The sequence below is a fragment of the Ixodes scapularis genome, unplaced genomic scaffold (genome assembly GCF_016920785.2).
Source record: "Ixodes scapularis isolate PalLabHiFi unplaced genomic scaffold, ASM1692078v2 PGA_scaffold8__174_contigs__length_109621045, whole genome shotgun sequence".
NCBI classification, from domain to species: Eukaryota; Metazoa; Arthropoda; class Arachnida; order Ixodida; family Ixodidae; genus Ixodes; species Ixodes scapularis.
Genome location: NW_024609883.1, coordinates 75511826 through 75583732, shown reverse-complemented (window position 1 = coordinate 75583732; position 71907 = coordinate 75511826). Strand labels below are relative to the sequence as shown.

The window sequence follows — 71907 nt, the reverse complement described above, 5'->3', positions numbered from 1 at the left end:
TCGAAGCGGAGCACGCACAGTGTAGCATTCCCTCTCGTGTGAGCTCTTCAATCCACGTTCCTGGCCTGTGGCGACACAGGTTTGTTTTTATTAAAGTGCTTATTTCGTTCCGAGTGGTGCGTGACTTGTTCCTCGTTGTCTCCTCTTTCCCTCTCGCCTCGAAACACGTCGAAGTCGAGTGTTGGGATATAGCTTCTGAGGCGTAGAGTTCGAAACGCAGCACCAGCGCAACCGGAGCGAGGAAACGAGCTGGCATTCTTTTTCGGCGAACCACATTAGCGGCTACTTGAAGTAAAAAAACAAATATCTAGAGAAAATCAACGCCCCTTCCTTTTGGTCCTAACTCATCGATGCCTAGAGCACGCGTGCGAGCCATGGTAACGCGGAAATTGTCCTATATACGTTTCTTTTTTGTTTAGGGCCAATCCTCAAGATGGCCGACTGATAACTTTCGTCACGAGCTAAACCAGTCAATCAGAACTGGCTTCTGCAGAATTTACTTCCTGTAAGCGGACTGAATGCAACTGGGTGCTCTGGGAACATTCACTGACTATAGGTGAACCCACGAAGCTCGGGGTCCGGTAAGCGGACTGAATGGAATTCGGTATTCTGGGGACATTCGATGGGTTCCCCAGCATGGTCTATACTCTTTTCACCCTTAAGCTGAGAACACAGCCAAAGCTGCAAGAGCGAGCTAGCTCGCGCTCCCGGCTTTGAAACGTGCATTTCTAGCAAGAGCGCTCGACCAGCGGAAGTACTGCTCAAATCAACGACCCTCAGCTCTTGCGCTTGTGCTTGCGGCATTGGCTGCAGGCTCAGCTTAAGGATGAACGAAGACGTTTTCTGTTTCCTGTTGTTCTCAGTCACGTGCTTTCCGTATCTGGTATGCTGGACAAAAAATATAATAACGCATTTCAACCTGGAATATGCGAGAATATATACGTGAAGCAAAGAGGAATGTGTGACAATCACGCATTTTTCGTGAACATTTTCCAGCGGTCTGGAGAGATCAAAACTATGTTTTACCCTCTGCCAGAAGTGAGGACATTTAAGATGGCTGCGCCCTTGAGGAAAAGGTGTATAGCCATTCTCTCAAAATATCACAAGGAAAAAATTTGACTCGAGCCACATGCTCGAAAACAGCACGTCTGAATGTCTGTGCATTGTACAACGGGTGTGCTGTACAAAAAGCGAGCTACAAGAGAGAGGGAGAAACGTCTCTCGTGAAAAAGATAAAGACGAAATTGTATTGATTTGGTCTTTTGTTAAAACATTTATTGATTGCTCATCAACGGGTAAATGTGGATTTAAATTATCCATTATATCTCTGACGCAAGCACCAGTGTTTGTCAAGCGCAAATATAAAATGTGTTTATATTTTTCAATTTATTGATTTCGCGTGTTAACCCTATTGGCGCTGCAAGCGAAAAAAGCAAGCATGGCATGCTGGGCCGACAGCGCGAGTGTCGCTGAGCTCGTGTCCCCCTATGACTTAGGTGCCCCCAAGTGTAGGAGCCAATTCTCTAAAACTACCTATTCTTAAATGTTGTGCCCTTAATTTGCCAACACCTTTTGGTGTTGGAAAATGTGGACGTTTGCTATAACTGCGGTTCCCACAACCTTCAATAATTTTCGAACTATCCAAGAGTTCAAAGAATGCGCTCCCATCTTCATATTCCAGTCAGAGTTGGGGTAAAAACTTCTTCAAATATTGAAATGTATGCCGAACAATTATGGAGTGGCTGATGTAGTTTCGTTATCTGCTACAGTACGGTGCTTTCATCCTTTGGGATTCCGCGCGAGTGACCGACATTCGCGGAGGGGCGCTATTAATGTGATAATATAAGGAATCGTGATGTGATTGCAACTGGAGCTAAAAACGCAGCCCTTATACGAGGCTACCAGAGACAACTCAAATAAACATATGCAAAAGCAGCCTAGAAATTATTCAGCTAGGCCGCCTTTATAACTGTCGTTTTGTCCTGTGCTTTGTCACTGATTTAGAATGTTTAGTGTATAGTGTACGAGTATTGATTTTGTATATTTTCCCTTGCCACTCTAGCTAAACTAGAGTAAAATAATTTAAAAATAAAATACACAATTTTCAATAGAAATCAAATTTCGATAACTGGTTTAGCAGCCAGATCAGCAGTGCGGTCTACGGCGCCAACAACTGCGCTGCTGGGGACGTTTTTAGGTTTTATTGTGTATTATAAAGTTTTTTTGGCATTGCTGAGCAAGACTACAATGACAGGCCCGTGTACAATCTTTTAAAACATTTCGTGTTAGTGTGTTACAAAACATGCTCCTAGGAAAGTTTGTTTCTACTGATGCCGTTTACTCACCTGACTAAAGACCTCAGCTACAGCTCACGAATTCTTAATCAACACTTAGTTTTTTCCAGGAATTATCTGAGAGTAAAACAAGACGAAAAAGCACGTCTCGTTCCTGCCGTTTCTTTTAAAACGTCAGGCGGATTTAAATCGCATGTGAAAAAAAGAAAAACTTCTTTCTTTTTACTTGTTTTTTTTTTTGCACGAATACTGTTTAAGTGACAGCAACAGGTTCATATTGGAATTCGCTTTCATAATGGTAACGTTATCATTTATATATTTCTAAAAAAATAAAATATTTTTATTTTATTTTCGAAACCCAACCAGTCAGGGTAGTTATATTTTCGAGCTAAATACAGTCCATTATTCAAAACAGTTCTCTCACGTGCATGCGTTTATTCAGCTCTCAAAACCGGAAATTAGATGTTCGGGAGACTAGATATTGCCCCGGCCGTGATACCTTGGAACAGAGTGCGAAGTCCGCCTCCAGTAAACTCCAGTGTGAATGATATTTACAGCTCTAATCCAATTCACATTGTCCCATTGCAGCCAACGCTACTCTCCGATAAGGCAAGCAGCGCCCTGAAGCGCATCACTTTAATATCTCCAGTCTTTGCGTTCAAAAAAGAAGCTCAGTCGCACGGCGCATTTTTTATGCGTAATTGTTTTTGCCGCTAAAAGCGCAAAGACGACCGTCGCCGTGACGATACACTTCTGGTGCTGCTTAATAGGCTTGGGCGGACCATAGCGTTGAGCGTGGTTTGACATATTAAGGAACAGAGAATAACTTAAATGCCAATGGACGCCGAGCTATAGGTGTCATGCTTTTGCTGATCGTCAACTTATCGTCAGCTTAAGAAAAAACGAATTAGATAAACGTTCTTGTTAGTGTGCGATAGTGTATTTTCTGTATCTAGTCTCATGTCATTCTCGTCTCTACACGTAATGGTTCCTTCACTCCTCCTTTAAATCTCTGAGTACCAATACTATTTTTTCTAAAATTTATTTTAGAAAGACATTTACGCCCTAGTGTAATATTTTAATCCTGACCACTCGTGTTTTAAGCACAGAAATGTAGAAAAATAAACGGTCAATACATAATCTGCACAACAGGACGACAAACAATGTACGCTCGGAGAAGAACGAAAATGAAAAAAAAATGCCCTTTCCATGACCGTTCGGTGAATCTTGCCTCACGGCTGCAACAAAATGCGAAATACAATGCGGCGCTGCGTTTGTTGACGTGTTTGTTGACGTGTTTCTTGACGAGCGAACGCCAGCAACAATACGTTCTCACAAAGAAGGAATGCTTAATGTCCTAGGAGCGACGGAGGGCATTCTGAAAACCTCAAACAAAGTGCATGTAGTATTTATTTTGTAATTCCTACGCGACAACTGTTGGAAAAATCTTTTTTTGAAATTTTGAAGATAATAATGATCGAGGGTTTTATGGCGCAAAAAGCAACTTAGGCCAAAGTGCGCAGCACTACATTATATATTATATTATTTAAGTATGCCGTGACCTGACAGATATAAGTGGTGATAGATCCAGTGTAAAGGGCCAGTGCTAGCAATAAAACTAAGTACACGAGCAATTGAGATGAGAGGGTTCTTTTCCAGTAAAATAATAGGGAAAACGAGTATACGATATCAAAAAGACATGAAAATAATACCGTCGTTTTCCCTCAAGACCAGAGCAAGCCCCTAATTGATGTAGGATGGACACAGCACGTCCGCAGTCTGCACAGCATGGTGGATGTTCCCACCACAGGAGGCGTTGGTGGGCGATATGCGAATGGCCTATGCGAAGACAACATATTAAGATCCTGTGGAACCAATGCCCGAACGCGGTACTCTCCAAGAATTCAGATATGGGCTTCGGGAAGTGAAGCTTACTATAAGGTACTCTGTTCCATTTTCTGAGTCATCCTTTCGAAAATTGAAGGCCTCAAGATTCGTTTGATGTCCTGGTGACGTATCGAACAGCTAATAGATCGATCTCACCAAGCGTTCGGCGCAAGCGTGCCGCCGCCATAACTTTCGTTCACAGGAGCCAAACGGCAGTACACGCGAGTGCGCGAACTGTCTTGTGCTCCACGCGCGCAGAGCTCCAGCGAAATTGTCGCACGTGCAGAAAGACAAAAATTCCCTCGATTCATCGCGGCAGCGGTGGCGTAGTCAAACTGGCTCGTGAGATACGTCAATTGCCGAAGATTCCTGGAAGACGAGACCAGCCCCTCAGCTTTCTTGTTGCCTAATATACTCACGTGACTTGGAACCCAACGAAATGCAATGTAACATCCGTTCTGCAATGTTCTATTAATCTTGACACGCACAAGCGCTATGAGCGTATTTTTGGTGTCTTTCAGGGAGATAATTGCAGTAATTACACTTTGCAAGTCTACAAATATATTCTACCTTTCCATTCTCCTCAGTCTAATGCACATCCTCTGCTAACAATACTGCATACAACTCTCCAATAATGATACTGGCAATTAAATTAATGCGTTCACTATGGAAAATGTTTGGGAGAGCATGGCGCGTTACTGGCCACACGGTGCTGCATTGGCGTTTGAAAAGGCGGAAGAAACTCGGATGTATTATGGAAAAATATATTGGACGATGAAGGTTAGCTAAAACCAATAGATAATTTCTCGGAGTTATAAAACAGTCCTGTAAATTATTAAATTATAATATAAAACTGGAAATTATCAGCATGCTTCACCTTTAGTTTTTCAAATTAGTGAACGATGACCATAGGAGCGTCAGTGTACTCACTAGAGTTTGTAATATATCTGTCGCAACAGACTGATTTTCTCTTCGAGCGAACGAAACAGTGAACTGGCTAAAGTAGTGTCAATTCCTACAAATTTGGTGCCTTTGCGCATAAGGTCGTGTTTCGTTGTGGCCTAGGAGGTTTTGGTTGATTGTACCCAAGTTCAAGCTTTATCAATATCAGTTTGCGTGGTGTAGGGTTCCTCGTCGTTTGGTTTTTTGCGTCCTTCCTTCTCTATAGTTCTGGCCTTCGCCAGAAAAGTGTACGTTTTCAGTTATCCTTGAAACATCTTTCTTTTTAGTGGTTTTGGAGGCACTGCCAGTGCAAACAGTGTTGAAAAATGTTTGTCTTTTTTTGTGTTGTATAATAGGGGTCACTGCTTCTCAGTTCTGTTCTAACGTTTGCTTTGCTATGCTGCTTTTGGCAGAAGATTCCCCATTTTTGTCTCTCTCGCCTTCTCTCGTCTCTAACGTTTTGTGTAGGAATTGATGCCTATATCAGCCCTTTTGTTGTCAAATAAATTTCAGCTTTGTCGAAGACCTTGTGTTTGTCCGTCCCATCTCGTTCCAGGCTCGGGGTTTTAGTTAGATAATTAAACCATATGCTTGTTTGAGCTCACACATTCCAAAGGGCACATTATATTGCACCGGGTTAGTACCCAACGTTGGAATAGAGTACTTACTGTGCGAAATGTAAATTGTTAGAAGTATGCAATATAATTATTAGAGCTGAATTCACCGTGGAAACGCTGAATGAGAACATTGGTAACATCTCTGACAGACCCCAGGATACGTTTTATGCAGGAATGGTAAAACATCGGTAGTCGCCTTTGATGTTTGCGTAGGCAATCCCAAGCCTCTTTAACCGTACGAAAAAGTACTTACAGAGGAGAGATATCAAATCCAAGATGTCTTCTTTGCTAGCTTTCTTCTCTAGCGGGCTTGCATTTGCGCCTTTTAAAGGTAATCTTAGTCTTCACAGTTGTCTACCACCGGGAAGCTTTCCAGGCTCGATTTTCCTTCGTTGTGGTGGTTGAACAGCCTTCGTGCCACCACGGCTCGCGTTTCTTTGGTAAATTCCCGGAGGTATGGCTAATAGACTGCTCGGCGGCATTAATCATCTGTTGAATACCACACGTCGTAGCCTCCTCAGGGGACATAATAGCAGATAGTGAAGCCCTGAATGTAGCAACTTGGCTAAAACGTTCCCAGACCGCTTTGTCTAGTTTCCAAGTATGCATACCTCTCTGAACTCAGGGAAGGTATACAAAGCTTTCTAAGATATCTGGGAAGTTGTCACTCTCAAGTGGATTATCTGAAACCTTCCAATAAAGACAAGGAAGCCATATTGGTGATGAAAGGGAAATATTAATGCAGGTGAAAGAGCTGTGTGCAGCACTAAGAAATGTTGGGGATTTGTTATTTAAAGAAAAATTTGAAAACAGTAGCGATCGCTCAATAACCCCACTACGGGAATCAATTCGTGCATTGTCCCTCATGGTGTTATCAGCATTAGATTTACCTAAATTTAATAACGGCTGTGAAAGTGAGTTAAAATGTCCTGTATGTCATGCACGTGTTAGGGAATGTGTGCTGGGAGATACAAAGAAATAATTATAATCAGACGGTCAGTAAGAATTTTTGTGTAGCCGCAGCCTCGAAAGAAGTGTCAAGAGGGACTCCATTACACGGCACTCCAATCTGCACTACAATTACAACACCGCCAGGTGAATGTGAAGAGGGGCGGCCCGTGCGGGGCCGCCCATCTATAATTACTTGATAGAAATATTGCTTCGGTGTGACCCTTTTCAGAGGCGGATTGGGTATTTTGGTTTGCTTGGGAATTCAGTGGCTTTGGTTCGCCACCCACCATTCTGTCCCACAAAGGAAGAGGTAACACCTCAACAAAAAAGCCGTTGCTAAGAATGCTACTCTACCAGCGCATTCCCAAACACCGTGCCCAAGTGTTGTTCTAAATAAGGAAATCCATACCCACCCAAGTTTGGTCCTTGCCATAAAAGAAGGCACAAATTGAAAGAATTGAGTAGGAGGAAAGTGAAAGACGACAGGGGATATCACAAGAAAGGCGACCGACTGGATTATCCTGGTCGGGCCTTACCAGGACACCATTCCGCAGGAAACGGAGGCCAAGGTGCTGTATAGCCTTGCCGGGGGGGGGGGGGGGGGGGGGGGCGAAGGGTCCAAACCTTCCTTTTGCCCAGCACAACCATCATGAAATCATTTTTTCCTGTCATGGCCAGGCCACGCAGAGCCAGACAAGTGTAGGTGAACCTACAGTCGCTGGATGTTCCCCGAGTACCGAAGCTCCCAAGCTTCACTTCTGGCGCTTGTCCTTGTACGTGTGTCTTTCGTTGTCCTCTTTTAGTTCGCGCCTTTTAACATTTTAATTTGTTTCAGAACCGAGTCTCGACGCAGCCGTCGCGCTCCAACCCATCGCCAATTAGGCGCTGCCATGTGCGGTCGAAGCGTACAGCGTAGCCGTTCGTTCTCGTGCGATCTCTTGAATCGACTTTCCTCGACTGTAGCGAGACTGGATTTTCTTTCTTTTCTTAAATTATTTCCTTTAGGTTTTGCGCGTGTTGCTCCTTGCTGTCTCGTCTCGTCTCTGTCTTTGTCTCTCTTTATCTCTCCCCTTAAAACACATCGAAGTCAAATCTTAGGCTTAGCGCCTGAAACGTAGTATTTGAAACACAGCACCAGCGCAACCGCAGCGACCAAACGGGCCGGCAACCATCTTTGGCGAACCAGAGTAACGTCTACATGATATAAAGCAGAAAAACCAGAGGAAATCAAAGCACCTTCCGTTCGGATCTAACTCATCGATGTGCAGAGCTCCCACTCGTGGTTACCCGTGATACCCGTGGTAACGCGAAATGTTTATATACGCTTTTTGTTATTTTGGGCAAATCCTCATAATGGCCGACTGATAACTTCCGCCACGAGCTAAACCAGCTAGTCAGATCTGGATTCTGCAGAATTTACTTCCTGTAAGCGGACTGAATGCAACTGGGTGCTCTGGAAACACTCACTGACTATAGGTGAACCCACGAAGCTCGGGGTCCGTAGTAACGACATTCACCAAACACTCACTAAAAAAGGTGCCCCCTGCTGGTTATGATTTTATTTACTCTAATCACTTTGGCAAGTTATTGAGAAATTGAACTGTACAAGTACAGATCTACAATATTTTTTTATATATTTACATAATATTGAAATTGGTCAAAACAAACTATCTTTAACACTTGCGTTTGGAAACAACTTACAAAGTTCTCTTAAAGGGTAACTGCGAAGAAAAAAAGGTTTTTTTCTTTAACAGCCTACTTCGCTGTTAGACTGGTGGCAGCTGAGAAAACCTGTTTTCTCTACCGACGTTTAACCCCTGGTTAGTTCAGTTGGTAGAACGCTCCACTGGAAATGGCGAGGTCCCGGGTTCGATACCCGGAAAAGGCAGACGTTTTTGGTCGCGCACCAGTCACCTAGCTGTGTTTGGAAAATTGTGTTTGTCCTTTGTCCCTCTTGTTCCCTTTCTGCAGGGATTATTTGCGTCACCCTTGTAAAGCCCGGTTGCACCTCTGCATTTAATTGCTTTATAAGCACAAAGCAATAGTATCCGATAAGCGGATTTCGTCAGTTCGTGACTCGAACTTCAATCCAAACACATTCATTTATGTCAAGGTCAATCCGCCGAAAGAACGGTAATGATTTCTGTACAGCCGTAAGTACGCTTCCCAGGAGGGTGGAGGAGAAACCTGCCGAATCCCGGTCACATCTAAAAACCAGATAATCGGAACTAAAGTACTCAGAACTAGCTATAGAACTTGTTAACCAAGTTTCAGTGATACATAAAATGTTTATTTTCGAGGCCGAAACCCATGTAAAAAACATGTCAGACTTTGTCCGCAAACCACGCACATTCTGATAATAAATGTGTGTGCTATTCAATGTGCTATGGCGCATTATCTCAAGTCTCGGAAGATCCAGAATCTAAGAGCGGACCCCAAAAAGGCCCAAACAAGCACCCCTCGGGCGACACGCAATCATCGTTGATAAGACGAAAATCGTCAACGGTAGTGCGTATATGAAACGAAGCATACGTGTCATATTTGCTATGAAGCTTCTTGCAAGTGAAAGAGCCCAGCTCCAAAGTGTAAGACACAAGTATATTTAACTAATTGCTATGTAAATTTACCTATATCAGGACGATTGATGTAATTTTATCAAAGCTATGCTGCTTCTACCGAACAATCTTTTAGGATCCAGGAATAGGACTAGTGCGTATACGTCGCTTACTTTATTCTTATATCTTACTTACTGTCGATCATACAATTTGCCAATTGTTAAGCAGGAAGTTTCATAAACTTCGGCTCTCAGGGCATCTAAAAATTCAAAAAACAAAATAAAATAAAAAATTGATCTATGACGATTGTGAGTCGGCGACCTCCACCAACAGTAGAAGCATGCACTTTAGTTCTTAAAAATTCTCGATGAATGTGCACAATAAAAAAGTGAAATAAACCTTTCGACCATGCACTTATTGTGTGCTTGTTTCCGTCTCCACTATATAAATCTTCTCAAAAACCTTAAGGCTCATAATCAGTCTTAAACATCTGACACCTGCAGACCCTAGAGCTTCGAAGATAATATTTTATTGGTAAGTTACTCTACACTCTATTTCGTTCAAATTTTATGAACTAACCTGGATAGGAAAATGCTTGATTTATCTTTATTTATGCAGAGAACGTCGGTATACACAGAACGTGTTACCGAGCCATTCATTGGGGTTTACAAAAGTTCTTGCAGGTTGTGTGTGTGTGTGTTTTTCTGGTGGCATGTGATTTTATTTTATGCTCTGTTATATTCTCATAGAATGGTGGGCACGAACTTTGTTTCTTGGTTCTTCTCACAAAACTGTTCGAACGCTAACGCCGAACGAAATAACGCCTGTGATCGGCGTTGGTGTTCAGTAAAGACAAGCCGAGCTAGCTTTGCGTTTACCCGCAACCGGGTGCGACAGTGAAGTTTACGATATGTACATGGCACGGTGGTAGAATGCCGAGCTCACAATCGTAAGGTCGTGGGGCCATTCCTGCTAAAGCGCGTTTGAAATTTTGATATTTCTTTCAATTTGCCATTTTTTTTCTACAGTTCGTTTTTTGAGTAGGATCCTAAACACTTCGTACATTTTTTGGTGGCTTTCCGTCACACTTTCCCTGAGGATCCCAGCCATGGACATACGAATAAGGGGAGGCGACATGCCGGCTCATGTCAGCCTAGAGAGAAAAATCCAAGTGAAGCCGAAATTAATGGTTGCGGTCGGCGGAACGCCCCCAAGGATTACCAAAACACAACCAAATCAGCTTTAGGCTCCAAATCAGCTGTCTTTTTTGCCTTATTCGTCAAATAGCAGCTTTAGGTTTTGGTCCTCGTTGAAGGAGTGTCCCTCCAAGCTAAACGTCTCCCCCGGCTTAACCGCTGGTGGCGTTATGTCGCCTACCGAAGCATCCTACCTCCATGACCCCAGCACATCCGCCAAGAGCTAACATTTATAAATATATATATATATATATATATATATATATATATATATATATATATATATTTATATATATATATATATATATATATATATATATATATATATATATATTGGCGGGGACCTTACGTGCTGCACTCCCGACGTTGTCTACCTCCTTCAGTGTCGGGTGTGTCAGATGCAGTATGTGGGACAAACCATGACAGCCTTCAATAAATGATTTCCCAACCACCGATCGCATTCGACCAAATTACCCAGTCTTCCACTCTCTAAACACTTGGCACAAACTGACCACTCATTTGACAAACTCTGTCATTCTGCTTCAATCCGGCTTTAGATCGAACATAGAACGGAGCTCAAGGAAGCCCATCTCATATACAAATTTGACGCGGTCGAGTGTGGCATTAATGAGAGCCCGGGGAGACCGAGTGGCGTACAGCTCATGTGAACGGCCAAATCGTCGCCCCTTCCGATCCGCCCCCCCCCCCCCCCCCCCTCTCAGCTCCCCTCTCGCTCTTTGTCTAGCAGATGTATTGTGAGCGGCGCCCTTTGGCGCTTCTGGTCCGGTGTCGGAGTCGGACGGGCATGGGAGCAAGTGTGCGGGACTCGCCTGCGGCGGTGCGGGCCGGGGTCGGCTCCAGATGCCTCGCTCTGCCGGCCGCGTGTGGCTTATTGCCCTTGGGGCCCTGCCTTCGCGGTTCCGTCATCGGGGAAGGTTTTTCGGGGCTGCGGACACCGTTGTGTTCCGCCTGTCGTAAATCTTAACTTCAAATATAAGTGCTGTTGCCGTCCCTTTTTGGGGCATTTGTGTTGTTATGTTGTGCCTTCTGTCGTCCCCTCTCATATACAGCTTTCTCCTCTCCCTCTCCGAGTGAGAATCTCGGCCACCATGTAACCCTATTCACTTTTATGTCACGCTTGAAGAAGGAGGGTCCCCCTCCGAAACGCCCGATTAAACTGTCCAAGTTTGTTTGAACCTCGGTGGCTTTTTTACTTATATGCGAACGCCTCGGCTCCCCACAACTTAACGATGTCATTTATATATATATATATATATATGATAACTCAATGCAATTTTTACACGTTATAGTGATTAAAATTTGTTCTTTATTAATGTGGTGTTAGTTTTAATATACAAAGTGTTCAGCGGTAAACAAAAACAAACATGGCAAAACTTCCGGAGGAGTAGATTGCTTCTGGTTGGCCATGGTTTTTGCATATTTTTGAGGACTCGTAATGAGTAGCGCGTACTTTAAAAGTTTCAGTGACGAGGAAATACTTTGACACGCTCAGAATTTTACTTACACTGGATTTATTCGGCTTCCTGTTCCCCTTGATAAAAAATATTACCGATTACTCCTCAAAGAAATAACGAATGTCTCCAGGCATCGTGGGCGCATCTTAAACTACTACCTATTCGAGTCACCTGGCCCATATACATGTAGACGACTTAGGACATAAAAGTCGTTCAACTACTTCGTGAACGCAAAACATCGTAAATGGGCACTTACCTCCCTGAAGTGGTGAAGATACGCACCAAGCTGCCCTAGGGGGGCGAGAAGTCGAGTCTTGGTCCTAGCAAACAGTCTAAGGAAAGTGTTTATTACGCTTTCCTCGATGCGACGCGAGTTTCTGTAATGTAATATTTTCTGATGCTTTGACTTGCTTGCTTTAATATTTAAGTTTTCTTTTCAAGCGTTTTGTGTTACCTTGATTTCTACGTGCTCCAATGGCCGGGTTGCCTGCCACCTGTCGCTATACGGGGAGATAGTCGGTCGAGTCGCATCAGCCTCTCCTTTCTCACGTTGCGCCATCTGTCGGTAGCGTATCGAAATAGTCAAGCACCGTCTTCTTAGCTGCGATCATCTAAGCTCGGAGACGCTCGTGGCGTCACTCTTTTCATAGAAATGATCAAACTTCACTTTTAATTCTTTTTTTTTTTTTTGTGCTGGTGCGCATCTGCCACTCAAATGCAAGGTACTGGCATTACTATAGCGTAGCTCTCGAGTAATTGTTCGCTAGCGATCCGAAAGCCGTCGATCAATTATATATAGCGGGTCGCATGACTGGTTCTTGTTGGACCAGTCATGCGCCCCTCTTTCGCCACGTCAACACGCTCCCGCCCATACCCATGCGGAGAGGGAGCCGGGGCATGTGACTAAAGGGAGGTGGCTGATTGATCCGACGGTCACGTAGCTTCCACTGTAGTCTCAGCTCATTGGTGAACAGAGTGGAGGTCAGCCAATGAGTGTGTGCTGCCACCCGTCGTAGCCGGAACATTCGATTATATTTTTTATTCAACCGTAATATTTTTTCATCTCGATTTCGCGTCTAATGTTTTACGTTTTACGTCTTCCCCCAAAAGTATGTTCTATCCCAAAAATTGTGTGCCACTCCCACGATTGCGTTCTAAATTAACAATACGTTAATCGGGTTTCACCACACAATTAAAGTATTAAAAAATAGCGTCGTCGCCATTGCGCATGCGCCGAACGGTACGTGCGATTTGCACGTTGCGTGTGCTATGTTAGCGTATGCTATTTTTCAGTTTTTGCGTGCGAGCTCAGAGTCCTTGCGCTCCTCCAAGAAGGATTCGTGATGAAGAAGTTGGCTAAAACAAAAAAAGCACAGTTAAAAAATGGCGGCTCTGTCCCGACCGCGACTGCGGCCGCTTTGGCGGCGTCGAGAGCGCGACATAGGCAGCATCCTCGTGACTGCGCTTTAATGCAGGACGACATTGCACTATACGCGAGGTGCACGTCTCAGACGGTTCGGAAGACTCGGCAAGGTGAGCAACGATCGCCGGCAAGTTGCTGCTTTCGACGCGAGAACGTTTCTCGGAGAAGGCGGCGAAAGTCCATACACGAGACCTCTCTTTCCGAGGCAACGGAAGCGGACACGATCGGTCGACCACTCCCGTCGCATTCTTATATTTAAACAAACCTAATACGTTACTCTAAACCAAAAAGCTTGGATTTTTTAAATAAAATGATTTAGTGTACCTTGGTGGCGTTGCGACCGTGAGATACTTGGGCTTTTGCGTCGCGGCGGAGAAACTCTATTCTAAACACTCTTGCGTAGCGTGTGCTAACCCAAGCGCTAAAGTGAGCTCTAGCCTGCGCTAAAAGTGCGTACGTTATTCTAAAACTCCCTATTAAACAGTCGTTCCGGACTAAACACTATATTCTTAGGAAAGTCAAGGATAGAGAAAAAGGGAAGGAGAAGGGAGGAGAGGAATGAGGAGAGGGAATTGGTGTGTCACGTGATGTATATTTTGCCACTAAATTTAGCGAGAAAACTAAATTTTTCTACGGATTGCATGACATGAAGTCCAATACATCGATTTCCCCCCTAAATCTAGCGACAAAACTGGATTGCTGTTTAGGTCACATGACGTCAATTTGTTCGTGTTATTTAGCGGAGAAACTCAACTGAATTTTTCCGCTAAACTTAGCGGAGGAATTGAATTCACGTATAGGTCACGTTACGTTAGTTCCTTCACTTGATGGAAATGTCACGTGACACCAATTTTCGCGCTAAATGTATCGAGGAAACTAATTGACGTATGGGTGACGTGACGTCGAATTCTCCACTTGGAGTATATGTCACGTTAGGTCACGTGACGTGAATGTTTTCGCTAAATTTAACTACAAATGCACCGATGGACAAACTTTTGGGACTGCGGGGGTTCCGTTAAGAAGTGTTTCACGCCTTATTCAAATAATATGAAATAAATATAGTGGGTTGACGCGAAGACTAGCTGTATCGGCCTCCACATATTCTCTCCCTCCGATAAGAGCACGCAAGAACGTTGTCTGCCCCTCCCGGGGGAGAAGAAGTGGCGTCAGGGTCTGGTATTCGAACGCTGAACCCCGCCGTTGTCTGCTAGTCGTAGAAACTGCCACCTTACCTTGTTTATAGCTTTCGGAAATCCAACAGTTCTTTTGCGAACAAAAGCTTAGCTTTCAAGGAAAGGCCTCGAACGGTGCTTATTATTATTCCACTTTTTCTTGTTTGATAACAACCAGACGTGTTCCAAGGCAGTGGCGTCACAAGGGGGGGAGGGGGGGAGACTGCCCCGTGTGCAGCACTCAGGGGGGGGGTCGCGGTGGGCTACCGCCTCGGGTGCTGCGGACCCTAGTGACGCAACTAGTTCCAAGTTCCAACGGATAAAGAAATCACGGCCCATGCATCGTCCACTTCGGTCCGCAGAACTGCTGCGAGTGCGGAGTTCCTTGGCGAACGGGATTACTCACTCGCGACGCGTTTTAGATGCGGAGCATCTCTTGCTCGGGTCTATGTCCCGCGGCGTCGTAGTCCGCACTCACACTACGCATGCGCTACTCTCCTCCTTCACTGTCTCCAACAGCTGCGCGTTACTCCTCTCCGCTCTCTCGCTCTACCAGCTGCGTGCACCTCGCGTGCGTACGCTTCTACTCACACCGCGCGCACACGCGCAACTCTCCTCCTCTAGTTTCCTCTCCTTCAAGTGTGAATATAAGCAGCGGTAGCGCGCTGCGCGCCTTCAGTTCACCGCTGTTTCTCTCTCTCTGGTGTGCGCTGCTGCCAGCTCTGCCAGCATCAGCGACGGCGTGTGTCCACGCGCTTTTCCTCCTCGGCCGCCGGGAGGGAGGGCTGTCGACCCTCGGGGCGAGCGAGCGAGCTCGTCGGCGCAGCGCCGCTGTTGAGCCGATCGCTGGCTGCTGCCGGCGGCAGGCTCTTTCGGGGACGACGAGAGAGCCCCCCTCCACTCCCCGCCGCCGGAGCACCCACAAGAAGAAACGGAAACAAAATTGCACCATCTTCCCGAGGGGAACCATGGGGTGATGCGGAGCATCGCGGAGTTTCCAACAACGTTCAAGCGATGTGTGGTAACCAACGCAAGTTAACAACGTAATAACACGCAAGTTAACAACGTTACTAACAACGTTGCTAACACCGTTAATAACGATCTGCGACGCTCCGCATCACCCCTTAGTTCCCTTCGGGAAGATGGTGTAATTTTGTTTCTCCTCTCTTTGACTTACACATTGCATAAGACAGTTTCGGCAAAAGCTTCGAACCTGATGTTGGGGCATTGTGAAATAACGTACTGAGTGCCGCTAACAACAGCTACGAGAAATAAAAATGAGTTGATTTTAATGCGTGCCCGGTTATGGGCATCAGCGAGAAAGTTTATTTCGGCTGTAAAGATTTTATAAAGGTTTAAGTAATTTAAAATTAAATGCTTTCCGGAATTAACCATTATAATTATGCACAAATTTGGCTGAAGCCAACCGGAGAGGGCAATGTTTTTTTTTCTGGATCACGTTTACGCGACTCTATTTTGAGCCAACAAGACAGATGAACGAAAAGCGCGAAGACACCTTCGACGTTACCATAAAGTGTTGAACGTGAAGTGATTGTACTAGAAACACTGATGCAACAGCCTACCCAATGGTGCTAACTTTGTATTTGTTACAGAGGTTCACGCATAGACACGCACACACACCCACACAAAACAATGCCACCCGTACGAATGCTAGCAATACTTAAATGGAAATGGTAAATTAATAACGCAATATTTGTTGTTCTATATATTTCCATACTGACCGTTGATATCGTTTTTTCCTCTCTAGAACGAGATACAAAGGACATGGCTCGACTCGCTTGCGTATTTCTGGTCTTTGTGGTGGCCTATCAGTGTGGTAAATACTCGATTTTTCTTCCTTTGTTTGGGTGTTCTTGGAAACATGTCGCCGTAGACGAAATTTATCTCCATTTTCACTTCGCACATTGCTTAAACACAAGTACGCGACTCTTCGCTTTTAGGGAGAAATACACTTCGTGTCCCTGTTTAAAAAAAATATTTATAGAACTGTGTTTTTATGTTACGAAACGTTGGGTGAAAAATCGAAAAATTATACATGATGGTATTAGCTCCTTCTGTGCAGTGTTACGCTTAGACGGTAGGGACGCGACAGTTGAATCTCCTGCCCATAGTCTGAAAAGAAACGGCAACACAATGAGCACACCGGAGGGAAGAGAACGACGTTTGCCTGGGGTTATTTAAAGAATTATTCATAAAGGACACGCAGTGCTACTGCATTTCGAAGTAGTCTAAAGGCCTGTCTAAAACGGGACATATCAAATGGCATAAAGCAACACTTCAACGTCATATCAAGCAAAAAGTTACTGTTCGGCTGTTCGTTTTATAGCACAGCTCTTAGGCGCCCGTTTCCTGCTTGAGCGGCGTCGACGGCGTCGGTGTGGGTGTAACCGCGCGTTGCATTATAGCGCGTATCCCAAAATCACGTCACACGTGACGTCACGTGTAACGTTACGAAGGTTACCGTCGTGAGGTTTGCAAGGGTTACCCTCACGAGGATTAAGAGGCTTGCCACTGATCTCTATGTCTATTTGCTGGATCGCGCTTGACCACCTCCGCCTATAGACGGGAATAGGGCTACGGTCGGCCGTCTTTTTATAGAGTTATATTATCTCTAGCCATCATACTAATATGGCGGACAACGCAATGGCGGCTGCGGCGGCAGGCTGCCACAAAATAGCTGTGGATCTAGTACACCCTACCGTGGATGATATTTCGTGCCTGATTTAAGTTGTTTGACGAAGCAGATTTTTGAAACACAGCGTGAACGGTAGCCTCACGTTTGAGGACCCGGCAAAAGTTCTACGAAAGCGCAGCACCGGTGGAAAGCAGCGCAGCTCGCATCGAAAGCAGACTTCGTACCGGCGTCTGCTTCCATGCTTCTTTCGATGCGACTTTGGATGGGTGCTGTCCTGCTTTTCCTCGGTGCCGCGATTTCGTAAAACTTTCACCGGGTCCTCAAAAATCGGGCTACCGTTCATTCTGGGTTTCAAAAATATGTTTCGTCAAAAAATTTTAATCAAGCACGAAATATAACTCACGCTATGCTGATATCAGCCTGCTACCACAACTGCCACAACGACGTATGCCATGGATGGATGATAGTGGCTGCAGCAGCTGTACCTTCCCTATTGAAAATCGCTCTGATGGGACTTCAGGATTTTTTTAAAGGGTGTGAAAGGGACTTCAGGAATTTCTGAGATGTTTGACGGGGGCACCGATATTTCCTGGTGGGTTCACTGGCCCCGTCAGAGGCTCTCCTGAAATGTCTAAAGTCCCCTTTACGATGCCTTGAAATGTCTGAAGGCCTGTCAAGAACTTTTCTAATGGGGTCGGGAAAACCTTCAGGCCTCTTGATATGTCTGTGTGGGCAACGGCCCAGGTGGAAAAAACACATTTCGCAGAATTAATGAACATAGCTGCTTATTGTACGCTACGGGGGAAAAAATAAGTATTTGGAGAATGCCGATCGTGTGTGAGTACGGTCAGATTTTTATTACTGCTCTTCTATCAAATACGAGTGGGCTCCTGGACCCGTCTGTCACTGCCCGGGTGTTCGGTCGCGAAAGAGCTACTGAGGGCGACCGCCCATGTGGAGAATTGACGAGCCGCGGGCCGTTTGGTGTTGACCGAGCGGCGTTTTGAGGCGAACGCAATCCTGTCCGCTCGAGGCGAAATACGTGCAACCATGTATAAAAAAAAAAATAAAAAAAAACAAGAAAAAAAAAAAAAAAAAAGGACAAGCCGAGAGCAGTGCGCGCTTTCCAGGAACAGGGACGCACGCGGGAGCGACTCGTTCCGGGAACCGGTCCCCCCACGGGGGACTGTCCCCAAAAAGCAATCGCCTCTCTCCGCCCGGCGATGGGGAGAGGGTGCAGGGCTGCCAGGCCAGCGGTCGGGGGGAGGAGGGTGCTGTGTGCAAGCGGGGGAGGCCATAGCCATTTTTTCTCTGCTCGTGTGCGGTTCCGGTTATCCCCCGAGCCTGGATGTTTGGAGCGGACCAATTTCCTCCAGGAAGGTGAGCATGCATGGTTTTGAGGGCTCGCCCCTTGGTTTGTTTTGATCCGTGCAGTTTCTTTCTTGGTACCGCAGGTGAACCATAGTTCGGCGCAGGCCGCCTTCAGCTCCGCTCGAGCGCCTTTGTGTTCAGCGCATTCAAGGAGATGGTGGCCGGTGTCGGCTTACTCGCTGCAAAGCCTGGCAGTCGGGGTCAGCGTCCCACCGCATGTTCTGCCTGCGCACCGGGATTATGGCACTGTGGGTGTTGAGACGGTGGATGACGGCCGCTGTCCGGACTTGTTCCTTGCGCCTCTTCGTCCGTCCGACTTCAGACCAGCGAGCAAAGAATACGCCGAAGACGCCGGCGCGACGTCATCATGGACGAAAAAGTGACTGTGCTCGGGATTTCTCAACGGCGGCGGGTGCTGCTTACGAGTTTGTGGTTTTCGCTAAACGTGCTTACTGAGACTGTGTATCTGTCCGTGAGGTGCACCTGCTCGGTTTTATTAGCTGAACTACCGTACATCAGGAATATACCCAGCGGCATTGTGAGTACTTTGAAAGGTATTTTTCTTTGTGATAAGGATGTCAGTTGTCCCTGTTTGATGTGATCCCTTTCGTCTACAGCTCCTTGCGCCGGGTTTGAACAAGCGTTGCTTTTTGAGTTATAATATGCATGTAAAACTAAATGTCGGCAATAAATTTTCAGTGTTTTGACCTGCATTTTTTTCTATGGTTCATAGACATTTGGGCGTCTAAAGGGTTGATGGGCTAAAGGGCCTGACGGGTTAAAGGGCTGTGGGGCTAAAGGGTTTTTCTATGGGGTATCCTTGAAGGGCTTTTCTGTGGGGTATTTTTGAAGGGTTTTGAAGGCCTGTGAGGTCCCATAATCCTTCAAGGCTGACGGGCCCTTTTAGAAATATTTTCAATAGGGTTGGCTAGAGGTAATATAACTTTACCAAAAAGATGGGCACCAGTGGCCGCATTCGCGGAGCGGCTGAACGCAATCCAGCAATTTTTATAGAGATCAGCGAGGCTTAACCTCACTAGGGTCACAAGGGTCGCGAGGGTTACCCTCACGAGGGTTACGAGAATTACCCTCACGAGGGTCACGAGGGTTACCCTCACGAAAGTCACGTGGCTGACCTTCACGAGGATCACGAGGAATACCATCGTGACCCTCGTGAGGGTCACAAGGGTAACGTCACGACGTTACCATCACGTGTGACATCACGTGTGACATCATTATAGGAAACGCGTAATGTATGACATCCCGTGACGTTGCGCGTGACGTCGCATGACGTTACGTGTGATGTTATGCGCAACGTTAAAATTGCCGCTAAATTTAGCGGGGAAATCTTTCCGCTAATCCTGGCGGAAAATATTTCCGCTAAATTTACCCTTGTGACGTCACGTATGACAACACTTGTGACGTGGCACGCGACCAGGTGCTTGGCGACCTGTGTCCTGCCGGGGAGACTCCCTCGTTTTGTTATGTTTCTCTCGTCGCGATAATAGCGTCGGTTGACTGAAAAGTGTCCCACTGTATACGTTCAGGAAAGTCCCGCGTCACGAATGTGAGAAACACTTTGCGCGGCTGGCGTATCTGTCCGACACAAAACAAGAAGTTCCCACGTAATTTGGGATCGCATGTTTACCGGAGACGTACCAGCCGACGCTGCCGACACTGGCTGGAAGTATGGGTATGGAATGTTGCACACCAGGGATAAGTTGTAACATTGGGGCGTTACCGCGACAGGCATCTTCCCCACTGTACTTGGCCAGAGACAAATAAGCATGTTTTCACCTCTTGTGTAGTTGCGTGTACGTTCTTCACTCTTGTGTCTGGACCGTTTGGGATGTGCACCCATTTCCAAAGGCGTACACACTATCGCTTTGAGAAACTGGTTGTGATACTAGTACGCTGAGTCCTGTGGAAGTACAGATGTAGGGCCAAGAGTCAGCGTCGCCGTTTGAGGCCCATGTTCCCAATGTTTCCCATGTTGCCCAAGTAGATAGTGGACTACTGTTAGAGTGAACTGTAGAAGCTTAGAGAGCAGGAATTCCTTCAACGATGGCAATATAGGTTTTTCATAGTGAGTAGAGCAGGGTCATACTGCCCCCCCCCCCCACACACGTGTTTAGATAAGCATAATGTAGGGTCTCTCAGTGTGGCCTGCGCGCCACTCAATTTGTAAATATGTAAAGAAGCTTTTCTTACACCAATCAAAAAAAAGATTTGAGTGCGTTCTGAATGTCGCCGCGACGATACAGTTACGTGCTTTGCCTTTTAAGTTACGAAGAGTCGCGAATTTAACTCTGGCGAGCCTAATTAAAATACTTGAATACATCCTTAGCTGGAAATTGTGACTGGAGGGTATTTCTTAAGCTCATTGCCTCCACTAGAAGAATAATTGTGTCTTGTGGTTGGTCACAAAAGCTGTCGATGATCACACCCAAGGTCATTGAAACAATTTCAGTCAATGGCGTTCCCTTATTTTTGCCCTATTCTCACCACATAATGACCAAGTTCTGCATAAACGGCTCTGGTTCCGGATTGCTTTAAAAATATATATTCAGGCTGCCGGCGAAGACCATGGTTTATTGAAATGAATATGATCCCTTTGTAAGGCACCTTTGATTTGAAAATAAATACGAGCAGTGATACGAAAACTTCAAGTAACAAAATAAAACATGGTTGCATAACGACGGCGCACTTGATGCCGACGGATGTCGTCTGCATGTCGTCTGCTTTCTTTAGCTGGTCGGCTGCATCTTACACGCTGCTTTCGACGCATCCATCAATACGTGCGCCCAAACGCACCCCGCCACTCGACTCGGTCGTTTGCGTCGCCGTCCGCCGTTAACCCTGGCAAGTGTTTTGGCTCTATCCTTTACAGAAGGGGATAAACGCCCTGGAATTTTACGAGCTCAAATCCACCTATGAAATAGGTCTTTGATGAAAGGCCTAAATTGCTACGCGCAGCCGCCGATTTTTACGGCAAACATTAGAACGACGATAGAGTGATTAGGCATGTGAGCTGGTTGACGTTACACTTCTTTTTTAAACCCGAAACAACGGACAAAAAAGTGGATAGCACACAAGACGTCTCAGCGTTTGAAACACACTATATTTGCTACCTTCGTCAAACACCTACGTTGATTGAAAATGTGCTTTGTATACCACTCGATTCAGCCGATAACGTTCTCACTCACTGGTTCTGATTGGCTACCGCGGTTTTGATACGTAATCCTTATTAAATGCACATGACAGCTCTACCATTGTTGTTCCAGCTGACGTGGTAAACGGTGCTGTAGAAGTGGTAGACCTTCCAAGCTTCGTGGGGAATAAAGGAGAATTCCTTCAAACGTTGAAGGAGCTTTGTTACCAGCGTCATAACACGAGGGTTATTGTGAGTATAAAAATAATTTAAGAAGCACTAAACATTCGATTTCATATATTGTGTCCTTTGTAAGCTGTAAAACATTTTTCTTTGTAGTCTGCACTTGACTTATCTCAGTGCTACGTTTCCTGCTACATCCGTCGTGCCCGGAAAAATGGTGGAGGGACTTTTATTCTACTGCTAACGAACAGAGAACCATGCAGCAATGTTGGCGGGGTAAGTCAAAAACCCAAACTTTATTTGTTTTATGCCCTACCATTAAATTAAGAATTTTAATCACGGCCCTGAAATTTTGCGGTTCAATCTGGCCACCCTGAAGCGAAGTTCGTGTTACTGTCTCTGTCGTATGCCACGGAAAGTGTAATTTTAATTGAAACGAAAATAAATTCGGCGTCTTCATATCGTAGCTGAGACATGCACCATCATTTTTGTCAAGTACTGCACGAAGCATGCATCTCTTGGAATGGTTAATTTGTCGGTGCATGAGATGCCTAAATTCCTTCTAGAAACGTATATGTTTGATTTACCTTGATCCTACGGGTGAAGTCGCTATCTCAGAACATGTTGGATTTGCTAGCTTCCCCACACTTTTGCGGCTTTTTCGAAACCTTTCCGTGACATCAAATCACGCGAGACTATCTTGTGATATTGTCACGCGGTTACTCACACTTTTCCAACACTTGGCGTGCTGCCCTGCAAGAACCTGCAGTGCATTTCAATTGTAAATTGCCCTATGCGGTCTGTCCTTTGCAATAATAAGAAACAACGGCTCAAAAAGCGCGTGGCAAAGTTCCGCGCTGGAAGCCAGACGCCGAGGAAGACGGAACTGAGCTCCAATGTTCTTTCTTCCCAGCGCGTGAGAGACGAGGAGCCTTTCTTAACGTAGCACGTTTTATGAGTCTATATTGTTGTGGCGACATCAATAAACAAAAAAATAAAAGTTGTAGCGACGTGACGGATTCGCTTTCAGAAGTCTCTCCCTCGACGCAATGCTAGAGTGTATATGGATTTCTTTTTTTTTTTCATTTTATTACCTTAAGGGCCTCTACGTTAGGTATTACATAAGGGGGGTACATCAAATTCACAAAAATTGGGAAAAACATTGAATGAGAACAATGAGAAAGCATCATTACACAGAGATTACTCAAACAACTTAAGAAGCTCCTGCGTAAAATGGTTATGGTTACATATCGTCACCAGGCTTGAGGGCATGCTATTCCATTCAGAAATGCATAGAGAGAGAGGTGAGTATTTGTAGGCGTTAGTTCTAGAGAAAATGGGTTCGACTTTACATGGATGATCTAGGCGAGATGAAATATGATGAGCTGGGAAAATAAATGTTTTTGGTGACCATGGGTTGTAGTATAGTCGGTGCATGAAAGAGAGCCGTTCGTTTTTTCTACGAGTTTTGAGTGTATTAAGAGATATGGACTGTTTTAGACAGGAAATGCTTTTTCGAAAATAAACGCGAGTAATAAAACGAGTGGCGCGAGTTTGGACAGCTTCGAGTTGGTTAATGAGATACAATTGATGAGGATTCCATATGATGGACGCGTATTCCAGTTTCGTCCGAACTAACGTAGTGTATGCTAAACGTTTGACATACGGGTCTGCGAGATAAAGATGTCGTCTTAAAAATCCTAATGTTCTATTTGCTTTAGAGCAGATATAGTCAACGTGGCACTTCCACAACAAATCTGCAGAAAGGAACACTCCTAGATATTTAAATGTGGCCACACGTTCTAGTTCACAAGATGAAATAGAGTAGCTGTAAGTGAGTTTATTTTTTTGATCTGGAGAACGACATAATTTTAGATTTATCCAGATTAATCGTCATGAGTCAAGATTCACACCAGGTAGTTAATTTTTCTAGATCGTCTTGGTAGAATTATGCAATCATTGATGGAAAAAAGTTTGCGATAGAGCACAAGGTCGTCAGCACACAATCTCAAGGTGGAAGAGAGGGAAGAAGCAATGTCGTTTATATAAATTAAGAAAAGAAGTGGGCCAAGAACTGAACCCTGAGGGACGCCGGAGATGACATTCAGTGGAGAGGAGGTGACATTAGTGACAATCACAGATTGGGTGCGATGAGACAGGAAGGCCCGAATCCACGAGACAAGGTTACTACTGACGTTTAGATGGAGGAGCTTAAGTATTAATCTGTTATGGGGAACACGATCAAAAGCTTTTGAGAGGTCTATGCATATTGCATCAGTTTGTTTTAAAGAGTGCATGTTGGTATGAAGGTCGTGGGTGAGTTCGAATAATTGGGTAACACGAGACAGTTTTTTGCGGACGCCATGCTGCCCTATTGAAAATAATTCTAAAGGGCCCATCAGCCTTGAAGGATTATGGGACCGCACAGGCCTTCAAAACCCTTCAAAAATACCCTCCAGATATACCCCTCAGAAAAAACCCTCCAGCCCCACTGCCCTTCAGCCCAAACCCCTTAGCCCATCAACCCTTTAGACGCCCAAATGACTGTGAACCATAGACAAAAATTCAGTTCAAAACGTTATTGAAAATTTATTGCGGACATTGAGTTTTACATGCATATTAACACACAAAAAGACAATAAAAACCAACGCTTGTTCAAACCCGGGCGCAAGCAGCTGTCGACGAAAGAGATCATATAAAATAGGAACAACTAACTTCTTTATCACAACGAAAAATATATTTCAAAGTACTCACAATGCCGTTGGGTAAATTCCTGATGTACGGTAGTTCAGCTAATAAAACGGAGCAGGTGCACCTCACGTACACATACACAGTCCCAGTAAGCACGTTTAGCGAAAACCACGAACTCGCAAGCAGATCCCGTCACCGTTGAGAAATTCCGACCACAGTCACGGTTTCGTCCACGATGTCGTCGGGGCGGCGCCTTCGGCGTATTTTTCGCTCGCTGGATTCTTCTGAGGCCGGTCGGACGAAGAGCCGCAAAGAACAAGGCGGGACAGCGGCCGTCATCCGCCGTCTCAGGACCCACAGTGCCATGATCCCGGTGCGTAGGCACTACATGCGGTTGAACGCTGAACCCGGCTGCCAGGCTTGCTGCGAGTAGGCCGACACCGGCCACCATCTCCTTGAATGCGCTGAACACGATGGTGCTCGAGCGGTGCCGAAGGCGGCCAACGCCGAACTGGGGTTCACCTGCGGAACCAAGGAAGAAACGGCACGGATTAAAACAGACCAAGGGGCGAGCCCTCAAAGCAGCGCTTACCTTTCTGGATGTAGAAAACGGTGCGTTCCAGATCTCCATGCCGGTGAGAAACAAACCGCCCACGAGCGGAAAGAAAATGGCTATAGCGGCCTCCTGACTTCTTCGGCTTCCTCACACCACTCTCTCCCGCCGACCATTGCAGAAGCGTGCCGTCCGAAACTGGCGGTATTGCACCCTCTCCCCATTGCCGGGGGGAGAGAAGCGCAGTGTGTGTGTGTAGGCATTGTAAAAGGGCGGGGGGGATTTGAGTTGCCTGTTCGTGTTTTTGGCGACGGCGAAAAAGAGAGGACTTCCGACTCTGGTGAAAAGCAAAATAGTTTTGTTTATTTACTTTTTTTCCTTTTTGGGGACAGTCCCCCGCGGGGAAACCGGTTCCCGGCACGAGTCGCTGCCGCTTCGCCCTCGGAACCTCCCCAGCGCAGCGTCCCTGAATTTGGGCAACGCGCTGCTCTCGGCTTGCCCTTTTTATTATTATTAGTGCAACAAGTAAAGCTTGTTCTCCTCAAAACGCCGCTCGGCCAACAACACTCGGCCCGCGCCTTGTCAATTCTCCACATGGGGCGATCGAACCCGTAGCCCCCTTGGCGACCGAACACCCGGCCACTGACAGACGGGTCGAGGAGCCCAGTTGTGTTTGATAGAAGAGCAGTAATAAAAAACTGACCGTACAGACATACAATCGACATTCTCCATATAATTATTTGTTTTCCCTTTGTGAACAATACGTAGCTATGTTCTAATTCTGCGACATGTATTTTCTCCACCTAGGCCGTGTCCCCACAGAGATCTCAAGAAGCCTGAAGGTTTTCCCGACCCCATTAGAAAAGTTCTTGACAGGGTTTCAGACATTTCAAGGCATTGTAAAGGGGACTTCAGACATTTCAGGAGAGCCTCTGACGGGGCCAACGAACCCACCAGGAAATATCGGTTCACCTTTCAAACATCACAAGAATTCCTGAAGTCCCCTTCACACCCTTTAAAGAATTCCTGAAGTTCCCTTAAAGCGATTTTCAATAGGGTGATTAGAGAACAACAAATCGTTTCTATGGAAATGTGACATTATTATGCTAAAGACGATGTGCTCTAAAATTTTGCATGACACACTGGTCAGTGAGATGGGCCTGTAATCTTTTAGCTCATTCGGATCACCTGATTTGAAGATGGGTAGTACGTTAGCATTTAGCCAATCAGACGGCAATTGGGAGAAAGCTAGGGATTGCTCGAAAATAAGGAGAAGAAATTTGGCGGAAGTATATTTCGTTATTTTTAAGTCTGGAGTTAATTCCGTCACAGCCAGGTGAGGAGTTCACAGGGAGTCGATCAATAACATTCGAAATTCCGTCTATGAAGAGGTAAATATCCTGCATGACCGTTGGGCTTTCGATGCTAGATAGCCAAGTTTCTGAAAAAGTTTCGCGTGTAAATATCTCACCAAAATACGCGTTAAAATTGGAGGCAATTACCGCGGATGATAATGGGCTATCTTGCGGATCTACGGTAGGACGTTTGGCGCCCCTGGGTGTAGGATTAATTATAGACAAAAACTTTTTGGGATTTTCAGTTAGTACCTTTTTTAGGTCAACATTAAAAAACTCATGATTCGTTGACTGGATTACGCGTTTGCACTCTTTGGAAAACGCGTGAAAATGAAGCCAAATTTTATCAGTGTTTAACTTTACAGCCTTGCGGTATAAACGTTTTTTCTTATTTAAAATGCACTTTATTTTCACCGAGAAACAGGGGGGAGATGAGTTTGAGGTAAGTATCTTTTTTGGGAATAAACTGGTTCGCGGAGCTAAGCAGTGTGTCCTTGAAAAAAGTCCAATTGACCTCGACTGAACGGCCATTGAAGGAGTTTTCGAAGTCTACAAATGCCCGGAGGAGAGCGGAATTCAGATCCTCTATATTTGCCTCTGGGTAGTCCCAAACGATTTTCGAGGTCTTCTCTTTGTCTGGTACCTTTTGTGAAAGATTGATGGTTATGAGGGCATGATCACTAATCGGCGATAGGAAATGTATGGAAGAGATATGTTCAGGATGAGTAATAAAAAACAAGTCTAATGTTGAATCGCCACGTGTTGACTGAGCAATTTGTTGATGAAGTCCAAATGCAGAAAGCAGGTGCATAAATTCTAAACACTCTAAGGGGCTATTACATGAAGGAACAACAGAACTGTCCGCCCAGTTAATGCCGGGAAAGTTGAAATCTCCTGCTAGGATGATAACGTTGTCAGGATAAGTCAAAAACACTTCTTCCAAGCTGGTGCCAAGTTCATCAACAAAATCTCTTCCAGAGCTGAAGGGGCGATAACACACACCCAGCACAAATTTTTGAAACGATATTTTAATTTCAACCCATAGAAGCTCAAGATTAGTAGTGACTGTCACAGCAGCAGACTCTAAACCTTTAATAGCAATCAAAACGCCTCCTCCTCTGCGATGAGTACGATCTTTACGGTATATAGAGAAATCTGCATCAAGAAGCAGTTCACTTGGAACGTCACTATTCAGCCATGTCTCTGTGCCTAAAATAATCTGAGAATTGCACATGCGCACATGATAAAGTAAAATATCTTGTTTATTAAAAATGCTGCGAAAGTTTGTGAACAAAAATGAAAGTTGGTGTGCATGGGAGGCAGGATCAGGTGACCTTGCGGGAGGTAGTCAAGGGCGCGTACCGCTGACACAGTGTTTTTCAATCACACTTTCGCTCTGAACGTCGTAAACAAACACCTTATCGCCTACGTACAATTTGTCGTGCACAAGTCTGGTTCTCATCCTGTCCGCTCGAAACGTAGAGCCGTATCCCCAAAGCTTGCCACGTGCGAGGCTTATCTTCGGAGAATAGTCGTTTTCTATCCATACCTTAATGTTCAGGTTTTTTAGCTTGGGAGCGTTTCTGAATATAGCCATCTTGTCCCGGAAGTCCAAGAGCTTTATGATGAAATGTTCGTGTCTTCGGTTCGATTCCCGTCAGGCGATGTCCGGGATTGCTTTCTCTCCTGTCAACGTTTCTTTGCATCTTTGTTTTTATTTCAGAAGATCTTAAATCAAAAGAAAAGATAGGTATTTTAATTTCAGGAGATAGTTAATTTCTCCTGAATTTCGTCCCACATTTTTTGTGTCGGTTTCAATAGCTTTTATTCACGCTTTCTACGGAGATCCAAGACCTTAAACAGATTGCGTGTAAAAGTTTTAAAGCATGTGCTCAAAATAGCAATTACTCTCCTGCTGGGTCTTCCAAGCATTTAGAGGTATAGTTAGTCTCGCAGAGGTTATACAAACATGAATTACTTATATCCACATCTGTCTAAGGTTAGCGAGTGTACCCATGGAATGATTAAACTTCAACTATAGGTATTTTCGTCAAAACACGGTAAAGAGTCAAATGATTGACTGCAGTGCCCAATCGGAACGCTGGAGGGAAGTACGTAAAAATGCAACGCCAAAGAGCCCTTTTTGCCATCACATGACTTTCGACCCTTTACCGAAATACCTCACGGAGTCATAGCATACCTAAATTTTTAAGTAATGTCGAAAGTTACTATAGAAGTAGAACCAAGGCAAAGCAATAGAAAGACTGAAAAGTGGGCACATTGGTCATTCAGCCCCACTTCGCGGTTGAAAACATTTTTTCCAAATTGCAAGATAAAAACACGTTGTTTCTTTTGTTGTTGTTATTGTTGTTGTTGTTGTTTCTTTCTTCTTGTGTAAAACTGGTCAAGATATTAGAGGATGAAAAATCAGCCATCCGCGTTAAGTCATTTTTTTAACTATTTTTGTTCACGCTGCGCCCTTGAAAAGCTCGGCGGAAGACCCTGCACGCACCTCACCTCGCCACCCCACTGTGTCCTTCGCATCATTAAGTTCGCCTGCTATGGTCAGCGTCACCATGGCAACAAAGTGTCGGCTGAGTGAATTCACACATTAACGTACAGTCTGAAGCCCGACACAGAGTACATCATAATACGAATACCGACTGCTGAAGTTAACCTGGCAACGCTTGTTGAATTCGGACGCGTCGGTGCGGCGGTCGACGCTGGGAGCGGGAAGGGGTCGACTGGATAACCACTGACGGTTTCAACGAGGCTTGACGGAAGCTCGAACCTGAGATTAGGTACTTTTAGAAGACTGTATTCTATACTCCGTTCGCAATTAAGCTGAGACTGTAGCCAAAAGTACAAGTGAGAGATAGCCCGCGCTCCTGGCTTTCATACATGCGTTTATAGCGCGAGTGTTCCTTCTCCGGAAGAATGCTTCAAAACAGCGACCTCTAGCTCTCGTGGTTGTGGCATATCCTGCCGTCTGAGCTTAAGGGTGTAGGGAGTATAGAGGTACTACACACTTATTGCGGAAGCTGATGCCTTTACTTCGAAGCATGCCCGCTTTCCACAGCGTTTGATCTACTAAAGTCCTATTTTACGGACTTTTATATTCCGTTCACCCTCAAGTTCACATTAGAAGGTCCGCCTTCGGCGTGGGTTTTATGCCCTTGCTAAAGCAAGTATGAACGCGCAGGCCCGCGCAACCAAAAAACTGCGAAAGCCAGCGAGCTACTGCTGAAGGCGGAGGTTCTTTTGTCAGCTTAAGGGTGAACAAATTATAGTTGATCGAGCGCTAGAGCTCCGCTGGACCCGCTCTTGACAGCGTACGATCTGCTAAAACCCTCTAAGTAGAACGTACACCGCGGAAAGCAGCGGGCGCGGGCTTAATCCATGCTATGAAGTGACGGCACAAGCTTCTTCTAGTAAACGGAGCTCTAAAATAAGCCCTCCTAAAGGCTCTGTTATACTTAGACGTCGAGCGTAGCAAACACTGCGTAGCGCAGAGCACACAGCTATTGATTGGCCACAGATATCGAGTTCCAGCTCGCCGGCTAATCAAAGGTCTACAATCAGCGCTACGCTGCGTGCGCTGAGCTCAACAACGGAGAATATCAGAGCCTTGAATTCCCTCATTTTTAGTTTTTTTTTTTTCTTTTTTTGCGGAGTGGAGCGAAACGAAACGAGTGGTGAACGTGCGTACGGCGGTCTGCTTGGAGGTCTAGTTTGAGACCCTAGGCTTTGCTTGAGCATCTGTTTACAGGGCAACGGTCGGAACTTCATAGTATCGTTATACCAGGAATACACCTGAATAGGTATTTTAATGGAGACATACGAAATAAAGGTGGGCACATGGTACCGCGATGCAGAAATACAAATATAAAACGTAGTGAAAAAATACTCTCCAAATAGATATGTATTAGGAAACTGCCCAACCCTAAATTGACGAGTTGCTAGCCCGCAAAAATTAGGAGACAACGGCATATGGTACGGATTCGGTGACGTGACACAAATCTTAACTTTGCCCGCATTGAAATAAATTTAGCATTAAAAGGTGCATTCGCATCATGGGTAAGCAATTAACCTATGGGCGACTGCTCGAATTAGCACATTAGAGCTTCTTTTATAAACAATGTATGCTGAGAACTTTTCCAAGCCATAACATGATAATTGCGAAAAAGGAAGTAGGATTTTCCGGAAGGACGACGGTAGGTTAGACTTAAAGGAAAACATGGCCGATGGTAATAGTATGAGCAAATTAAAATGAAGAAATTCAGCGGATATTTCGGCAGGCAAACGATTTGGACCACGCAATCGGCGTAAAGCCAACGATGCCCAGGGTGTCTTAGTATGCCAAAAAACCATCAATATTATATTAAAGGTGTGGCTCGTTGTGCATCGAATAATTGAGCAAAAATTGAACATGAAATAAAAAGATCGAACCCCCCATGAGAGCATATAAATTATACACAAACAAAAAAAGTAAAAAGCTAATCACTACTTTTGACTGCCCTTCTTAGAATTAAAGCCTGCCATTGTGAACATAGATGTCAATAATTAAGTTGTGCAAGTTAAATCGATGCAATTTTTTTTTCAGATATGCATCCGAGGAGAATGCGTCTACGAGTCATGAAGCGGTCAAGTATCCAGGCCGATGCCAAATACTTCAACGAAAAACTGGGTTTTTAGTAATAGGATAAAAAAACAGAACTGTAGTCAATAAAGATTTTCTCACAATTTCTCACAAAACGTGGTGATAATTATCATGCGATGCATCATTTTTAATGTGATAGCGTTCTGTAGTTACGTCATCCGGTTTTCGCGATACGCTCTTTGATCTTGAAAGCGCCGTGCCTATGAGCGGCGCGCGTGTGCGCCGCCCATATGCGGAGGCCCCTCGTGGCGGCGCAGCTTCTCCGCATAAGCAGCACATCCGTATTGGGAGGCGCTGGGCGTCGTCCTACAGGTCGTCCTAGAGGTCGTCCTTCAGATCGTCCTCGAGGTCGTCCTCGAGGTCGTCCTTGAGATCGGCCCAGAGGTCGTCCCAGAGGTCGTTTCAGACATCGTCCTTGAGATCGCCGAGAGGTTGTCCTAGAGGTCGTACTAGACGTCGTCCTTGACGCCGTGCTAGACGTTGTCCTTGATGTCGCCCTAGACGGCGTCCTTCAAGTGGCCTTAAAGGTCGTCCTTGAGAGCGCCCTAGAGGTTCTCCACGACGTCTTCCTGGACGTCGTTCTACAGGACAACGTCGAGGACGACAAGCCTAGACAAGCGGTAGTATGCACACATTGACATTTTCATCCAAGCTAAGAGGCAATTATCGGTTTGAGTTGAGCTAGCTGGTGCATGGTGAACGATGGTGGTGAAACAGCTTAAACTAGAGCCACTAAATGAGCTGCGCTTAGAGTATCGGCACTCCCTTCCCCGACCACTCTACCCCTGCATTGATGAGGCCGCCACCATCTTGGTTACTTGTGCACAGCAGACACGACTGCCGATTTTCTTGATTGAAAAGTGCGGCTTCCTTAGCATTGCATTCGGTGTGAGGAAGCTCCTGTAATATTTCTTTGCTCTCTCACGAGCTGCTAAAACATTTGAGGAGGGCAGAAATACGTTCTCTGAGATTTCAGACAAAGCTTCAGAAAATTGGCAGCCATGATTTTAAGCCACAATATGGACAAGTACCGTTGCTCTGAAGCTTAGTTTTTGGTGGCACTAGATTGAACATTAAAGGATTACAGATAGACAGGACAAGAAAGACACACGAGGTTGCAATGATGGTCGGCAAACAGCTTGATCATTAAGGGATCACACAGAGACGAAAGCTTAAACCTTGTGGTCGGTTTGCCTTGCGGCATACCCGACCCGGAAAAATAACACAGAGCCAACGGTTTCAACAACAAGCAACTACATTTAATGGGACATGGACGAGACGATTAACATGGTTACCAGCGGCGCCTGAGTCCAGGCAGCGATTCCCCGTGCGCCGTCTTTGATCTGCCTTATCAAGGCGGCGCATCCGTTGCGCGCATGGCTTGCGTGACGTCGTCGCACGCGAGAGAAGTTCGGCACCTTTGCCTCGCAGTCGGGCAACTGGGCTGGGAAGCAGCCAGGGTGCCCACAACCTTTACAGAAAGGCGAAGCAATCGCTCAATTTCCAAGTGCCCCACTGCAGTCACGCTGACGTCAATGATTAAATCCTAAACCAGCCGTAAAATAAAGTGTTTAGTCAAAATTTGCATTGTTGTATTCACAGTGAGCTGCGTCGTGAGTCTCATGACGAATGCTACTGCAATTCATAGAAAACCAACAATTGTGGTTTTCGCAGCCAGTGTTTGTACACCTTAGAAACAATGACGTGTCGCAATGTTTGAGGGGGGGGGGCGTTCTTATAGATTCCAAGAGTAGATACACAAAACGATGACGTAGAAGCAAGTTCAAGCTGATTGATGCGAGCAAGCGAGCCAGCCGAACGCTGCAGTCTGCCAATACCGGAATTACCCTGATTCAGAGCAATGTATACAGAAAGTTTGGTCAATGGAAGGCGCAGGCAGAGCCAGGGCGTGCACCAGACGTAGAAAGTGGGCTTGACATGCTCTCCTGGCCAACTAGAAGCCTAAAAGAATCTCCTAGCGGTGGTGTAGGGAGAATCTGTTTCAATCAAATGTATATATTGGTATATGGTGTTAATAAGCACGTAAAGGTGGTAGCCCTCCATGGTTGAGAATAGAGAGCTCGTGATGTTTCGATCATGATCATGCAGAAAGATGTAAGAAAGAAATGTGCCGCTCGACTCTGTTTTGCTCGGACAGAGTGCGACCACTTGGACGGCTGCTTGGACGGCAGATTCCCGGCCCTCGGCGCTTGGCGTACGGATTATGTCGATCGTTTCGCTAGCAGCACTCTTCCACCGGGATTTTTAATGACCGTGATTGAAACATCACGTGCACCATATTTTCAGTCACCGAGAGTTACTCCGGCGGACTTATTAGGCTTGCTTTTCGCGACCACCGCCACGGTATTCTTTCCGGCCTCTAGATGGCCACATTCCAGTTTGTGAAGACGCCCTTGGACACGCCCAGCCCGCTTTCGGTCAATGCGCCTCCTCATGTGTCTCCGATACTTCCCAACGAATGGCCAAACTCTCTGCATATACGGCTCTGCCCGATTGTAAATGCAGTAGTTGTTCCTATATGTACTATATGCTTATTCGTAACGACTACGATTACTCCATGGCCTTAGATATACAACAAACTGGCGACGAGGTGTCAAACTAGTGCACAAAATTTAAGGGCGCAAACGAGCTGGTGTACATTGCACATGGTTGAAAAAATCCCGAGACTGCGGGTAAACGACACAACACTAAAAAGTCTCTTGAGACTTTTTAGTGTTGTGTCGTTTACCCACGGTCTCGAGGTTTTTTCGACCATGTGTCAAACTAGATCAGATCTACCAAGGCTTCTTTCTTTCTCCTTGTGTTTTTGGCGTATTTACCACACACTTAAAATTTTAATACCCTTATTCATGTAAATGGTTTGTCCCCTGGCTAACGCCTTTATTCGTGTAAGTGTTTTAGCCGCCGGAGGCGAAAAAAATCGTGTAACTGCTAACGCCCTATAAACAAAATGGCGGCCAGTGTGCGACAGGCGATAAGATTAAAAGGCTTGGCGAGCCGTACGCGGCTTCTCGCCTGAGCGAGAGCATACGGCTCGCACGCACATTTGGTGTCTAGTGTAGGCGCAAAAAACTTTCCAAACATCTCTATGTCAAAGCGCCAGCACCGCAAATAGTACGAGTAAGGCCGAAACCGCTGGAGGCTGAGCAGCCAAGATTGTCGCCGGAGTCTCGCTCTGCCTGCTCAATGCCGGTCGGATTTTCATCGCATCAGAAGCATTTATAAAGAAGTGATGGCTTTACAAAACACTGGCATGCTGGCTTTATTAAACACAACACCCACTTGCCGTGAGCAACAACGAATCGCTTGGACACCCTCTGTCGACAGCGGCTAGGAGGTATCGCACTCGCGCTTCGTGTGACTCTCGATCAACTAATGCCCGTGCGCGTGTTTCGAAAGCTTACCCATTACAGGGGGGTGGAGCCAAGGAAAAAACAAAAAGAAACAAAACCAAAGCATGTCAACTCCTATTGGTCCACGTGACTATGACGTCGCTGGCTGTTTCCTTTAGCGGCAGCAGCCCCGTTTTATTTTTGTTTTGTTTTAATTACAAATTTGCTGTAATTGGCACTTGCGCGGGGTGCAATAATTGTTAAAATAGTTCGCGATGCTTTTAATTAGGTACAAAAGTCGTTGCGCCAGCGTTAATTAACGTCCAAAGATTCGATTGCACGGCCGAGACGACGCGGACGGGCGTGTTTACGCTGATGTGCGCGCGGTTTTTATCTCGCACGCTTCCAAAAGTTTGTGGTTTCTAGTTCATGTCATTGTGTTTTTATAGTCTTGAGCACCTCCGCGCAATGAAAGACTCAAGAATGTCAGTGTCAGTTTGATGTAGGAGATACTGTTTGTATTGTACGCCGAGCTAGTGAAGCCTTTAAGCCTAGCTGGAGAAAAGACGATAGACTTGTTTGTATTTATAACGTGAAATGTCGTGTTCCAAAGGTACGTACAATGCCAGACCAGCTGAACTACTCCCACAAAAACAGTTGTTTAGACTGGTGCTGGGGTGCGAGTAGCGCACATCCGGGAAACTGCCTACGATAGCAGCCGACCTCGCTCAACTCCGAGACATGTCAGAAGGGTTCCACACCGCAGGAGACTGCAACGCCAAATTTGACTGCAGGAGTACCGCAGAGTCGCACAAATTCGCTTGCGAAGGACCTTAACACGGTTATATGCGAAATATAAGATAGTCACACTTTAGGGACGCTTATCGAAGCTTTGGCATGCACTTGTAAAGTATCACAAATTCTGCAACTCAAAATTTGTTTCTAGAATAATGCGGGTTGACTACATACCTCCTGAAACAGTGCAACCTCGTTTGGACATTTCAACCAACCTGGGCCTTCACATGCATTCGGAGTCTCTCAACATGAACAATGTCGTCTTGTCACCATATCAACTGAAAACGAAGTGTTGGCTAGACCGTTGTAGGATTAAAGAAAGTATATTTAAAAATCGGTAAAAATATATACAAATGTACAAATGAACTTGAATCCTACTCAGTTTCTGTGCACTTATTTTCCGAGTCTTGTCACCCTCAGGAAGCTCCTGCGAAACTGTTCATCTGCTTGGTCGTCCAATCCAGGTGCTGGATTCAACGTCTTGCGGGCACTGACCAATCTTAAAATGGCCATGCCTCGGGCACCTGCCAGAAGTGAAGATAGTTGGGTGGGTCCCTTCAAGTCAGTGCCAAGAGTTGCTCCTGCCGGTGAATTATGATTCCAGCTTCTCGTCTTCAGGTGCCCTGGGTCGCCGCCGAAAATTCCCACAAGGGCCTCGGGTCATTACAGAGTTACATTACATTACATTCAGATTGAAACAAGCAGGGGTGGCGATTGAGCCCAGGATCCCTGGGTTCTGCAGCGCGAGCTTTCGCTCCACGTGCTCCGAGCCGGTATGGAACGACTGGCGTTCTCACGAAGCTCTCTAGAAAAGCGCAAGTCTCGAAAATCAAAAGATCAGTTCATTAGTGTAGAGTGCGAGCCGAATGAACGCAATAATACTCTCAACAAATTGATCCCTCCAAGACAATTACAGCAGTTAAGTCTCAAATCTCCACATCTGAAACTGGAAAAGCCTGCGAGATAAATTTTCTCTGCTTATTTTTCAACATCACGCATCGTCGCAACGGTTTCCGTACTCCGCGGCTCTCTTGGCCTATCAGGCGCCAAAAAGGTTACGATGCTGCACGGGAGATGCCCCAAGCACTGGAAGGGCTCCGGAGGCCTTTGTAAAGTCTCAGCGACAAAGCAGCCTTTTGTAACACCAGTGAGCTAACGGTGCTCGAAATTCCCATGCTCACATTTCAGCAGAGCGAGCGCGGTCGGCCGGATCGAGGCCCAGTCGGTTCTCATGCCGCGATGGCTACGCCATTGCTGTCTTGCACCGACATTCGAAGCAGCTCGCTCAAGGCTGTATGCGGGCCAAATATGAGTCTATAGCGCGATATAGTGTCGTTACAACCTGTAAAAATTAGTTCTCACCTTGACAGAAGGGCAAGCAGCGGCGCTACGTCCGTCGACACCCACGTCGAGAGCGACGAAATATACATTAAACATTTCTTTTAACACTCGAAACAAATGTTTAATTGCTTAATCGTGAATTTTGCGCCACCTTAGGGACGTCCTATTATCTCACTGTTCTGCAAATTCCACAAATATGCTAACGCTATTGCAGATATATTTTTTTTATTACTCTGCGATACGGTAAGTCGTTAGCACTTTCGAGCCCTGAACCCTCCATTTGTTTTCATTGTTTTGTTAGATTCGCATTTTTTTCTTTTTTTATCTTCAGCTTTGGGAATCTTTGCATCTCTGTTTCATTTATGATTACAGGGTTTAAGATATGGTGCAGTTTTTTTTACATGCACACAACTTTCGCGAAACAAAAATTATGTTATCAGCGTGCTGCGAAATATACGGCACGGCCTATTTCTGAGTAATATGTTTTTCTTCGTAATTTTAGTTTATTTGGGGATATGGTGTGCAGAAAGAAGACGCGGCTATTTTTGCATTTTAGTTTAAGTGTGGGTTTTACGGCGTAAAACATAGCATCGTCATACCTCCCATTTTTGGTTAACATTTGGGAAGTGCAGTTCCTTTGGGATTCCAAAAGCTGTTTCGGCGATAACTTTTCTTTACAGTGCAGTGGAAAGGAGGAGAGTGTGCGCACAGATTTTTCAGCGCTCAAAATGGGAGAGGGAGCGCGAACCTGTGCGTTCCACTGCACTGCCAAGAAAAGTTGTCGCCGAGTAGCCTGCGTGCTGCTGTCCTGTTCACTCGGGATTGACAGCAGAGTAGATGCTATGCGTATTTTAGGCCAAGCGTGTCTCCGGTTGCGGTCACGTGACTATAGTCTCCAAGCAGGTTACACGTTATACGGCACCTACCTGAAGGGCACTGCTTGTTAGACTACTCACATAGCATCCCCTGCACTATCAAGTTTGGGACGAACTCACAAAAGTATTCACTGACAAATCCTCTCGCTATGCTCATTGTTCGGATGACCCTCGAAGATGAACCTTTTGTAGGCGCACTCGCCTGGGGATCTTGAAGAAGCAGGATGCAGGCGAAATGCTGGAGGGAGGGGAATGTTTCCTTCTCACCTCTCCAGCAACCCCCTCTGCTTCCCCCTACCAACATTCCTTTCCCTAGCCCTGACTGAACTGTTAGACGTATGTCGGCAACAAGCGATTTGTCAAGTTCGCTAATGTTTTGGTAAGTGCACTGTAACCCGTTTGTTGGCAAAGAGTGACCGCTGTTCTCCGGGTACTCTTCCAGATTATCTATAGAATTACGCCGTGTCTTTTCTCCCGACAGCCGGGACAATAATTTTTTCGACATTCTACTGAGAGTCGACTCCCATTAGCTGCCTGAAATCATGCAACGCCCGGTAGAATACTAACTTTCTTGTTCTCCCGGCTGTTCGTGGAAACACGTTTCATAGACAAGTTTTCATAGACACACGATTCATGGACACGTTTCGTCGACACTAACATATGACCGACACTCGCTACGCGAATCGCATGCTACGGGGAACTTTTTTTCGCGAAAGTGGACCCATGGAGCACGCCAGAGGAATGCCCAACTTGGGCAAAGGTCTGGCAAACATAGGGCCCAACTTTGGCGCAGTTAGGTTTTGCACCATGGCACTCATCAGTGCCAAAGTACGGTGCATAATTATAGCCTTAGTTGGGCAATCCTAGGGCATGCCAAAGTTTGGCTCTTCTCTGGTACGCTAGAGGAGTGCCAAAGTTGGTGCCATACTTCAGCCATAACTGCCATAGTAAATCCTAATCTGGGAATTCGGAACACGCCAAGGTTTGGCTTTTCTCTGGTCCTCCAGAGGAGCGCCAAAGTTGGTGCCATACTTCAGCTATAACTGCCAGAGCAACGCCTAATTTCGGTATTTGGGACGTGCCAAAGTTTGGCTTTTCTCAGGTCCGCCAGAGGACCGCCAAAGTTGGTGCCATACTTCAGTTATAACTGCCATAGTAAATCCTAATCTGGGAATTCGGGGCATGTCAAGGTTTGGCGTCTCTCTGGTCCGCCAGGGGAGCGCCAAAGTTGGTGCCATACTTCAGCCATAACTGCCATTGTAAATCCTAATCTGGGAATTCGAAACATGCCAAGGTTTGGCGTTTCTCTGGTCCGCCAGGGGAGCGCCAAAGTTGGTGCCATACTTCAGCCATAACTGCCAGAGTAACGCCTAATTTCGGTATTTGAGACGCGCCAAAGTTTGGCTTTTCTCTGGTCCGCCAGAGGAGCGCCAAAGCTGGTGCCATACTTCAGCCATAACTGCCATTGTAAATCCTAATCTAGGAATTCGGGGCATGCCAAGGTTTGGCGTTTCTCTGGTCCGCCAGAGGAGCGCCAAAGTTGGTGCCATACTTTAGCCATAACTGCCAGAGCAACGCCTAATTTGGGTATTTTAGAAATGAAAAGGTTTGGATTTTCTCCAGTCTGCCACAGGAATGCCAAAGTAGTGCCACGCTTGAGCCATAACTGCCGCAGTAAATCTTAATTTGGCGATTCGGGGCATGCCGAAGTGTGGCTCTTCTCTGGCTACCCACTGAAGTGCCAAATAAGTGCCAAAAGTGTCAAAGAAAGCCAAGAGGCCTACCCAAGTTTGGAATATCTCTGATGTGTCACAGAAGTGCTCTTTCACGCGCCCCAGAAGATAATTAAATTAAATAAGCGTTGGAAACATGATGGTCAGATGCCATCACCTCCGTTCCCAAGCAGCACGGCAATATTTTGCAGTATCGCGACAGTACCGGCCGAAACTCGGTTCCAATAAAACTCAAACGTCCAGTTTTGCACCACCGTTTGATATCCGGCAAGAATTGCCGTATATCCGTTTTGCCCCGGCCTAGCGTTCGCGCAATATTGTCCGAATACTGTACGATACGTCTGCTCCGTATTAGCCGAGCGTCGTGCAAGTATGTGTACGTTGCATATCATTTGTTGCATATCCAATCACATATACGGACAAACAAATTTTTTTGATCGCACCCAGAAGTTTATTAAACCACTATCATTACACACAGTGTATTCTCGACATATTTAGAAAGGTCACACTTCTCTGTTCAACGAAAAGCAAATTATAAAACCGAATTAACACTGTCCTCATGCCAAGCAAAACTCATCACACAAAAAACCGCGGAGATTGAGAGGAAAGCAATAGTACTATCAGAAGCATGCTTGCAGTGTACTTTCTAATAAAAGAGTGATAACATGTAGTCCTTGATAGATGCGTAATTCAACTCAGGCACCCCACAAACACACTCGAGAAAGAAGGTTGCACACATTCAACTGACGTCTCGTCGTCGGCGAAGAGCAGTTTTTGTCGAAGCGTGTCCAACAAACACATCACAAAAATTCCACGAACTCCGGTGAAAGAAATGCCTGTTACCAAAAAATTGGCCTGGGCGTATTCCGGCCGTTTACGACGAAAATACACGGCCGCGTCTGCAACGAATGAGAGCAACAGAACACTGAAGAGAGCATTTGGAAAACCGGACCTACGTGGCCCGCCTATTTGTATAACTAGGCAAACGATGAAAACAACAGCCCCAGAGATCCCATCAGCGTGACAGAGAGATTTACGTGACAAATTTTCGTCTAAACGTTTTTGTCCTACGCGTCCTACATAGAGAGGTCACGCGTTTCGCTCCACCCTATTGATTTGCTTCAAACGGGTGTGGCTTTCGCTGACAGCCACACGAAGACAAAAATGTAGGTGGCGAGGATTTGCAAAAGGCGAGGTCGAAGGAGCATCAACAACGCAACTAAGCTCCCTCTGCATTTTCGAAGCTTTAGAGTAAAGAAAAAACAAAAATCAAAAACAAATTATAAAGAAAAAAAATCTGCTGTACAGTCAAAGCTACAGGGGAGAGAATGTATCCCGACCTGTTGAACACTAGGGAAATAAGGGACGGGGGAATCTCAGCCCTTCTCTGGAATGAAAGGAAAGGCCGCTTCTGCCGCTGACCTTGCCGCCTTGCCTAGTCTGTCATTGTTCGGCTTCCATTGTGGGCCTCAGAAAGATAATCTCTTTTATTGAGAGCGAAATGGAAGGGGTGCTTATGTTTTGCAGGCTTGTGGCCATCCGATAGGCCTCAATTATTTCTCTCCCGACTCGCTCGCAGTGGCCTCCCATGGCTTTTGTGCAGGTGAAATTAGGAGCCAAGCCGGGACATATTCTCCAGTGAATGACGATCAAGTGCTGAGAAGCAGCTCTTTCGGCGTCCATTTGATGTTCTCGGAGTCGGTTGTTGAGGCATCACCCCGTTTGCCCGATGTACCTGGCCCCGCAGGACAGGGGGATCGCGGACACTTCCTTCGCCTCCTCTCCTTCCCCCGAGAATTCACTTTCCCGTACACCCACGGAGCGGGCGGGCTTTGAGCTTGAAGCCAAAAATAAATGTTGTTGAAGTTGAAAGATTTTCCGGTCTTTATCGTCCCTTATGTGTCTCACTTTCTAAATGTTTAAAAAATACCAACACGCTAAAATAGTACAAGTTCCGGAATTTATTTTAATTCCCCAAGTGTGATGCGGGAGCGGCGCCACGGAGCCCCGGTCGTTTCCACTCTTTGTTATCGCTAGGATTTGACAGTGCTCAATCACAATACAAGACACGCACAGAGCCACGCTCGCTTTTGCAATGTGCCACCTAATAATAATATCTGTTGAGGAGACGTGCGCACATCAGCCTTGCGCAGCGCTAGCTCGATCGCAGCACTTTCTGTAAAGGCGCATTCTCACTGGGGATGTAAGCATTTGCGCGGTGCGACTAAATCGCATCGCAAAAAAAAAAAAAAATTAGATGGTCACTCTGGCGTGCGCGATGAGCGAGTCCAACGTCTTCGTTGGCAAGTCGCTTCTCAAAAACTCTCGCTCCGAACGCCGTTGATTGGCTCAGCCTCTCCGCGACTAGATCGCATCGCAAAAAGTCGGGTCAGCAAAATAAGTTAAACTGGCCAGCCAAATAAAACTTCATTTCTATTTAATGAAGATGAAGACCACCCGCGTACATCAAATACCTCATCGGCCGTACTCCGAGGCAGTATGCCTATAGTTCTGGCACTTGTTTGGCAACTTTGGCCCCTAGCTGCCAGATGACGACCGAACTATCGGGGGAAGCCTAACTTTGGCACTTGTTTGGCGACTTTGGCCCGTAGCTGCCAGATGACAGCCGGACTATCTGGAAGCGAAGCCTAACTTTGGCACTTGTTTGACGACTTTGGCCGGTAGCTGCCAGATGACAGCCGGACTATCGGGAAGCGAAGCCTAACTTTGGCACTTGTTTGGCGACTTTGGCCCTTAGCTGCCAGATGACAGCCGGACTATCGGGAAGCGAAGCCTAACTTTGGCACTTGTTTGACGACTTTGGCCCGTAGCTGCCAGATGACAGCCGGACTATCGGGAAGCGAAGCCTAACTTTGGCATTTGTTTTTCGACTTTGGCCCGTAGCTGCCCGATAACAGCCGAACTACGGGGAAGCGAAGCCTAACTTTGGCACTTGTTTGGCGACTTTGGCCCGTAGCTGCCAGATGACAGCCGAACTACCTGGAAGCGAAGCCTAACTTTGGCACTTGTTTGACGACTTTGGCCCGTAGCTGCCAGATGACAGCCGGACTATCGGGAAGCGAAGCCTAACTTTGGCACTTGTTTTTCGACTTTGGCCCCTAGCTGCCAGATAACAGCCGAACTACCGGGAAGCGAAGCCTAACTTTGGCACTTGTTTGGCGACTTTGGCTCGTAGCTGCCAGATAACAGCCGAACTACCGGGAAGCGAAGCCTAACTTTGGCACTTGTTTGGCGACTTTGGCCCGTAGCTGCCAGATGACAGCCGGACTATCGGGAAGCGAAGCCTAACCTTGGCACTTGTTTGGCGACTTTGGCCCCTAGCTGCCAGATGACAGCCGGACTATCGGGAAGCGAAGCCTAACTTTGGCACTTGTTTGACGACTTTGGCCCGTAGCTGCCAGATGACAGCCGGACTATCGGGAAGCGAAGCCTAACTTTGGCACTTGTTTGACGACTTTGGCCCGTAGCTGCCAGATGACAGCCGGACTATCGGGAAGCGAAGCCTAACTTTGGCACTTGTTTTTCGACTTTGGCCCGTAGCTGCCAGATAACAGCCGAACTACCGGGAAGCGAAGCCTAACTTTGGCACTTGTTTGGCGACTTTGGCCCGTAGCTGCCAGATGACAGCCGAACTACCGGGAAGCGAAGCCTAACTTTGGCACTTGTTTGACGACTTTGGCCCGTAGCTGCCAGATGACAGCCGGACTATCGGGAAGCGAAGCCTAACTTTGGCACTTGTTTTTCGACTTTGGCATGTAGCTGCCAGATAACAGCCGAACTACCGGGAAGCGAAGCCTAACTTTGGCACTTGTTTGGCGACTTCGGCCCGTAGCTGCCAGATGACAGCCGGACTATCGGGAAGCGAAGCCTAACTTTGGCACTTGTTTGACGACTTTCGCCCGTAGCTGCCAGATGACAGCCGGACTATCGGGAAGCGAAGCCTAACTTTGGCACTTGTTTTTCGACTTTCGCATGTAGCTGCCAGATAACAGCCGAACTACCGGGAAGCGAAGCCTAACTTTGGCACTTGTTTGGCGACTTTGGCCCGTAACTGCCAGATGACAGCCTGACTATCGGGAAGCGAAGCCTAACTTTGGCACTTGTTTGACGACTTTGGCCCGTAGCTGCCAGATGACAGCCGGACTATCGGGAAGCGAAGCCTAACTTTGGCATTTGTTTTTCGACTTTGGCCCGTAGCTGCCCGATAACAGCCGAACTACGGGGAAGCGAAGCCTAACTTTGGCACTTGTTTGGCGACTTTGGCCCGTAGCTGCCAGATGACAGCCGAACTACCGGGAAGCGAAGCCTAACTTTGGCACTTGTTTGACGACTTTGGCCCGTAGCTGCCAGATGACAGCCGGACTATCGGGAAGCGAAGCCTAACTTTGGCACTTGTTTTTCGACTTTGGCCCCTAGCTGCCAGATAACAGCCGAACTACCGGGAAGCGAAGCCTAACTTTGGCACTTGTTTGGCGACTTTGGCGAGTAGCTGCCAGATGACAGCCGGACTATCGGGGAGCGAAGCATAACTTTGGCACTTGTTTGGCGACTTTGGCCCGTAGCTGCCAGATAACAGCCGAACTACCGGGAAGCGAAGCCTAACTTTGGCACTTGTTTGGCGACTTTGGCCCGTAGCTGCCAGATGACAGCCGAACTACCGGGAAGCGAAGCCTAACTTTGGCACTTGTTTGGCGACTTTGGCCCGTAGCTGCCAGATAACAGCCGAACTACCGGGAAGCGAAGCCTAACTTTGGCACTTGTTTGGCGACTTTGGCCCGTAGCTGCCAGATAACAGCCGAACTACCGGGAAGCGAAGCCTAACTTTGGCACTTGTTTGGCGACTTTGGCCCGTAGCTGCCAGATGACAGCCGAACTATCGGGAAGCGAAGCCTAACTTTGGCACTTGTTTGGCGACTTTGGCCCGTAGCTGCCAGATGACAGCCGGACTACCGGGAAGCGAAGCCTAACTTTGGCACTTGTTTGGCGACTTTGGCCCGTAGCTGCCAGATGACAGCCGGACTACCGGGAAGCGAAGCCTAACTTTGGCACTTGTTTGGCGACTTTGGCCCGTAGCTGCCAGATGACAGCCGAACTACCGGGAAGCGAAGCCTAACTTTGGCACTTGTTTGGCGACTTTGGCCCGTAGCTGCCAGATAACAGCCGAACTACCGGGAAGCGAAGCCTAACTTTGGCACTTGTTTGACGACTTTGGCCGGTAGCTGCCAGATGACAGCCGAACTACCGGGAAGCAAAGCCTAACTTTGGCACTTGTTTGGCGACTTTGGCCCGTAGCTGCCAGATGACAGCCGGACTATCGGGAAGCGAAGCCTAACTTTGGCACTCTTTTGGCGACTTTGGCCCGTAGCTGCCAGAACACAGCCGGACTATCGGGAAGCGAAGCCTAACTTTGGCACTTGTTTGCCGACTTTGGCCCGTAGCGGCCAGATGACAGCCGAACTACCGGGAAGCGAAGCCTAACTTTGGCACTCGTTTTTCGACTTTTTTCCCGTAGCTGCCAGATGACAGCCGAACTACCGGGAAGCGAAGCCTAACTTTGGCACTTGTTTTTCGACTTTGACCCGTAGCTGCCAGATGACAGCCGAACTACCGGGAAGCGAAGCCTAACTTTGGCACTTGTTTGACGACTTTGGCCCGTAGCTGCCAGATGACAGCCGAACTACCGGGAAGCGAAGCCTAACTTTGGCACTTGTTTGACGACTTTGGCCCGTAGCTGCCAGATGACAGCCGAACTACCGGGAAGCGAAGCCTAACTTTGGCACTTGTTTGACGACTTTGGCCCGTAGCTGCCAGATGACAGCCGAACTACCGGGAAGCGAAGCCTAACTTTGGCACTTGTTTGATGACTTTGGCCCGTAGCTGCCAGATGACAGCCGAACTACCGGGAAGCGAAGCCTAACTTTGGCACTTGTTTTTCGACTTTGGCCCGTAGCTGCCAGATAACAGCCGAACTACCGGGAAGCGAAGCCTAACTTTGGCACTTGTTTGACGACTTTGGCCCGTAGCTGCCAGATGACAGCCGGACTATCGGGAAGCGAAGCCTAACTTTGGCACTTGTTTGACGACTTTGGCCCGTAGCTGCCAGATGACAGCCGAACTACCGGGAAGCGAAGCCTAATTTTGGCACTTGTTTTTCGACTTTGGCCATTAGCTGCCAGATAACAGCCGAACTACCGGGAAGCAAAGCCTAACTTTGGCACTTGTTTGACGACTTTGGCCCGTAGCTGCCAGATGACAGCCGGACTATCGGGAAGCGAAGCCTAACTTTGGCACTTGTTTGACGACTTTGGCCCGTAGCTGCCAGATGACAGCCGAACTACTGGGAAGCGACGCCTAACTTTGGCACTTGTTTTTCGACTTTGGCCCGTAGCTGCCAGATAACAGCCGAACTACCGGGAAGCGAAGCCTAACTTTGGCACTTGTTTGGCGACTTTGGCCCGTAGCTGCCAGATGACAGCCGGACTATCGGGAAGCGAAGCCTAACTTTGGCACTTGTTTTTTTACTTTGGCCCGTATCTGCCAGATAACAGCCGAACTACCGGGAAGTGAAGCCTAACTTTGGCACTTGTTTGGCGACTTTGGCCCGTAGCTGCCAGATGACAGCCGGACTATCGGGAAGCGAAGCCTAACTTTGACACTTGTTTGACGACTTTGGCCCGTAGCTGCCAGATGACAGCCGGACTATCGGGAAGCGAAGCCTAACTTTGGCACTTGTTTGGCGACTTTGGCCCGTAGCTGCCAGATGACAGCCGGACTATCGGGAAGCGAAGCCTAACTTTGGCACTTGTTTGACGACTTTGGCCCGTAGCTGCCAGATGACAGCCGAACTACCGGGAAGCGAAGCCTAACTTTGGCATTTGTTTTTCGACTTTGGCCCGTAGCTGCCAGATAACAGCCGATCTACCGGGAAGCGAAGCCTAACTTTGGCACTTGTTTGACGACTTTGGCCCGTAGCTGCCAGATGACAGCCGAAATACCGGGAAGCGAAGCCTAACTTTGGCACTTGTTTGACGACTTTGGCCCGTAGCTGCCAGATGACAGCCGAACTACCGGGAAGCGAAGCCTAACTTTGGCACTTGTTTTTCGACTTTGGCCCGTAGCTGCCAGATAACAGCCGAACTACCGGGAAGCGAAGCCTAACTTTGGCACTTGTTTGAAGACTTTGGCCCGTAGCTGCCAGATGACAGCCGGACTATCGGGAAGCGAAGCCTAACTTTGGCACTTGTTTGACGACTTTGGCCCGTAGCTGCCAGATGACAGCCGAACTACCGGGAAGCGAAGCCTAACTTTGGCACTTGTTTTTCGATTTTGGCCCGTAGCTGCCAGATAACAGCCGAACTACCGGGAAGCGAAGCCTAACTTTGGCACTTGTTTGACGACTTTGGCCCGTAGCTGCCAGATGACAGCCTAACTATCGGGAAGCGAAGCCTAACTTTGGCACTTGTTTTTTGACTTTGGCCCGTATCTGCCAGATAACAGCCGAACTACCGGGAAGCGAAGCCTAACTATGGCACTTGTTTGGCGACTTTGGCCCGTAGCTGCCAGATGACAGCCGGACTACCGGGAAGCGAACCCTAACTTTGGCACTTGTTTGGCGACTTTGGCCCGTAGCTGCCAGATGACAGCCGAACTACCGGGAAGCGAAGCCTAACTTTGGCACTTGTTTGGCGGCTTTGGCCCGTAGCTGCCAGATAACAGCCGAACTACCGGGAAGCGAAGCCTAACTTTGGCACTTGTTTGACGACTTTGGCCCCTAGCTGCCAGATGACAGCCGGACTATCGGGAAGCGAAGCCTAACTTTGGCACTTGTTTTTCGACTTTGGCCCGTAGCTGCCAGATAACAGCCGAACTACCGGGAAGCGAAGCCTAACTTTGGCACTTGTTTGGCGACTTTGGCCCGTAGCTGCCCGATAACAGCCGAACTACGGGGAAGCGAAGCCTAACTTTGGCACTTGTTTGGCGACTTTGGCCCGTAGCTGCCAGATGACAGCCGAACTACCGGGAAGCGAAGCCTAACTTTGGCACTTGTTTGACGACTTTGGCCCGTAGCTGCCAGATGACAGCCGGACTATCGGGAAGCGAAGCCTAACTTTGGCACTTGTTTTTCGACTTTGGCCCCTAGCTGCCAGATAACAGCCGAACTACCGGGAAGCGAAGCCTAACTTTGGCACTTGTTTGGCGACTTTGGCCCGTAGCTGCCAGATGACAGCCGGACTATCGGGGAGCGAAGCATAACTTTGGCACTTGTTTGGCGACTTTGGCCCGTAGCTGCCAGATAACAGCCGAACTACCGGGAAGCGAAGCCTAACTTTGGCACTTGTTTGGCGACTTTGGCCCGTAGCTGCCAGATGACAGCCGAACTACCGGGAAGCGAAGCCTAACTTTGGCACTTGTTTGGCGACTTTGGCCCGTAGCTGCCAGATAACAGCCGAACTACCGGGAAGCGAAGCCTAACTTTGGCACTTGTTTGGCGACTTTGGCCCGTAGCTGCCAGATAACAGCCGAACTACCGGGAAGCGAAGCCTAACTTTGGCACTTGTTTGGCGACTGGCCCGTAGCTGCCAGATGACAGCCGAACTATCGGTAAGCGAAGCCTAACTTTGGCACTTGTTTGGCGACTTTGGCCCGTAGCTGCCAGATGACAGCCGGACTACCGGGAAGCGAAGCCTAACTTTGGCAGTTGTTTGGCGACTTTGGCCCGTAGCTGCCAGATGACAGCCGGACTACCGGGAAGCGAAGCCTAACTTTGGCACTTGTTTGGCGACTTTGGCCCGTAGCTGCCAGATGACAGCCGAACTACCGGGAAGCGAAGCCTAACTTTGGCACTTGTTTGGCGGCTTTGGCCCGTAGCTGCCAGATAACAGCCGAACTACCGGGAAGCGAAGCCTAACTTTGGCACTTTGACGACTTTGGCCCCTAGCTGCCAGATGACAGCCGGACTATCGGGAAGCGAAGCCTAACTTTGGCACTTGTTTTTCGACTTTGGCCCGTAGCTGCCAGATAACAGCCGAACTACAGGGAAGCGAAGCCTAACTTTGGCACTTGTTTGGCGACTTTGGCCCGTAGCTGCCAGATGACAGCCGGACTACCGGGAAGCGAAGCCTAACTTTGGCACTTGTTTGGCGACTTTGGCCCGTAGCTGCCAGATGACAGCCGAACTACCGGGAAGCGAAGCCTAACTCTGGCACTTGTTTGACGACTTTGGCCCGTAGCTGCCAGATGACAGCCGAACTACCGGGAAGCGAAGCCTAACTTTGGCACTTGTTTGACTACTTTGCCCCGTAGCTGCCGGATGACAGCCGAACTACCGGGAAGCGAAGCCTAACTTTGGCACTTGTTTGACGACTTTGACCCGTAGCTGCCAGATGACAGCCGGACTACCGGGAAGCGAAGCCTAACTTTGGCACTTGTTTGACGACTTTGGCCCGTAGCTGCCAGATGACAGCCGAACTACCGGGAAGCGAAACCTAACTTTGGCACTTGTTCGACGACTTTGGCCCGTAGCTGCCAGATGACAGCCGGACTATCGGGAAGCGAAGACTAACTTTGGCACTTGTTTGGCGACTTTGGCCCGTAGCTGCCAGATGTCAGCCGGACTATCGGGAAGCGAAGCCTAACTTTTGCACTTGTTTGGCGACTTTGGCCCGTAGCTGCCAGATGACAGCCGAACTACCGGGAGGCGAAGCCTAACTTTGGCACTTGTTTGACGACTTTGGCCCGTAGCTGCCAGATGACAGCCGAACTACCGGGAAGCGAAGCCTAACTTTGGCACTTGTTTGGCGACTTTGGCCCGTAGCTGCCAGATGACAGCCGAACTACCGGGAAGCGAAGCCTAACTTTGGCACTTGTTTGGCGGCTTTGGCCCGTAGCTGCCAGATAACAGCCGAACTACCGGGAAGCGAAGCCTAACTTTGGCACTTGTTTGACGACTTTGGCCCCTAGCTGCCAGATGACAGCCGGACTATCGGGAAGCGAAGCCTAACTTTGGCACTTGTTTTTCGACTTTGGCCCGTAGCTGCCAGATAACAGCCGAACTACCGGGAAGCGAAGCCTAACTTTGGCACTTGTTTGGCGACTTTGGCCCGTAGCTGCCAGATGACAGCCGGACTACCGGGAAGCGAAGCCTAACTTTGGCACTTGTTTGACGACTTTGGCCCGTAGCTGCCAGATGACAGCCGAACTACCGGGAAGCGAAGCCTAACTTTAGCACTTGTTCGACGACTTTGGCCCGTAGCTGCCAGATGACAGCCGGACTATCGGGAAGCGAAGACTAACTTTGGCACTTGTTTGGCGACTTTGGCCCGTAGCTGCCAGATGTCAGCCGGACTATCGGGAAGCGAAGCCTAACTTTTGCACTTGTTTGGCGACTTTGGCCCGTAGCTGCCAGATGACAGCCGAACTACCGGGAAGCGAAGCCTAACTTTGGCACTTGTTTGACGACTTTGGCCCGTAGCTGCCAGATGACAGCCGAACTACCGGGAAGCGAAGCCTAACTTTGGCACTTGTTTGACGACTTTGGCCCGTAGCTGCCAGATGACAGCCGAACTACCGGGAAGCGAAGCCTAACTTTGGCACTTGTTTTTCGACTTTGGCCCGTAGCTGCCAGATAACAGCCGAACTACCGGGAAGCGAAGCCTAACTTTGGCACTTGTTTGACGACTTTGGCCGGTAGCTGCCAGATGACAGCCGAACTACCGGGAAGCAAAGCCTAACTTTGGCACTTGTTTGACGACTTTGGCCCGTAGCTGCCAGATGACAGCCGGACTATCGGGAAGCGAAGCCTAACTTTGGCACTTGTTTGGCGACTTTGGCCCGTAGCTGCCAGAACACAGCCGGACTATCGGGAAGCGAAGCCTAACTTTGGCACTTGTTTGCCGACTTTGGCCCGTAGCGGCCAGATGACAGCCGAACTACCGGGAAGCGAAGCCTAACTTTGGCACTTGTTTTTCGACTTTTTTCCCGTAGCTGCCAGATGACAGCCGAACTACCGGGAAGCGAAGCCTAACTTTGGCACTTGTTTTTCGACTTTGACCCGTAGCTGCCAGATGACAGCCGAACTACCGGGAAGCGAAGCCTAACTTTGGCACTTGCTTGACGACTTTGGCCCGTAGCTGCCAGATGACAGCCGAACTACCGGGAAGCGAAGCCTAACTTTGGCACTTGTTTGACGACTTTGGCCCGTAGCTGCCAGATGACAGCCGAACTACCGTGAAGCGAAGCCTAACTTTGGCACTTGTTTGACGACTTTGGCCCGTAGCTGCCAGATGACAGCCGAACTACCGGGAAGCGCAGCCTAACTTTGGCACTTGTTTGGCGACTTTGGCCCGTAGCTGCCAGATGACAGCCGGACTACCGGGAAGCGAAGCCTAACTTTGGCACTTGTTTGGCGACTTTGGCCCGTAGCTGCCAGATGACAGCCGAACTACCGGGAAGCGAAGCCTAACTCTGGCACTTGTTTGACGACTTTGGCCCGTAGCTGCCAGATGACAGCCGAACTACCGGGAAGCGAAGCCTAACTTTGGCACTTGTTTGACTACTTTGCCCCGTAGCTGCCGGATGACAGCCGAACTACCGGGAAGCGAAGCCTAACTTTGGCACTTGTTTGACGACTTTGACCCGTAGCTGCCAGATGACAGCCGGACTACCGGGAAGCGAAGCCTAACTTTGGCACTTGTTTGACGACTTTGGCCCGTAGCTGCCAGATGACAGCCGAACTACCGGGAAGCGAAACCTAACTTTGGCACTTGTTCGACGACTTTGGCCCGTAGCTGCCAGATGACAGCCGGACTATCGGGAAGCGAAGACTAACTTTGGCACTTGTTTGGCGACTTTGGCCCGTAGCTGCCAGATGTCAGCCGGACTATCGGGAAGCGAAGCCTAACTTTTGCACTTGTTTGGCGACTTTGGCCCGTAGCTGCCAGATGACAGCCGAACTACCGGGAGGCGAAGCCTAACTTTGGCACTTGTTTGACGACTTTGGCCCGTAGCTGCCAGATGACAGCCGAACTACCGGGAAGCGAAGCCTAACTTTGGCACTTGTTTGGCGACTTTGGCCCGTAGCTGCCAGAACACAGCCGGACTATCGGGAAGCGAAGCCTAACTTTGGCACTTGTTTGCCGACTTTGGCCCGTAGCGGCCAGATGACAGCCGAACTACCGGGAAGCGAAGCCTAACTTTGGCACTTGTTTTTCGACTTTTTTCCCGTAGCTGCCAGATGACAGCCGAACTACCGGGAAGCGAAGCCTAACTTTGGCACTTGTTTTTCGACTTTGACCCGTAGCTGCCAGATGACAGCCGAACTACCGGGAAGCGAAGCCTAACTTTGGCACTTGTTTGACGACTTTGGCCCGTAGCTGCCAGATGACAGCCGAACTACCGGGAAGCGAAGCCTAACTTTGGCACTTGTTTGACGACTTTGGCCCGTAGCTGCCAGATGACAGCCGAACTACCGGGAAGCGAAGCCTAACTTTGGCACTTGTTTGACGACTTTGGCCCGTAGCTGCCAGATGACAGCCGAACTACCGGGAAGCGCAGCCTAACTTTGGCACTTGTTTGGCGACTTTGGCCCGTAGCTGCCAGATGACAGCCGGACTACCGGGAAGCGAAGCCTAACTTTGGCACTTGTTTGGCGACTTTGGCCCGTAGCTGCCAGATGACAGCCGAACTACCGGGAAGCGAAGCCTAACTCTGGCACTTGTTTGACGACTTTGGCCCGTAGCTGCCAGATGACAGCCGAACTACCGGGAAGCGAAGCCTAACTTTGGCACTTGTTTGACTACTTTGCCCCGTAGCTGCCGGATGACAGCCGAACTACCGGGAAGCGAAGCCTAACTTTGGCACTTGTTTGACGACTTTGACCCGTAGCTGCCAGATGACAGCCGGACTACCGGGAAGCGAAGCCTAACTTTGGCACTTGTTTGACGACTTTGGCCCGTAGCTGCCAGATGACAGCCGAACTACCGGGAAGCGAAACCTAACTTTGGCACTTGTTCGACGACTTTGGCACGTAGCTGCCAGATGACAGCCGGACTATCGGGAAGCGAAGACTAACTTTGGCACTTGTTTGGCGACTTTGGCCCGTAGCTGCCAGATGTCAGCCGGACTATCGGGAAGCGAAGCCTAACTTTTGCACTTGTTTGGCGACTTTGGCCCGTAGCTGCCAGATGACAGCCGAACTACCGGGAGGCGAAGCCTAACTTTGGCACTTGTTTGACGACTTTGGCCCGTAGCTGCCAGATGACAGCCGAACTACCGGGAAGCGAAGCCTAACTTTGGCACTTGTTTGGCGACTTTGGCCCGTAGCTGCCAGATGACAGCCGAACTACCGGGAAGCGAAGCCTAACTTTGGCACTTGTTTGGCGGCTTTGGCCCGTAGCTGCCAGATAACAGCCGAACTACCGGGAAGCGAAGCCTAACTTTGGCACTTGTTTGACGACTTTGGCCCCTAGCTGCCAGATGACAGCCGGACTATCGGGAAGCGAAGCCTAACTTTGGCACTTGTTTTTCGACTTTGGCCCGTAGCTGCCAGATAACAGCCGAACTACCGGGAAGCGAAGCCTAACTTTGGCACTTGTTTGGCGACTTTGGCCCGTAGCTGCCAGATGACAGCCGGACTACCGGGAAGCGAAGCCTAACTTTGGCACTTGTTTGACGACTTTGGCCCGTAGCTGCCAGATGACAGCCGAACTACCGGGAAGCGAAGCCTAACTTTGGCACTTGTTCGACGACTTTGGCCCGTAGCTGCCAGATGACAGCCGGACTATCGGGAAGCGAAGACTAACTTTGGCACTTGTTTGGCGACTTTGGCCCGTAGCTGCCAGATGTCAGCCGGACTATCGGGAAGCGAAGCCTAACTTTTGCACTTGTTTGGCGACTTTGGCCCGTAGCTGCCAGATGACAGCCGAACTACCGGGAAGCGAAGCCTAACTTTGGCACTTGTTTGACGACTTTGGCCCGTAGCTGCCAGATGACAGCCGAACTACCGGGAAGCGAAGCCTAACTTTGGCACTTGTTTGACGACTTTGGCCCGTAGCTGCCAGATGACAGCCGAACTACCGGGAAGCGAAGCCTAACTTTGGCACTTGTTTTTCGACTTTGGCCCGTAGCTGCCAGATAACAGCCGAACTACCGGGAAGCGAAGCCTAACTTTGGCACTTGTTTGACGACTTTGGCCGGTAGCTGCCAGATGACAGCCGAACTACCGGGAAGCAAAGCCTAACTTTGGCACTTGTTTGACGACTTTGGCCCGTAGCTGCCAGATGACAGCCGGACTATCGGGAAGCGAAGCCTAACTTTGGCACTTGTTTGGCGACTTTGGCCCGTAGCTGCCAGAACACAGCCGGACTATCGGGAAGCGAAGCCTAACTTTGGCACTTGTTTGCCGACTTTGGCCCGTAGCGGCCAGATGACAGCCGAACTACCGGGAAGCGAAGCCTAACTTTGGCACTTGTTTTTCGACTTTTTTCCCGTAGCTGCCAGATGACAGCCGAACTACCGGGAAGCGAAGCCTAACTTTGGCACTTGTTTTTCGACTTTGACCCGTAGCTGCCAGATGACAGCCGAACTACCGGGAAGCGAAGCCTAACTTTGGCACTTGTTTGACGACTTTGGCCCGTAGCTGCCAGATGACAGCCGAACTACCGGGAAGCGAAGCCTAACTTTGGCACTTGTTTGACGACTTTGGCCCGTAGCTGCCAGATGACAGCCGAACTACCGGGAAGCGAAGCCTAACTTTGGCACTTGTTTGACGACTTTGGCCCGTAGCTGCCAGATGACAGCCGAACTACCGGGAAGCGAAGCCTAACTTTGGCACTTGTTTGATGACTTTGGCCCGTAGCTGCCAGATGACAGCCGAACTACCGGGAAGCGAAGCCTAACTTTGGCACTTGTTTTTCGACTTTGGCCCGTAGCTGCCAGATAACAGCCGAACTACCGGGAAGCGAAGCCTAACTTTGGCACTTGTTTGACGACTTTGGCCCGTAGCTGCCAGATGACAGCCGAACTACCGGGAAGCGAAACCTAACTTTGGCACTTGTTCGACGACTTTGGCCCGTAGCTGCCAGATGACAGCCGGACTATCGGGAAGCGAAGACTAACTTTGGCACTTGTTTGGCGACTTTGGCCCGTAGCTGCCAGATGTCAGCCGGACTATCGGGAAGCGAAGCCTAACTTTTGCACTTGTTTGGCGACTTTGGCCCGTAGCTGCCAGATGACAGCCGAACTACCGGGAGGCGAAGCCTAACTTTGGCACTTGTTTGACGACTTTGGCCCGTAGCTGCCAGATGACAGCCGAACTACCGGGAAGCGAAGCCTAACTTTGGCACTTGTTTGGCGACTTTGGCCCGTAGCTGCCAGATGACAGCCGAACTACCGGGAAGCGAAGCCTAACTTTGGCACTTGTTTGGCGGCTTTGGCCCGTAGCTGCCAGATAACAGCCGAACTACCGGGAAGCGAAGCCTAACTTTGGCACTTGTTTGACGACTTTGGCCCCTAGCTGCCAGATGACAGCCGGACTATCGGGAAGCGAAGCCTAACTTTGGCACTTGTTTTTCGACTTTGGCCCGTAGCTGCCAGATAACAGCCGAACTACCGGGAAGCGAAGCCTAACTTTGGCACTTGTTTGGCGACTTTGGCCCGTAGCTGCCAGATGACAGCCGGACTACCGGGAAGCGAAGCCTAACTTTGGCACTTGTTTGACGACTTTGGCCCGTAGCTGCCAGATGACAGCCGAACTACCGGGAAGCGAAGCCTAACTTTGGCACTTGTTCGACGACTTTGGCCCGTAGCTGCCAGATGACAGCCGGACTATCGGGAAGCGAAGACTAACTTTGGCACTTGTTTGGCGACTTTGGCCCGTAGCTGCCAGATGTCAGCCGGACTATCGGGAAGCGAAGCCTAACTTTTGCACTTGTTTGGCGACTTTGGCCCGTAGCTGCCAGATGACAGCCGAACTACCGGGAAGCGAAGCCTAACTTTGGCACTTGTTTGACGACTTTGGCCCGTAGCTGCCAGATGACAGCCGAACTACCGGGAAGCGAAGCCTAACTTTGGCACTTGTTTGACGACTTTGGCCCGTAGCTGCCAGATGACAGCCGAACTACCGGGAAGCGAAGCCTAACTTTGGCACTTGTTTTTCGACTTTGGCCCGTAGCTGCCAGATAACAGCCGAACTACCGGGAAGCGAAGCCTAACTTTGGCACTTGTTTGACGACTTTGGCCGGTAGCTGCCAGATGACAGCCGAACTACCGGGAAGCAAAGCCTAACTTTGGCACTTGTTTGACGACTTTGGCCCGTAGCTGCCAGATGACAGCCGGACTATCGGGAAGCGAAGCCTAACTTTGGCACTTGTTTGGCGACTTTGGCCCGTAGCTGCCAGAACACAGCCGGACTATCGGGAAGCGAAGCCTAACTTTGGCACTTGTTTGCCGACTTTGGCCCGTAGCGGCCAGATGACAGCCGAACTACCGGGAAGCGAAGCCTAACTTTGGCACTTGTTTTTCGACTTTTTTCCCGTAGCTGCCAGATGACAGCCGAACTACCGGGAAGCGAAGCCTAACTTTGGCACTTGTTTTTCGACTTTGACCCGTAGCTGCCAGATGACAGCCGAACTACCGGGAAGCGAAGCCTAACTTTGGCACTTGTTTGACGACTTTGGCCCGTAGCTGCCAGATGACAGCCGAACTACCGGGAAGCGAAGCCTAACTTTGGCACTTGTTTGACGACTTTGGCCCGTAGCTGCCAGATGACAGCCGAACTACCGGGAAGCGAAGCCTAACTTTGGCACTTGTTTGACGACTTTGGCCCGTAGCTGCCAGATGACAGCCGAACTACCGGGAAGCGCAGCCTAACTTTGGCACTTGTTTGGCGACTTTGGCCCGTAGCTGCCAGATGACAGCCGGACTACCGGGAAGCGAAGCCTAACTTTGGCACTTGTTTGGCGACTTTGGCCCGTAGCTGCCAGATGACAGCCGAACTACCGGGAAGCGAAGCCTAACTCTGGCACTTGTTTGACGACTTTGGCCCGTAGCTGCCAGATGACAGCCGAACTACCGGGAAGCGAAGCCTAACTTTGGCACTTGTTTGACTACTTTGCCCCGTAGCTGCCGGATGACAGCCGAACTACCGGGAAGCGAAGCCTAACTTTGGCACTTGTTTGACGACTTTGACCCGTAGCTGCCAGATGACAGCCGGACTACCGGGAAGCGAAGCCTAACTTTGGCACTTGTTTGACGACTTTGGCCCGTAGCTGCCAGATGACAGCCGAACTACCGGGAAGCGAAACCTAACTTTGGCACTTGTTCGACGACTTTGGCCCGTAGCTGCCAGATGACAGCCGGACTATCGGGAAGCGAAGACTAACTTTGGCACTTGTTTGGCGACTTTGGCCCGTAGCTGCCAGATGTCAGCCGGACTATCGGGAAGCGAAGCCTAACTTTTGCACTTGTTTGGCGACTTTGGCCCGTAGCTGCCAGATGACAGCCGAACTACCGGGAGGCGAAGCCTAACTTTGGCACTTGTTTGACGACTTTGGCCCGTAGCTGCCAGATGACAGCCGAACTACCGGGAAGCGAAGCCTAACTTTGGCACTTGTTTGGCGACTTTGGCCCGTAGCTGCCAGAACACAGCCGGACTATCGGGAAGCGAAGCCTAACTTTGGCACTTGTTTGCCGACTTTGGCCCGTAGCGGCCAGATGACAGCCGAACTACCGGGAAGCGAAGCCTAACTTTGGCACTTGTTTTTCGACTTTTTTCCCGTAGCTGCCAGATGACAGCCGAACTACCGGGAAGCGAAGCCTAACTTTGGCACTTGTTTTTCGACTTTGACCCGTAGCTGCCAGATGACAGCCGAACTACCGGGAAGCGAAGCCTAACTTTGGCACTTGTTTGACGACTTTGGCCCGTAGCTGCCAGATGACAGCCGAACTACCGGGAAGCGAAGCCTAACTTTGGCACTTGTTTGACGACTTTGGCCCGTAGCTGCCAGATGACAGCCGAACTACCGGGAAGCGAAGCCTAACTTTGGCACTTGTTTGACGACTTTGGCCCGTAGCTGCCAGATGACAGCCGAACTACCGGGAAGCGCAGCCTAACTTTATCACTTGTTTGGCGACTTTGGCCCGTAGCTGCCAGATGACAGCCGGACTACCGGGAAGCGAAGCCTAACTTTGGCACTTGTTTGGCGACTTTGGCCCGTAGCTGCCAGATGACAGCCGAACTACCGGGAAGCGAAGCCTAACTCTGGCACTTGTTTGACGACTTTGGCCCGTAGCTGCCAGATGACAGCCGAACTACCGGGAAGCGAAGCCTAACTTTGGCACTTGTTTGACTACTTTGCCCCGTAGCTGCCGGATGACAGCCGAACTACCGGGAAGCGAAGCCTAACTTTGGCACTTGTTTGACGACTTTGACCCGTAGCTGCCAGATGACAGCCGGACTACCGGGAAGCGAAGCCTAACTTTGGCACTTGTTTGACGACTTTGGCCCGTAGCTGCCAGATGACAGCCGAACTACCGGGAAGCGAAACCTAACTTTGGCACTTGTTCGACGACTTTGGCCCGTAGCTGCCAGATGACAGCCGGACTATCGGGAAGCGAAGACTAACTTTGGCACTTGTTTGGCGACTTTGGCCCGTAGCTGCCAGATGTCAGCCGGACTATCGGGAAGCGAAGCCTAACTTTTGCACTTGTTTGGCGACTTTGGCCCGTAGCTGCCAGATGACAGCCGAACTACCGGGAGGCGAAGCCTAACTTTGGCACTTGTTTGACGACTTTGGCCCGTAGCTGCCAGATGACAGCCGAACTACCGGGAAGCGAAGCCTAACTTTGGCACTTGTTTGGCGACTTTGGCCCGTAGCTGCCAGATGACAGCCGAACTACCGGGAAGCGAAGCCTAACTTTGGCACTTGTTTGGCGGCTTTGGCCCGTAGCTGCCAGATAACAGCCGAACTACCGGGAAGCGAAGCCTAACTTTGGCACTTGTTTGACGACTTTGGCCCCTAGCTGCCAGATGACAGCCGGACTATCGGGAAGCGAAGCCTAACTTTGGCACTTGTTTTTCGACTTTGGCCCGTAGCTGCCAGATAACAGCCGAACTACCGGGAAGCGAAGCCTAACTTTGGCACTTGTTTGGCGACTTTGGCCCGTAGCTGCCAGATGACAGCCGGACTACCGGGAAGCGAAGCCTAACTTTGGCACTTGTTTGACGACTTTGGCCCGTAGCTGCCAGATGACAGCCGAACTACCGGGAAGCGAAGCCTAACTTTGGCACTTGTTCGACGACTTTGGCCCGTAGCTGCCAGATGACAGCCGGACTATCGGGAAGCGAAGACTAACTTTGGCACTTGTTTGGCGACTTTGGCCCGTAGCTGCCAGATGTCAGCCGGACTATCGGGAAGCGAAGCCTAACTTTTGCACTTGTTTGGCGACTTTGGCCCGTAGCTGCCAGATGACAGCCGAACTACCGGGAAGCGAAGCCTAACTTTGGCACTTGTTTGACGACTTTGGCCCGTAGCTGCCAGATGACAGCCGAACTACCGGGAAGCGAAGCCTAACTTTGGCACTTGTTTGACGACTTTGGCCCGTAGCTGCCAGATGACAGCCGAACTACCGGGAAGCGAAGCCTAACTTTGGCACTTGTTTTTCGACTTTGGCCCGTAGCTGCCAGATAACAGCCGAACTACCGGGAAGCGAAGCCTAACTTTGGCACTTGTTTGACGACTTTGGCCGGTAGCTGCCAGATGACAGCCGAACTACCGGGAAGCAAAGCCTAACTTTGGCACTTGTTTGACGACTTTGGCCCGTAGCTGCCAGATGACAGCCGGACTATCGGGAAGCGAAGCCTAACTTTGGCACTTGTTTGGCGACTTTGGCCCGTAGCTGCCAGAACACAGCCGGACTATCGGGAAGCGAAGCCTAACTTTGGCACTTGTTTGCCGACTTTGGCCCGTAGCGGCCAGATGACAGCCGAACTACCGGGAAGCGAAGCCTAACTTTGGCACTTGTTTTTCGACTTTTTTCCCGTAGCTGCCAGATGACAGCCGAACTACCGGGAAGCGAAGCCTAACTTTGGCACTTGTTTTTCGACTTTGACCCGTAGCTGCCAGATGACAGCCGAACTACCGGGAAGCGAAGCCTAACTTTGGCACTTGTTTGACGACTTTGGCCCGTAGCTGCCAGATGACAGCCGAACTACCGGGAAGCGAAGCCTAACTTTGGCACTTGTTTGACGACTTTGGCCCGTAGCTGCCAGATGACAGCCGAACTACCGGGAAGCGAAGCCTAACTTTGGCACTTGTTTGACGACTTTGGCCCGTAGCTGCCAGATGACAGCCGAACTACCGGGAAGCGAAGCCTAACTTTGGCACTTGTTTGATGACTTTGGCCCGTAGCTGCCAGATGACAGCCGAACTACCGGGAAGCGAAGCCTAACTTTGGCACTTGTTTTTCGACTTTGGCCCGTAGCTGCCAGATAACAGCCGAACTACCGGGAAGCGAAGCCTAACTTTGGCACTTGTTTGACGACTTTGGCCCGTAGCTGCCAGATGACAGCCGGACTATCGGGAAGCGAAGCCTAACTTTGGCACTTGTTTGACGACTTTGGCCCGTAGCTGCCAGATGACAGCCGAACTACCGGGAAGCGAAGCCTAATTTTGGCACTTGTTTTTCGACTTTGGCCTGTAGCTGCCAGATAACAGCCGAACTACCGGGAAGCAAAGCCTAACTTTGGCACTTGTTTGACGACTTTGGCCCGTAGCTGCCAGATGACAGCCGGACTATCGGGAAGCGAAGCCTAACTTTGGCACTTGTTTGACGACTTTGGCCCGTAGCTGCCAGATGACAGCCGAACTACTGGGAAGCGACGCCTAACTTTGGCACTTGTTTTTCGACTTTGGCCCGTAGCTGCCAGATAACAGCCAAACTACCGGGAAGCGAAGCCTAACTTTGGCACTTGTTTGGCGACTTTGGCCCGTAGCTGCCAGATGACAGCCGGACTATCGGGAAGCGAAGCCTAACTTTGGCACTTGTTTTTTTACTTTGGCCCGTATCTGCCAGATAACAGCCGAACTACCGGGAAGCGAAGCCTAACTTTGGCCCTTGTTTGACGACTTTGGCCCGTACCTGCCAGATGACGGCCGAACTACCGGGAAGCGAAGGCTAACTTTGGCACTTGTTTGACGACTTTGGCCCGTAGCTGCCATATGACAGCCGAACTACCGGGAAGCGAAGCCTAACTTTGGCACTTGTTTGACGACTTTGGCCCGTAGCTGCCAGATGACAGCCGAACTACCGGGAAGCGAAGCCTAACTTTGGCACTTGTTTTTCGACTTTGGCCCGTAACTGCCAGATAACAGCCGATCTACCGGGAAGCGAAGCCTAACTTTGGCACTTGTTTGACGACTTTGGCCCGTAGCTGCCAGATGACAGCCGAAATACCGGGAAGCGAAGCCTAACTTTGGCACTTGTTTGACGACTTTGGCCCGTAGCTGCCAGATGACAGCCGAACTACCGGGAAGCGAAGCCTAACTTTGGCACTTGTTTTTCGACTTTGGCCCGTAGCTGCCAGATAACAGCCGAACTACCGGGAAGCGAAGCCTAACTTTGGCACTTGTTTGAAGACTTTGGCCCGTAGCTGCCAGATGACAGCCGGACTATCGGGAAGCGAAGCCTAACTTTGGCACTTGTTTGACGACTTTGGCCCGTAGCTGCCAGATGACAGCCGAACTACCGGGAAGCGAAGCCTAACTTTGGCACTTGTTTTTCGATTTTGGCCCGTAGCTGCCAGATAACAGCCGAACTACCGGGAAGCGAAGCCTAACTTTGGCACTTGTTTGACGACTTTGGCCCGTAGCTGCCAGATGACAGCCTAACTATCGGGAAGCGAAGCCTAACTTTGGCACTTGTTTTTTGACTTTGGCCCGTATCTGCCAGATAACAGCCGAACTACCGGGAAGCGAAGCCTAACTTTTGCACTTGTTTGGCGACTTTGGCCCGTAGCTGCCAGATGACAGCCGGACTATCGGGAAGCGAAGCCTAACTTTGGCACTTGTTTGACGACTTTGGCCCGTAGCTGCCAGATGACAGCCGGACTATCGGGAAGCGAAGCCTAGCTTAGGCACTTGTTTGGCGACTTTGGCCCGTAGCTGCCAGATGACAGCCGGACTATCGGGAAGCGAAGCCTAACTTTGGCACTTGTTTGACGACTTTGGCCCGTAGCTTCCAGATGACAGCCGGACTATCGGGAAGCGAAGCCTAACTGTGGCACGTGTTTTTCGACTTTGGCCCGTAGCTGCCCTATTGAAAATCGCTCTGATGGGACTTCAGGATTTTTTTAAAGGGTGTGAAAGGGACTTCAGGAATTTCTGAGATGTTTGACGGGGGCACAGATATTTCCTGGTGGGTTCACTGGCCCCGTCAGAGGCTCTCCTGAAATGTCTAAAGTCCCCTTTACGATGCCTTGAAATGTCTGAAAGCCTGTCAAGAACTTTTCTAATGGGGTCGGGAAAACCTTCAGGCCTCTTGATATGTCTGTGTGGGCAACGGCCCAGGTGAAAAAAACAAATTTCGCAGAATTAATGAACATAGCTGCTTATTGTACGCTACGGGGGAAAAAAAATATTTGGAGAATGCCGATCGTGTGTGAGTACGGTCAGATTTTTATTACTGCTCTTCTATCAAATACGAGTGGGCTCCTGGACCCGTCTGTCACTGCCGGGGTGTTCGGTCGCGAAAGAGCTACTGAGGGCGACCGCCCATGTGGAGAATTGACGAGCCGCGGGCCGAGTGGTGTTGGCCGAGCGGCGTTTTGAGGCGAACGCAATCCTGTCCGCTCAAGGCGAAATACGTGCAACCATGTATAAAAAAAAAAAAAAAAAAAAAAAGAACAAGCCGAGAGCAGTGCGCGCTTTCCAGGAACAGGGACGCACGCGGGAGCGACTCGTTCCGGGAACCGGTCTTCCACGGGGGACTGTCCCCAAAAAGCAATCGCCTCTCTCCGCCCGGCGATGGGGAGAGGGTGCAGGGCTGCCAGGCCAGCGGTCGGGGGGAGGAGGGTGGTGTGTGCAAGCGGGGGAGGCCATAGCCATTTTCTCTCTGCTCGTGTGCGGTTCCGGTTATCCCACGAGCCTGGATGTTTGGAGCGGACCAATTTCCTCCAGGAAGGTCAGCATGCATGGTTTTGAGGGCTCGCCCCTTGGTCTGTTTTGATCTGTGCAGTTTCTTTCTTGGTACCGCAGGCGAACCATAGTTCGGCGCAGGCCGCCTTCAGCACCGCTCGAGCGCCTTTGTGTTCAGCGCATTCAAGGAGATGGTGGCCGGTGTCGGCTTACTCGCTGCAAAGCCTGGCAGTCGGGGTCAGCGTCCCACCGCATGTTGTGCCTGCGCAACAGGATTATGGCACTGTGGGTGTTGAGACAGTGGATGACGGCCGCTGTCCGGACTTGTTCCTTGCGCCTCTTCGTCCGTCCGACTTCAGACCAGCGAGCGAAAAATACGCCGAAGACTACGGCGCGATGTCATCAAGGACGAAACCGTGACTGTGCTCGGGATTTCTCAACGGCGGCGGGTGCTGCTTACGAGTTTGTGGTTTTCGCTAAACGTGCTTACTGAGACTGTGTATGTGTCCGTGAGGTGCACCTGCTCGGTTTTATTAGCTGAACTACCGTACATCAGGAATATACCCAGCGGCATTGTGAGTACTTTGAAAGGTATTTTTCTTTGTGATAAGGATGTCAGTTGTCCCTGTTTGATGTGATCCCTTTCGTCTACAGCTCCTTGCGCCGGGTTTGAACAAGCGTTGCTTTTTGAGTTATAATATGCATGTAAAACTAAATTTCGGCAATAAATTTTCAGTGTTTTGACCTGCATTTTTGTCTATGGTTCACAGTCATTTGGGCGTCTAAAGGGTTGATGGGCTAAAGGGCCTGACGGGTTAAAGGGCTGTGGGGCTAAAGGGTTTTTCTATGGGGTATCCTTGAAGGGTTTTTCTGTGGGGTATTTTTGAAGGGCTTTGAAGGCCTGTGAGGTCCCATAATCCTTCAAGGCTGACGGGCCCTTTAGAAATATTTTCAATAGGGTGCCAGATAACAGCCGAACTACCGGGAAGCCAAGCCTAACTTTGGCACTTGTTTGACGACTTTGGCCCGTAGCTGCCAGATGACGGCCGAACTACCGGGAAGCGAAGCCTAACTTTGGCACTTGTTTGACGACTTTGGCCCGTAGCTGCCAGATGACAGCCGAACTACCGGGAAGCGAAGCCTAACTTTGGCACTTGTTTGACGACTTTGGCCCGTAGCTGCCAGATGACAGCCAAACTACCGGGAAGCGAAGCCTAACTTTGGCACTTGTTTTTCGACTTTGGCCCGTAGCTGCCAGATAACAGCCGAACTACGGGGAAGCGAAGCCTAACTTTGGCACTTGTTTGACGACTTTGGCCCGTAGCTGCCAAATGACAGCCGAACTACCGGGAAGCGAAGCCTAACTTTGGCACTTGTTTGACGACTTTGGCCCGTAGCTGCCAGATGACAGCCGGACTATCGGGAAGCAAAGCCTAACTTTGGCACTTGTTTGGCGACTTTGGCCCGTAGCTGCCAGATGACAGCCGGACTATCGGGAAGCGAAGCCTAACTTTGGCACTTGTTTGACGACTTTGGCCCGTAGCTGCCAGATGACAGCCGAACTACCGGGAAGCGAAGCCTAACTTTGGCACTTGTTTTTCGACTTTGGCCCGTAGCTGCCAGATGACAGCCGAACTACCGGGAAGCGAAGCCTAACTTTGGCACTTGTTTGACGACTTTGGCCCGTAGCTGCCAGATGACAGCCGAACTACCGGGAAGCGAAGCCTAACTTTGGCACTTGTTTGGCGACTTTGGCCCGTAGCTGCCAGATGACAGCCGGACTATCGGCAAGCGAAGCCTAACTTTGGCACTTGTTTGACGACTTTGGCCCGTAGCTGCCAGATGACAGCCGAACTACCGGGAAGCGAAGCCTAACTTTGGCACTTGTTTTTCGACTTTGGCCCGTAGCTGCCAGATAACAGCCGAACTACGGGGAAGCGAAGCCTAACTTTGGCACTTGTTTGACGACTTTGGCCCGTAGCTGCCAAATGACAGCCGAACTACCGGGAAGCGAAGCCTAACTTTGGCACTTGTTTGACGACTTTGGCCCGTAGCTGCCAGATGACAGCCGGACTATCGGGAAGCAAAGCCTAACTTTGGCACTTGTTTGGCGACTTTGGCCCGTAGCTGCCAGATGACAGCCGGACTATCGGGAAGCGAAGCCTAACTTTGGCACTTGTTTGACGACTTTGGCCCGTAGCTGCCAGATGACAGCCGAACTACCGGGAAGTGAAGCCTAACTTTGGCACTTGTTTTTCGACTTTGGCCCGTAGCTGCCAGATGACAGCCGGACTATCGGGAAGTGAAGCCTAACTTTGGCACTTGTTTTTCGACTTTGGCCCGTAGCTGCCAGATGACAGCCGGACTATCGGGAAGCGAAGCCTAACTTTGGCACTTGTTTGACGACTTTGGCCCGTAGCTGCCAGATGACAGCCGAACTACCGGGAAGTGAAGCCTAACTTTGGCACTTGTTTGGCGACTTTGGCCCGTAGCTGCCAGATGACTGCCGGACTATCGGGAAGCGAAGCCTAACTTTGGCACTTGTTTGACGACTTTGGCCCGTAGCTGCCAGATGACAGCCGAACTACCGGGAAGCGAAGCCTAACTTTGGCACTTGTTTTTCGACTTTGGCCCGTAGCTGCCAGATGACAGCCGAACTACCGGGAAGCGAAGCCTAACTTTGGCACTTGTTTGACGACTTTGGCCCGTAGCTGCCAGATGACAGCCGAACTACCGGGAAGCGAAGCCTAACTTTGGCACTTGTTTGGCGACTTTAGCCCGTAGCTGCCAGATGACAGCCGGACTATCGGCAAGCGAAGCCTAACTTTGGCACTTGTTTGGCGACTTTGGCCCGTAGCTGCCAGATGACAGCCGAACTACCGGGAAGCGAAGCCTAACTTTGGCACTTGTTTGACGACTTTGGCCCGTAGCTGCCAGATGACAGCCGGACTATCGGGAAGTGAAGCCTAACTTTGGCACTTGTTTTTCGACTTTGGCCCGTAGCTGCCAGATAACAGCCGAACTATCGGGAAGTGAAGCCTAACTTTGGCACTTGTTTAACGACTTTGGCCCGTCGCTGCCAGATGACAGCCGAACTACCGGGAAGGGAAGCCTAACTTTGGCACTTGTTTTTCGACTTTGGCCCGTAGCTGCCAGATGACAGCCGGACTATCGGGAAGTGAAGCCTAACTTTGGCACTTGTTTGACGACTTTGGCCCGTAGCTGCCAGATGACAGCCGGACTATCGGGAAGTGAAGCCTAACTTTGGCACTTGTTTGACGACTTTGGCCCGTAGCTGCCAGATGACAGCCGAACTACCGGGAAGTGAAGCCTAACTTTGGCACTTGTTTTTCGACTTTGGCCCGTAGCTGCCAGATGACAGCCGGACTCATGGGATGTGAAGCCTAACATTGGCACTTGTTTTTCGACTTTGGCCCGTAGCTGCCAGATGACAGCCGGACTATCGGGAAGTGAAGCCTAACTTTGGCACTTGTTTGACGACTTTGGCCCGTAGCTGCCAGATGACAGCCGAACTACCGGGAAGTGAAGCCTAACTTTGGCACTTGTTTTTCGACTTTGGCCCGTAGCTGCCAGATGACAGCCGGACTATCGGGAAGCGAAGCCTAACTTTGGCACTTGTTTGACGACTTTGGCCCGTAGCTGCCAGATGACAGCCGAACTACCGGGAAGTGAAGCCTAACTTTGGCACTTGTTTGGCGACTTTGGCCCGTAGCTGCCAGATGACAGCCGGACTATCGGGAAGCGAAGCCTAACTTTGGCACTTGTTTGACGACTTTGGCCCGTAGCTGCCAGATGACAGCCGAACTACCGGGAAGCGAAGCCTAACTTTGGCACTTGTTTTTCGACTTTGGCCCGTAGCTGCCAGATGACAGCCGAACTACCGGGAAGCGAAGCCTAACTTTGGCACTTGTTTGACGACTTTGGCCCGTAGCTGCCAGATGACAGCCGAACTACCGGGAAGCGAAGCCTAACTTTGGCACTTGTTTGGCGACTTTGGCCCGTAGCTGCCAGATGACAGCCGGACTATCGGGAAGCGAAGCCTAACTTTGGCACTTGTTTGACGACTTTGGCCCGTAGCTTCCAGATGACAGCCGGACTATCGGGAAGCGAAGCCTAACTGTGGCACGTGTTTTTCGACTTTGGCCCGTAGCTGCCAGATAACAGCCGAACTACCGGGAAGCCAAGCCTAACTTTGGCACTTGTTTGACGACTTTGGCCCGTAGCTGCCAGATGACGGCCGAACTACCGGGAAGCGAAGCCTAACTTTGGCACTTGTTTGACGACTTTGGCCCGCAGCTGCCAGATGACAGCCGAACTACCGGGAAGCGAAGCCTAACTTTGGCACTTGTTTGACGACTTTGGCCCGTAGCTGCCAGATGACAGCCGAACTACCGGGAAGCGAAGCCTAACTTTGGCACTTGTTTTTCGACTTTGGCCCGTAGCTGCCAGATAACAGCCGAACTACGGGGAAGCGAAGCCTAACTTTGGCACTTGTTTGACGACTTTGGCCCGTAGCTGCCAAATGACAGCCGAACTACCGGGAAGCGAAGCCTAACTTTGGCACTTGTTTGACGACTTTGGCCCGTAGCTGCCAGATGACAGCCGGACTATCGGGAAGCAAAGCCTAACTTTGGCACTTGTTTGGCGACTTTGGCCCGTAGCTGCCAGATGACAGCCGGACTATCGGGAAGCGAAGCCTAACTTTGGCACTTGTTTGACGACTTTGGCCCGTAGCTGCCAGATGACAGCCGAACTACCGGGAAGCGAAGCCTAACTTTGGCACTTGTTTTTCGACTTTGGCCCGTAGCTGCCAGATGACAGCCGAACTACCGGGAAGCGAAGCCTAACTTTGGCACTTGTTTGACGACTTTGGCCCGTAGCTGCCAGATGACAGCCGAACTACCGGGAAGCGAAGCCTAACTTTGGCACTTGTTTGGCGACTTTGGCCCGTAGCTGCCAGATGACAGCCGGACTATCGGCAAGCGAAGCCTAACTTTGGCACTTGTTTGACGACTTTGGCCCGTAGCTGCCAGATGACAGCCGAACTACCGGGAAGCGAAGCCTAACTTTGGCACTTGTTTTTCGACTTTGGCCCGTAGCTGCCAGATAACAGCCGAACTACGGGGAAGCGAAGCCTAACTTTGGCACTTGTTTGACGACTTTGGCCCGTAGCTGCCAAATGACAGCCGAACTACCGGGAAGCGAAGCCTAACTTTGGCACTTGTTTGACGACTTTGGCCCGTAGCTGCCAGATGACAGCCGGACTATCGGGAAGCAAAGCCTAACTTTGGCACTTGTTTGGCGACTTTGGCCCGTAGCTGCCAGATGACAGCCGGACTATCGGGAAGCGAAGCCTAACTTTGGCACTTGTTTGACGACTTTGGCCCGTAGCTGCTAGATGACAGCCGAACTACCGGGAAGTGAAGCCTAACTTTGGCACTTGTTTTTCGACTTTGGCCCGTAGCTGCCAGATGACAGCCGGACTATCGGGAAGTGAAGCCTAACTTTGGCACTTGTTTTTCGACTTTGGCCCGTAGCTGCCAGATGACAGCCGGACTATCGGGAAGCGAAGCCTAACTTTGGCACTTGTTTGACGACTTTGGCCCGTAGCTGCCAGATGACAGCCGAACTACCGGGAAGTGAAGCCTAACTTTGGCACTTGTTTGGCGACTTTGGCCCGTAGCTGCCAGATGACTGCCGGACTATCGGGAAGCGAAGCCTAACTTTGGCACTTGTTTGACGACTTTGGCCCGTAGCTGCCAGATGACAGCCGAACTACCGGGAAGCGAAGCCTAACTTTGGCACTTGTTTTTCGACTTTGGCCCGTAGCTGCCAGATGACAGCCGAACTACCGGGAAGCGAAGCCTAACTTTGGCACTTGTTTGACGACTTTGGCCCGTAGCTGCCAGATGACAGCCGAACTACCGGGAAGCGAAGCCTAACTTTGGCACTTGTTTGGCGACTTTAGCCCGTAGCTGCCAGATGACAGCCGGACTATCGGCAAGCGAAGCCTAACTTTGGCACTTGTTTGGCGACTTTGGCCCGTAGCTGCCAGATGACAGCCGAACTACCGGGAAGCGAAGCCTAACTTTGGCACTTGTTTGACGACTTTGGCCCGTAGCTGCCAGATGACAGCCGGACTATCGGGAAGTGAAGCCTAACTTTGGCACTTGTTTTTCGACTTTGGCCCGTAGCTGCCAGATAACAGCCGAACTATCGGGAAGTGAAGCCTAACTTTGGCACTTGTTTAACGACTTTGGCCCGTAGCTGCCAGATGACAGCCGAACTACCGGGAAGGGAAGCCTAACTTTGGCACTTGTTTTTCGACTTTGGCCCGTAGCTGCCAGATGACAGCCGGACTATCGGGAAGTGAAGCCTAACTTTGGCACTTGTTTGACGACTTTGGCCCGTAGCTGCCAGATGACAGCCGGACTATCGGGAAGTGAAGCCTAACTTTGGCACTTGTTTGACGACTTTGGCCCGTAGCTGCCAGATGACAGCCGAACTACCGGGAAGTGAAGCCTAACTTTGGCACTTGTTTTTCGACTTTGGCCCGTAGCTGCCAGATGACAGCCGGACTCATGGGATGTGAAGCCTAACATTGGCACTTGTTTTTCGACTTTGGCCCGTAGCTGCCAGATGACAGCCGGACTATCGGGAAGTGAAGCCTAACTTTGGCACTTGTTTGACGACTTTGGCCCGTAGCTGCCAGATGACAGCCGAACTACCGGGAAGTGAAGCCTAACTTTGGCACTTGTTTTTCGACTTTGGCCCGTAGCTGCCAGATGACAGCCGGACTATCGGGAAGCGAAGCCTAACTTTGGCACTTGTTTGACGACTTTGGCCCGTAGCTGCCAGATGACAGCCGAACTACCGGGAAGTGAAGCCTAACTTTGGCACTTGTTTGACGACTTTGGCCCGTAGCTGCCAGATGACAGCCGAACTACCGGGAAGCGAAGCCTAACTTTGGCACTTGTTTTTCGACTTTGGCCCGTAGCTGCCAGATGACAGCCGAACTACCGGGAAGCGAAGCCTAACTTTGGCACTTGTTTGACGACTTTGGCCCGTAGCTGCCAGATGACAGCCGAACTACCGGGAAGCGAAGCCTAACTTTGGCACTTGTTTGGCGACTTTGGCCCGTAGCTGCCAGATGACAGCCGGACTATCGGCAAGCGAAGCCTAACTTTGGCACTTGTTTGGCGACTTTGGCCCGTAGCTGCCAGATGACAGCCGAACTACCGGGAAGCGAAGCCTAACTTTGGCACTTGTTTGACGACTTTGGCCCGTAGCTGCCAGATGACAGCCGGACTATCGGGAAGTGAAGCCTAACTTTGGCACTTGTTTCTCGACTTTGGCCCGTAGCTGCCAGATAACAGCCGAACTACCGGGAAGCGAAGCCTAACTTTGGCACTTGTTTGGCGACTTTGGCCCGTAGCTGCCAGATGACAGCCGAACTACCGGGAAGCGAAGCCTAACTTTGGCACTTGTTTGACGACTTTGGCCCGTAGCTGCCAGATGACAGCCGAACTACCGGGAAGCGAAGCCTAACTTTGGCACTTGTTTTTCGACTTTGGCCCGTAGCTGCCAGATAACAGCCGAACTACGGGGAAGCGAAGCCTAACTTTGGCACTTGTTTGACGACTTTGGCCCGTAGCTGCCAAATGACAGCCGAACTACCGGGAAGCGAAGCCTAACTTTGGCACTTGTTTGACGACTTTGGCCCGTAGCTGCCAGATAACAGCCGAACTACCGGGAAGCGAAGCCTAACTTTGGCACTTGTTTGACGACTTTGGCCCGTAGCTGCCAGATGACAGCCTAACTATCGGGAAGCGAAGCCTAACTTTGGCACTTGTTTTTTGACTTTGGCCCGTATCTGCCAGATAACAGCCGAACTACCGGGAAGCGAAGCCTAACTTTGGCACTTGTTTGGCGACTTTGGCCCGTAGCTGCCAGATGACAGCCGGACTACCGGGAAGCGAAGCCTAACTTTGGCACTTGTTTGGCGACTTTGGCCCGTAGCTGCCAGATGACAGCCGAACTACCGGGAAGCGAAGCCTAACTTTGGCACTTGTTTGGCGGCTTTGGCCCGTAGCTGCCAGATAACAGCCGAACTACCGGGAAGCGAAGCCTAACTTTGGCACTTGTTTGACGACTTTGGCCCCTAGCTGCCAGATGACAGCCGGACTATCGGGAAGCGAAGCCTAACTTTGGCACTTGTTTTTCGACTTTGGCCCGTAGCTGCCAGATAACAGCCGAACTACCGGGAAGCGAAGCCTAACTTTGGCACTTGTTTGGCGACTTTGGCCCGTAGCTGCCCGATAACAGCCGAACTACGGGGAAGCGAAGCCTAACTTTGGCACTTGTTTGGCGACTTTGGCCCGTAGCTGCCAGATGACAGCCGAACTACCGGGAAGCGAAGCCTAACTTTGGCACTTGTTTGACGACTTTGGCCCGTAGCTGCCAGATGACAGCCGGACTATCGGGAAGCGAAGCCTAACTTTGGCACTTGTTTTTCGACTTTGGCCCCTAGCTGCCAGATAACAGCCGAACTACCGGGAAGCGAAGCCTAACTTTGGCACTTGTTTGGCGACTTTGGCCCGTAGCTGCCAGATGACAGCCGGACTATCGGGGAGCGAAGCATAACTTTGGCACTTGTTTGGCGACTTTGGCCCGTAGCTGCCAGATAACAGCCGAACTACCGGGAAGCGAAGCCTAACTTTGGCACTTGTTTGGCGACTTTGGCCCGTAGCTGCCAGATGACAGCCGAACTACCGGGAAGCGAAGCCTAACTTTGGCACTTGTTTGGCGACTTTGGCCCGTAGCTGCCAGATAACAGCCGAACTACCGGGAAGCGAAGCCTAACTTTGGCACTTGTTTGGCGACTTTGGCCCGTAGCTGCCAGATAACAGCCGAACTACCGGGAAGCGAAGCCTAACTTTGGCACTTGTTTGGCGACTGGCCCGTAGCTGCCAGATGACAGCCGAACTATCGGTAAGCGAAGCCTAACTTTGGCACTTGTTTGGCGACTTTGGCCCGTAGCTGCCAGATGACAGCCGGACTACCGGGAAGCGAAGCCTAACTTTGGCAGTTGTTTGGCGACTTTGGCCCGTAGCTGCCAGATGACAGCCGGACTACCGGGAAGCGAAGCCTAACTTTGGCACTTGTTTGGCGACTTTGGCCCGTAGCTGCCAGATGACAGCCGAACTACCGGGAAGCGAAGCCTAACTTTGGCACTTGTTTGGCGGCTTTGGCCCGTAGCTGCCAGATAACAGCCGAACTACCGGGAAGCGAAGCCTAACTTTGGCACTTGTTTGACGACTTTGGCCCCTAGCTGCCAGATGACAGCCGGACTATCGGGAAGCGAAGCCTAACTTTGGCACTTGTTTTTCGACTTTGGCCCGTAGCTGCCAGATAACAGCCGAACTACCGGGAAGCGAAGCCTAACTTTGGCACTTGTTTGGCGACTTTGGCCCGTAGCTGCCAGATGACAGCCGGACTACCGGGAAG

General features: G+C 49.4%; 1 protein-coding gene across 1 annotated transcript; it reads left to right on the top strand.

The window, feature by feature from the left end:
• Positions 1-16297: 16297 nt before the first annotated feature.
• Positions 16298-31111, top strand: LOC115320854. Its single transcript, XM_029981066.2, has 4 exons — positions 16298-16349; positions 21824-21942; positions 22030-22149; positions 31076-31111. The coding sequence occupies exons 1-4, from the start codon at positions 16298-16300 to the stop codon at positions 31109-31111; spliced, it is 327 nt and encodes a 108-aa protein (XP_029836926.2).
• Positions 31112-71907: the final 40796 nt, after the last annotated feature.

Bases quoted from the DNA above. Each gene is read 5' to 3' on its own strand.
- LOC115320854 (XM_029981066.2), top strand. From the start codon at position 16,298: ATGGCTCGACTCGCTTGCGTATTTCTGGTCTTTGTGGTGGCCTATCAG. The intron at 16,350-21,823 runs GTAAATACTCGA...TTGTTGTTCCAG, and splicing joins TGTGGTGGCCTATCAGTGTG to CTGACGTGGTAAACGGTGCT. The intron at 21,943-22,029 runs GTGAGTATAAAA...TTTTCTTTGTAG, and splicing joins GTCATAACACGAGGGTTATT to TCTGCACTTGACTTATCTCA.